Genomic DNA, 72,089 nt, shown 5'->3' with positions numbered 1-72,089 from the left:
TTGTGGCATGTCATCATTACATTTCACACGGCCTCTGGTCCTACAACTCCCCTGAAGCTCATCTGTGTCTCTCCTGGCCTCGGGTGGCTATGGGATGCTGAGAAATATTTTGCCCATTTACAGGACCTTTCTTTCTTCACCAAGTCCATTCATAGGGCCACGACACTGAACTATTGTTTAGTCTTTCATTCGGTTGTCCACGATCAGCAATCTTTAGTTTGGCAACTAGTCTGTGGTAGGCTCTGAGAAAAGCAGCAAAATATGACTGCTCTCTGGAAAGTCCTATCTATGTGTTTTGATAGAAAATCAAGACCAACATAATTTTTTTATTTTTTAAATATATTTTATTAATTTATTTATATTACATCTCAATTGTTATCCCATCTCTTGTATTCTCCCATTCCTCCCTCCCTCCCATTTTCCCCTAACTCCCCTCCCCTATGATTCTGGCTGAGGGGGACCTCTTCCCCCTGTATATGCTCATAGGGTATCAAGTCTCTTCTTGGTAACCTGCTATCCTTCCTTGGAGTGCCACCAGGCCTGCCCATCCAGAGGACGAAGACCAACATAATTTTAAAGGTGATAACTGGAATAGTAGGTTATTTATTTGAAGTCTGTACAAAGTGCAAAGAGCACCAAAAGAAAAAAATAATATTCACATCTATGTGAGTGGAGAAAGGATGTAGGGATAAGAAAAATGTCATCAAAAGGTATTTGTAGGCTTGTGAAGGAAAAGACCTATCTGCCCTGTTTGCTACTGTCCTTCATGGAGCCTGACAGAGGGTCAGTCAAGTGTTCAGTTCCTGAGGGAGACTGAGGCTCTGAGTTTTTCTACAGTTTCAGACTTCAAAGGAGAAAGTCTCTTTACCCAGAGGCGAAAAGCTATGACTTCCTACAGGGAAGGTCTGGGAAATACACTCCAGTCAAAGGCTGGTCAGGACAAACCTCTATTGTCCCCGGCATTGATTCCAGTCTGACTGTTGCCATCCATGGACAAACTGCCTGCCTCCTTGCCCCTGGCTAACTCAGGAGCAAACTCTTTCATAGTAAGCACAGATATGAATGTGATAAACCTAGTGCTCTTCAGGACAGTTTCCTCTGGCTATGATAGATTCTGGGAGTTCATCACTGTCACTCAAAAGCCAGAAAATCACATCTCAATATCCACATGTCTTCTTCTCTCCCATGTCAACTTTGAGGTAGAGCTTAGCATATGCTTACAGTCTTCAAAGAAAATGTTTCAATGTCTACACTAAAAACTGTGAGGGTAAGACCGAGTTGTATTTATAAAGGGAGAAGAAGATGTTAAGAAAGAGGCTAGTTCTGGAAGAGACTCAACAGCCAACAGGACATAAAGATCAAAAGGTGATGGTTGACTCTCCAGCTCGGCCAAGCAGCCCAAGCACCCCCGTAGAAGACACACAGGGACAGCTGATGGTGACTTGTTCAGGTGAGTCAGCTGACAGACCCAAGAGCAGGATGTGAACCATAACAGATGGTGGCGATCAACTCAAGGTAGACCAGGTCAAACCAACCTCAGGGACTTCCTCACCAAGGGAGCGCCGCACAAAGCTTAAACCTTTATACATATTCTTGCATCCAACACATCTCCTTATAAGAATATGAATTCTGAGTAAAATCGGCTTCTGAGAAAACACATTTCTCGCCTGAAATTGGCATGCTGGGAGCCATAAGGACTGAATAACAGGGAGAGAAGAGTATATGTCCCGTGCCTGATAGTTCTGGGGCTGCTGCTCTGTCTGCCCCACTCTTTCTCTTTTTTTTAAGGGTGCTTCCTTGCTCGCCCTTCTGAAGCCCTTGACTGCTTTCTTTCCTCCCATCTGACAGCTGTTTCAGAGCACAAGGACTGAGATGGCAGCTGAGCTTTGCTCCTGAAGGAAGCTAGAGATTTCCCTAAAACAAAGACACATCTTCGTTTTGCCTTAAGCTTCCTGACAGGCCGTTACTGTATCCTCCTAAGCCAGGTGAGGGACGTAGAGTGTTGGCCATACCCAGACATCTCTCAGCACGCGGTAGGAGTGCCGCCACTAACTACCCAAATCAGGCTCGGGCCTACTCAACTCCAGAGAGACAAAGGCCAAGTCATGATAAAGTCAGTCAGGCTTCTGATTTCTCAGAAATCTCATGACTGGCAGTCTACTAATCTGTCACTGCCCCCACTGCATCACTTTCTCCCTCCACCTTTTTCTCCCTGCTCCTCATTCCCCCCCACCCCCGCCCCGACTCCAGCTATATAAGCTAGCTGAGTCATTTCAACAAATCAGCTGTCCTCCAAAACAGTTTCCAGGTCGTTCATACCCGGTTTACTCACCGCTCCCCAGATCCTCTGTATCCTGGGACCGCTGGTGTGCAGCGGCAGATCAGGGACACGTTACCCCGTGGGGCCTTCACGTCCAATTGTAGTCTCCTTCAGAGCTCTATCATGGAGAATAGTGGTGGGTGTACCTCTGTGCCATGCCCGCCAAACCTATCTGCTCTTACTCAAGCACAGAAAAAGAACTTTCTGGCTGTAAGGGCTTAATCACCTTAGAAGGAACTCAGAGGTCATAATAAACATTAACGTGAAACACCTGTTTACTTCCTTGTTTCCTACTGAGTTGCAATGAAACTCTGCGTTTAAAAATAAATTTTAAAAAACTTTTTTTTTTCTTATTTCTCATTGCTATCTTTCTAATTTTTCTCATCCATACCACCATTCTCGAATGGCTTTGGTATTAACCACATAGTTTTTGAGATTTGGAATATTTACATTTATTTGAAATCTTCAATCTTCCTTGACAACTTAAAAATGTGAAGGCTTAGATTCAACTGAAAGGCGTTGAGAGGTAATTATCTACTATTTTCTTCATCACTGGTTCAGTCATCAAATATTTATTCCATGTTCTCACACTTGTGCTCAGATGCACAAGATAATTGCTGTGAAGTTCTTAAGAGTTTTGTCACATACTTACATAGTGCCACTTCTGCTACTGTTTGTCCCATTCTTGAGAAAGAATATTGACATTACAAAGGCTATATATTCTTGCTGATTTTTTATTTATATTAGCCCATCAACTTGCTTCCTGTGTTCCCCACTGTATGCACCCCGTCCTTATAACTAAGGAAATAAAAATTATTTTATACCCTAACTGCTGAACCTGTTCTCTTGTTTCAAATTTCCAGAGTTAGGAGGTAACAAATTAAACTTAATACCAATACTCCATTAATTATATGGAACAACCTTTCTTCAGTCCCTTGAAGTCATAAACCAAATCCCTGTTCTCATTGTCTTGTAGAAATTAAAAATAAAAACTGGAATTTTTGGTATTGACCAAGCTATAAATAAACTAAGTTATTTTATTATATATCACTGATGGTTAAATATTATATTTTATTTGTTCTTATAAACTGAGTAATGAGTAAAATAACCTCACATGTTTCGGTTTTCATTTCCTTTTCTCCCAACTTCCTCTTTCAACGAGAATATCATACCAATCTACACGGTGTTAGAAAGAATAGCTTTTGTCATGGACACAACCCAGACAGGAGATCCATGATACTAACATTGTTTCATACCTCTGAGCCCTGGAAAGCTTGTTAGGCAGCACTATAAAGCCATAAGTCATAAAAGGGAGAGTCCCAGCACTGATGGCTAGCAAAGGACATATTTTACTTTTCTCAAATGCCCTTATTTTTATTAATTTTTTTGCATTTATTCACTTTACATGTGATCCACAGCCCCTTAGCTCTGCATTCCTACCCTCTTACCCCTTTCTTCCCTCCAACCCCCTCTCCCTGGGCATATTGAGTCACATCAGAACTAAGCGCATCCTTTTCCACTGAGGCCTTGACAAGGCAGCCCAGTTAGGGGACAGTGATCCAAAAGCAGGCAATAGAGACCACGTCAGAGACAGCCACCCCTCAATTGCTGGGGGACCCTCATGAAGACCAAGCTGCCCATCAGCTACATATCTGTAGAAGACCTAGGTCCAGTCAACGCATGCTCCTTGGTTGGTAGCTCAGTCTCTGTGAGCCCCCATGGATATCGGTTAGTTGACTCCGTCTTCTTGTGGAGTTCTTGTCCTCTCTGTGTCCCTGTATCCTTCTCTCAATTCTTCCACAACACTCCCTGAGCTCTGACTAATGTTTGGCTGTGGGTCGCTGCACCTGTTTTGATACAACGCCAGGTAGAACCTCTCAGAAGACAGTTATGGTAGAGTATCTTTAGTAGTATCAGGGGTTGGCTCTCTCTCATGATATGAGTCTCATGTTGGGCCAGTCACTCGTTGGCCAAACCCTGAACCTCTGCTCCATCTTTATCCCTGTACACCTTGTTGGCAGTGTAAATTTTGGGTCAAAGGTTTTTGGGGGTGGCTTCATGTTCCCCTCTCTCCACTGAGAGTCATGCCTGGCTATAGGAGGTGGCCACTTCAGTTTCCATATCCCCCACAGCTGGAAGTTCGGCTGAAATCAGCCCCATATCTATTCAGGAGACTACTCCATCAAAGGTCTCCAGCTTGTCCCGGAAGTGCCCCCCCCCATGAGTTTCCCTTCTCTCTCCCAGGCCTCTCGCCTCTTACCTCTACTCTCCTCCTACCTGATCCAAACCCCTGTTCCCATTCCCACCTCTTCTCCTGCGCAGTTCTCCCTCTTCATCACACTTCCAATTTCTATTATATTTCCCCTTCTGAGGGAGAGTCAAGCATCTTCCTTTGGGTCCTTCTTGTTACTTAACTTATTTGGGTCTGTGGATTATAGCGTGGTTATCCTGTACTATACGGCTAACATCCACTTATGAGTTCATAACATGTGTGTCTTTCTGGGTCTGGGTTATCTCCCTAAGAATAAACTTTTCTAGTTCCATCCATTTGCCTGCAAATTTCATGATGTCCATTGTTTTTTAATAGCTGACAAGTACTCCGTTGTGTAAATGTACCAGAGTTTCTTTATCCATTCTTATGTGGAGGGACATCTAAAGTTGTTCCCAGTTTCTGTGTATTACGAATAAAGCTTCTATGAACATATTTGAGCAAGTGTCCTTGTGGAATGGTGGAGAATCTTTTGTGTATATCCCAAAAGATGTAGCTGGGTCTTGAAGTTGAGCTATCCCCAATTTTCTGAAAAAGCACCAGATTGATTTCCAAAGTGGTTGTACAAGTTTGAACTCCCACCAGCAATGGAAGAGTATTCCCTCTGTTCCACATCCTCACCAGAATGTGCTCTCACATGAGGTTTTGATCTTAGCCATTCTGACAGGTGTAAATGGACAGATGGAATCTCGGAGTTGTTTTGATTTGCATTTCCCTAAGGGTTAAGGATATTGAGCATTTCTTTAAGCACTTCTCTTGGTCACTAGAGATTCCTCTCTTGAGAATTCTTTATTTAGCTCTGTATCCCATTTTAATTGGGTTATTTGGTTTGTGGGTATTGAATTTCATATATATTTTTGAAATTGGCCCTCTGTCAGATGTAAGGTTGGTGAAAATCTTTTCCCAATAGGTAGGCCGTCCTTTTGTTCTATTATCAGTGTCCTTTGCCTTACAGAATCTTTTCAGTTCCATGAGGTCCAATTTATTAATTGTTGACCTTAGAGTCTGAGCTGTTGGTGTTCTGTTCAGGAAGCTCTCTCCTGTTCCAATGGGTTCAAGGTTATTATTCCCCTATTTTTCTTCTATTAGATTTAGTGTATCTGGTTTTATCTTGGGGTCTTTGATCCACTTGGACTTAAGTTTTATGCAGGGTGATAAATAAGGATCTATTTGCATACATGTTCATGCAGACATTCAGGTATACCAGCAACATTTGTTGACCATGCTTTCTTTTTTCCATTTTATGTTGGGTTTTTGTTTGTTTGTTTGTTTGTTTTGTTTGGGTTTTTTTGTTTTGTTTTGTTTTGTTTTGTTTTGTTTTGTTTTTGCTTCTTTGTCAAAAATCAAGTGTTCATAGGTGTATGGGTTTATTTCTGGCTCCTTGATCCAATTCCCTTGATCAACCTGGCTGTTTTTATACCAATACCATGTGGTTTTTCTTACTATTGCTTTGAAGTACAACTTAAAATCAGGAATGGTGATATCTCCAGAAGTTCTTGTATTGTAAAGAATTGTTTTAACTACCCTGGATATTTTTTTTTCTTCTTATTCTATAAAGAATTCTTTGGAATTTTGAATCTACAGATTGCTTTTGGTAAAATATCCATTTTTTACTATGTCAATCCTACCCATCCATGAGCATGAGAGGTCTTTCCACCTTCTGCTATCTTCTTAAATTTCTTTCTTCAAAGACTTGAAGTTTTTTGTCATACCTGTCTTTTATTTGCTTGGTTGGAGGTACACCAAAACATTTTATAGTGCTTTTGGCCCCTGTTCTCAAACAACCTGATTAAGGCTCAAAGAAATAAATTGTTTTTTATAAAAGAGATAGACATAGAACTGTTTTCTTCAGATGAATAAACTTGTATTGGGCTATCTCTATTTTTGTAAGTCCTCTTTTTCTCTATAATAATTTTCATTCATTTGAAATACTTTGCCTGCCAAAAGAATTCAAGTCATTGGTAAGATGGCTCAGCAGGCAAGGGTGCTTGCCACTTAACCTGAAGACTTAAATTTTATCTCCAGAAACCACAGGCAGGAACTGATTCCTACCACTTATGTGACCGCCACAAATACACAACATGCACAACATGTACATGCATGCACACACACAAAGTAAATAATTTTCAAATAATTCAAAATTAATTTTGATTCTAGCTAAATATCTACCAAATGGAATATTCTTGGAATATTATTTTTAACTATTTTCAACTTGGTGACCCAAAGTTATAATTTATTCTGCAATAATCACCCCTATCAAGATAAAATTAAAAGAATGGTGGGCTTTTTTTTCTCACAGCTTCCAGTCAATTATTTTTCATCTTTAAGGTAGAGCCACAGACATGAATATTTCCAGTTTATCCTCATTAGGAAAGCTCTTGACCTGCCTGAGGATGTGGGAATGAACTAAACACCAAAGGCTTTTCTACCTTAAAACCTTAAAAAGACAAGCTGGGAAGACATGCTCAGGGGTGAGCCACTTAGCCAAACAGTACAGGAAAATGACCAGAGAAGAAATGCGTTCTTTTCTCCCTACAGCCCTCACAGACCCATGGAGTCAAAAACAGCGCTGAGTTTGGAGAATGGGAAGGACTGACATTGAGCGAGTAAGTCATGGTTTAATGAGATCTGGATATCAGGCTCAAGGGACACAGAGAACCAACTATTGGCAGCAAATAGCCAAGGCCCCAACCTCCATGCCATATGTGACAATTTGTAACTAAATGATTATGAATCCAGAGACCAAACCAAGTCATCTCCTTTATGACAGGATTCAAGAAGATGCTGCAGGGGTCTAATGCACTTCTCCCTGCATGAACCTCCAGATCTTCTTACCAGAGAGGAGACTAATTAGCAATGAGTTTCCTTTACAAGTATGTTTTTTTATGACCTACCTAATCCAAGATCCTCTGTTGTTACAATCTCATTGTGCTATCAGTGGCTATGACAGGAAGGCATAGAAGTGTGCCCTTCCCAGACAACAGTGAGTCCCCTTGGTGAGTTATCTGTAAATTAGTCTATGTATGGAAATTGCCAGACATGCATAGTGCTACCTGCCTTTAATCCCAGCATATGCACGCTTGTAGCTGCAGAGGCCAGAAGTGTCAGGTTCTCCTGGAACTGCACTCAGAAGCTCTTATTAGCTGCCCACGGATGGTACTGGAACCAAAACTTGAGTTCTCTGCAAAAGTAGTGCCTGCTCTTAACCACTCGACTGTGTTTCCAGCCCAGATACAAAAGTAAATGGAAGTAGTCAGAAACGTTACATGCTCAAGGCCATGAGTAATGATGGATGAGAATCCCAAGCACCAAAATCAACGCAACCTGAGAAAAGTACCGAAGGAGGATAAAACAAATTCAATCTCAAATACCCCAGGGTCCTGCCCTCCGCAGCCAAGGTAGCCAGGAAGAGCTCTGAATCGCTCTTTGTAGACAGGAGGGAGATAAAAACTGACCTGCATCTAGATGGCTCATTAGCAAGTAGAGCAAGAAGGAAGGACAACATTCCAGCTATGTTTATTGTCAAGTCCTTTTTATTCCTGTGTTTGCACGCTGTTTCGAGAGAAAATGCTAAGCCTTGGGTGCTATGATAGTTGGTTCTTTCCTCTGAGTAGCTTAAATGATATTTATTATCCCCACAGTGTCTCAGAGTCTACTTCCCACATCAATTAGTGCAGTCCTTCAAAGACAAAAGGCTTCTCTTTGGCCGTTAAATATCTAAAATTCTCTCTCTCTCTCTCTCTCTCTCTCTCTCTCTCTCTCTCTCTCTCTCTCTCTCTCTCTCTCTCTCTCTCTCTCTCTCTCTCTCTCTCTGTCTCTCTCTGTCTCTCTGTCTCTGTCTTTCTCTCTCTCTCTCTGTCTCTCCCCTCTCTCTCTTCCCTCTCCTCCCTCTCCTCTCTTCAACAAAAGGAATGAATTTCTTTATCCCACAGGCCTCACAGGCATGTGAAATCAAGATACCTCCTGGGCATAACATTGAGAGAGCAGATCATGGTTTAATGGGATCTAGATATCAGGCCAAAGGACGCAAAGAATTAATTGTTGGCAACAAATAGTCAAGGCCACAGCTTCCACCAGTCCATGCCATGGGTGATAATTGATAAATTTTCATGAATCTGTGAATCTATACCTCTACTATTCATACTTATATTCTCTCTCTCTCTCTCTCTCTCTCTCTCTCTCTCTCTCTCTCTCTCTCTCTCTCTCTCTGTGTGTGTGTGTGTGTGTGTGTGTGTGTGTGTGTGTGTACATGCACATGTGTATTTTTAATTAACATATTGTCATAGTTTGGTGCTGTATTCCTGATAAATAACAATTAATTCCAGTTTTAAAAGCAAAGTTCTTTTTCTTTAACAATAATTAAATTTTTTTTAATGCTTTGCTTTTTTATTGACAACAGATGATTTTCAGGTAGTATATACTGATCGTGGTCACTCTTCCAACTCCTCCCAGATATTTCCTGCCTATCCAAATCTACAGGCTTTTTTGCTCTCTCTCTCTCTCTCCTTGGAAAACAAACATGAATCTAATAATAAAAATGATGATAATGATGATGATGATAAAAAATACATAAAGTAAAATAAAAACAAGTATATCAGAACAGAATAGCAGAAAAGCAAAAGAGGCAGTGAACAAGAAACACAGACAAATGCAGAGATGCATACATTTGCCCATGCAGAAAACCTATAAAAATCAAAATCAGAAGCTGTAATATATAAACCGAAGACCTAGAAGGTTTTTTAAAAATGCTTAGACAAAGCCTTATAAGACAAAAATAACACTGAGCTTGTTATGTGTTGGCCATCTACTGCTGGCCATAGGGCCTACCCTTAAGTGTGGTTTGTATACCCAGTGAGTTTCCACTAAAGAAAACTAATTTTCCCCTTCTATTTTTTTTTTTTTTTGGTTTTTCGAGACAGGGTTTCTCTGTGTAGCCTTGGTTGTCCTGGACTCACTTTGTAGACCAGGCTGGCCTCGAACTCACAGCGATCCTCCTGCCTCTGCCTCCCGAGTGCTGGGATTAAAGGCGTGCGCCACCGCGCCCGGCTAATTTTCCCCTTCTAAATGGTTAGCAATTGGAACTAGATTTGGGGTGAGAGATGGGGACCTGTGTCTACTTCCCCTTTCAACACTGGGACTCCATCTGGCTTTGACCAGTGTAGGGTCTATACTTGTGCCACAATCTCTGTGAGTCCACAGGAGCATCAGTCCTAGTATGTCTGGAAGTTCTTGTTTTATTGTTGCCATCCATCCCCACTGGCTCTTACAATCTTTCTGTGTCCTGAGCTTGCTGAGCCCTGGCATGTGATGGAGTCATCCTACCTTAATTAAGGTTTCTACTGCTGTGACGAGACTCCATGACCACTGCTACTGTTATAAAGCAATGTGTTTAATATTGGAGCTGGTTTACAGCTCAGAGGTTCATTTCATTATTGTCATGGTGGGAAGCATCGCAGTGCGCAGACACACATGGTGCTTGAGAAGGAGCCAAGAGTTCTACATCTGGACTGGCAGGTAAGAAGAAAAGGGTCTCTTATTTTCTACACATTGTTTAGTTGTAGGTCTCTCTATTTGTTCCCACCTCCTGCAAGAAGAAGTTTCTCTGATGATGGCTGACCAAGATGCTAATCTATAGCAGAATGCTGTTAGAAGTCAATTTCTTAATGTTTTCCTTTAGCAGACATAGTAATTGCTTTTCCCCTAAGCTCATGGTCTATCTAGTCTCAGGTTCCTGTCCACCCTAGCAGTGTTTGGCATGGGTTTCACCTCACGGAGTTGGCCTTAATTCCCATCAGGATGTGGTTGGTTACTCCCACAACTTTTGTGCTACTTTTGCACCAATATATTTTGCAGGAAGGTCACAATTGTAGATCACAGAGTTTATAGCCAGGGTGGTATTTACCTTTCTCTTCTGGTAGAGTGCAGAGTACCTCCTAGTACTATACACACTAGGCCAGTGGGAGTGAAGGCTCTAAGTAGGCACCAGTTCAGCTACTCCGTGTTCAGTGAGTTATCACATGTTGTCTTCAGCAATAAGGTCTTAGAATCAGTTTGCGGAGAGAAAGCAATAGCCTTGGCAATAGCCTGGGTTGGTTAGGATTTTCATGAGACCCCTTAGGCCAACAACTTGAGTAGAAGTAACCCATTCCTGGCATGGAAGTTTCATTTGGTGATGAGAGGTGACTAGTTGGGTCTTTAGTCTCCTTGGTTAGTTGGTGATTCCATCTAAATTTCTTTCATAAACATCTATGTATGTATGTATGTATGTATGCATGCATATATATGTGCATATATATATATATATATATATATATATATATATATATATATATATATATAAGCTTCTACAGTATTGGGTTTCCATATAACCCCTCTTAGTTTTAGTTATCCCTTGTCATATCCCCATCCTTACCTCTACCCTCCTCCTCCCCACTTGACCTTCCACCTGACCCTGTCTGTTCATAACTGTCTATGCTACTTCCTCGGAAAATTCTTCCCTCCCCTTCAGTATCCTCTCTATATCAAATCTCTGCAGTTATATGGATTGCAGCTATCTTCACTGAAGAATTAACAGCTAATATCTACATATAAGCAAATACATATCATGTTTATCTTTTGTGAGTTACCTAACTCAGTATGATTCTTTTCTAGGTCCATTCATTCTAGATCCACCCATTTACCTATGAATTTCATGATTCCATTTTTTAACAGGTGGGCAATGGTCCATTAAATGTACCACATTTTCTTTATCCCATCATTCACGATGGACATCTTACACAGTTTCCAATTTCGGGCTAATATAAATACAGCAGCAATAAATACAGTTGAACAAGTGTCTCTGTGGTAGGATGTAGGGTCCTTTGGGTGTATGCCCAAGAGTGGTATAGCTGGATCTTAAGGTAAACCTATTCCCAGCTTCTGGAGGAGTCGCCAAACCGATTTTCCTTAGTGGTTGTAAAAGTTTGCACTCCCACCAGCAGTGCATATAGGCCAACTACTGTCTTAAATGCTGTCAGTAGTTCATTTCACTTAATCTTCTTGAATACACAGTGAAGTTGCTTTCTCCCACTCCCCTCTTCCTGGTTAGGAAACTGAGACTTAGAGAGATTTTTTTTTTTAACCTAGGACTGTGCTCTTGAAGCAAGGTTTGTTCTGGCAGTGCGGATCTAACAGTTAAAGTGAATCTCTCTACGTGCTCTTGACTCGACAGACAACCAAGTTACTTTTTCACACCTCGCGTTGTGACTAGAATGACTGAAGTTTGTGGAAGCCACGTGGTCTTTTGACTCCACCCTGCTGGGCATCAGTCAGACTGCTGCTACCGAGATGAAGAGCGCTGACTTTCTCACACATTTTCTAACACACACCGAAGCCAGCTGGAAAGAAACACCTAAAATTACAAATAAAGGGGAAAATGTCTGTTCTGCTTATGAAACCATGCCTTCACTGTAATTGCTGTTCTAGCATTAGGCTTATTGTTATATTCTAAAAGAAAAATCTGCTTATGATGGGCCATAAATCTTCTGGATCTCCTGTCTGGATGGCAATTTTGCTTCCTTAAGCATTTTGATAAGTTGGCGTAGCTGTTCTGCCAGGAGGCCTCTGCTGAGAACACCCAGTCATTATTAGCACAAATCTAAAGAGCTATAGCCCTGTCCTGTTTTCAGTTAAACTTGACCTTGAAGAAATACTAAATGTGACTTGCTTAGAGGGGAGAAGAAGGGGATGACTTCATATTCCTGCCTCTGTCAGCTCATCTTAATCAGGAATTTTAACACCAACAGGAACTCACGACATGATGAATTGCTAATGTGCAAAATCTCAGTGGAGGTGTGTTACCGATTCATGGTGATGGAAACACACTACTGTGAACAGACTTTTATGAGGTGGTCCTGGCACTTTGTCTGCTGAGATGAAGTAATCCCCCTGTTACTGAACCTTTAGATTTTACCTGGGAGAAAATGAGAAAATGCTTGCATCACATTTTGAGGAAATTTTAAGGGATTTTATTTCCCCTTTGACTTGATCATAAATAAATAAATAAAATGTTATTTTATTCCCATTTTGTGATTATGCAAAAGACAGCAGAAATTTTGCTTGCTACAGGTAATTTTAAGTTTTTAGTTTAATAAACATTTTCATTTAGGATTTTTCAAAAGCCCATCAAAGATAATCTTTGGAAGGTTGGATGTCTCTGGTCATCTTTTCAGATCCTCCTCATTTTCCAGTTATCGGCCACTCTCAGAATAACGTCCACTTGCTTTACTCCACAGGTTCTCTCTCAGCATCATTGCCTCACTCTTCGTTATCAGACGGGTTTGTCCTGACCTCTAGTCCGCTCACATTATTTCTAAAGTGTCTCAAATTGTCTTACTGCCTTTGTACTACTATAACAGAGTAATACACCGTGGCTGGTGTGCTTGTTTGCATGCAAGCTTGTTTGCTTGCTTGTTTTATCTTGAGACAGACTCTCATGCAGCTCAGACTGGCCTTGAACTCACTATGTAACCAAAAATCCCACTGGACCTCTGACCCTCTTACTTCCATCTCGCCTGTGCTGGAACACAGGCATGCACCATCACACTTCATTTATGTGGTGCTGGGGGTCGACTAGGCTTCATGAGTCCTACGCAAGAACTCTCTCAACTGAGCTACATTCTCAGCCATGATTGGTTAGTTTATGAAGAACAGGAACTTGCTTTGTCACAGGTCTGGACGCTGAGAACCCTGCAGATTCGGTTTTCTGGTGAGAACTGCTCTCTCTGTGCAAGGTGGGCACCTTCATACCATGTTCTCCAAAAGAGAAAGGGGCAATGTGATCATATGACAGGAGACAGAAAGACAAGACAATGCTTGCCCTCATGCTAGAAGATGTCCTTCTACAAAGGATGCAGTCCCTTTTATAAGGAGGAACTCTCATGACCTTATCTTTTGAAATTCCCACCAGTTAATACTGTCACCTTGGCCAAGCTTCAACACCGCCTGACTTTTAGAAAGAACCAGCACACATTTGCCTCTTCTCCGCCTTTTCTGACACCACCATTCCCCTGGTGCTGCTCCATTTAACGGCATTCCAAAGAGGTAAATCTGACCTCACAGAAACCACATGATAAAAATTCTCTCCAACAGAAGGCGCAGTAACTGGCAGACAGGGCTCCCCCAATGAACTGGGTCCAGCAATGAAAGAGGGAAGCTTCAGATATTCTTCTAAGTTGATCAGTCCTGTAACTCCACACTGCGGTGTTTCCATCTTGCCCTTGTTTGTGAATGAGGCTGTGGGTCATGGGTACCCAGTTCCTAACCCTAACATTGTCTCATTGGGGTGGTAATAGGCACAGGAAGGGTGTGTTTCTCAAAAGTGACAGAGCCAATTATGTCATCCACACATGCTAATGTACTAAGCTCTCCTAAGGTATCACCTTTCCCTCATGGAAGTGAAGGCGTAGGTGGTGGTGTGTCTGGTGACGGTGAGAAAAGGGGTGTAAGCTTAATACTAGTTGTCAGACAGATGTGACAAAAACTGCTATTTGTCCCCCATTCTCTCTACTTATTGATTTAACTCTGTGTATTAGCTATACAAAAGTCATGTTCTCCAAATAGGAAAAAAGCATTTTTCTTGGTCACCATTGTAATTAGATGTAATCATGTGACTAAGTTCTGGTGAGTGGATTACAGTTTCAATGCTCCAGCATCTGGGGATGTGACAGAAGTCTGGAAGTGACAAGAGTGGCTTGTTTGAGACATGAAGGGTGTTTTTATTTTAACCATTAGAGATGACTGAGCCATAGGTAAAAAGATACAGGGTCTCTGCTGAGAAAGAATACATTAGAGCACTAAGAAAAATTAATTTCTTATTTTTCATATTCTTATTCTCCAGTTTATATGTTATGACATGAACAGTGTTAAAAAATTTAATGATATATCCATAAACCTGTAGTGCTGGTTTATGATTGAAAATCAAAAATAAGAACATTAGCTGTAGAATGATTATACATTTAAAATAGCATCTAAACTAGCTTTATAAAGTTTATTTGTATTTATAATTCCTTCTAACAATGTTGTAATGGTAGAAACATTCATTGTGTATGAATAGAAATATCATTATTTTGAGCTGTGGTCTAAGAAACTGAGAGGAGTAATGGCAGCCCATGTATCTAAATAAAAGCAGACCTGAAGGATTAGGGTTAGGGTTAGGATTAGAGTAAGGGGGGTTAGAGTTAGGGCTAGGTTTAGGGGTGTTAGGGTTAGAGGTGTTAGGGTTAGAGTTAGGTGTTAGGGTTAGGGTAAGGGGGTTACGGTTAGGGGGTGTTATGGTTAGGGTTGGGGTGTTATGGTTAGGGTTAGGGGTATTATGGTTAGGGTTAGGGTAAGGGGGTTAGGGTTAAGGTTAGGGGTGTTAGGGTTAGGGTTGGGATGTTAGGGCTAGGGTTAGGGTAAGGGGTTAAGGGTTAAGGTTAGGGGTGTTAGGGTTAGGGTTGAGGTGTTAGGGTTAGGGTTAAGGTTAAGGTTAGGGTTAGAGTAAGGGAGATTAGAGTTAGGGTTCGGGGTGTTAGAGATAGGGTTAATGGTGTTAGGGTTAGGGTTGGGGTGTTAGGGTTAGGGGAGTTAGGGTTAGGGTTGGGGTGTTAGAGTTAAGGTTAGGGGTATTAGGGTTAGGGTTAGGAAAAAAAAAGAATAAAAAATAGAAAGAAAGAAATAAAGGCAGACCTGAAATAGGAACTCTTGAACTTTGTGTCACTGACCATATTTTCAGTTGTTTAGAGACAACTTCATTCTGACATGGCCAAGATGGTGTTATCTAGCTCTGACTATAATATATTACCATAACATTTAAATTACAACTGCCAATGAAACACCAAAGTCAATACCTAAGGTATTAATTTAAATATGAACTTTTATGTGCTGTCAAGCTTCCAGAGAAGAACTGTCACCACATCTGTGGAGCTTGTGTATATGTAATAACAAGATAATTGTTGGGCTTTTCATTCTGGATTCTCTTATATTTTAAAAGCTAAACCATATGAATATATTACCTGCTCCCCAAAGAATATATCACTCTTAAAGGACAAGGATATTGTACTGAATTTCACAGAGCCATTAGCACATTTGCTTTGAAATGTCAAGAGAGCAGGAGGTAGGTGTTCTCCTCTTCCCCGGTCATCACGAAGTCATGCACAGAGGCACAGATTCAAGACAAAGAGTCAACTCAAGCAGATATATAAAAGAAAGATGGTGTTGAGGAAACAACATGGTGTGGTAAGAGCACAGGCTCCAGCAGCAGGTGACTGGCGTTTGCTAAGACGTTCTTGACTGGACGTTATTTGGGATAATAAGGAAATTTATCTCATGCTATAAAGCCATTAAAGAAAGGATCGGGTTAGCACTATAGATTCTGTAGCATGTGATAAGAACTTAATGAGAGGATAGCAATCTGGCTCAGCAGGTACAGGCATTTGGCATGGATTGGCAACCTGAGTTGAGCCACAGAATCCCACAAGGAGGCAGAGGAGAACCAACACTAGAATTGCCGTTTGGCTGCCGTTTCTGAACGTTACACTTTTCTTTCTTTTTTTCTTTTTTTTTTTTTTTTTTTTGTATGTATGTTTGTTTGTTTGTTGTTGTTGTTTTGTCTTGGGGGTTTATTTTTCCATTTAAGTAATTTGTTCAGCTTACATCTCAATTGCTATCCCCTCACGTGTGCACAGCTTCCTATAAATCCACTTCCTGGTGAACCAACACCCAGTGTCCTGTGTGGGACCCTGTACAGGCAAACACACATACATAAAAATGAAAATAAACAGATCTCTAAAGAAGGAAGAGGAAAAGAAGAGGAAGAAAATCTACTGCTAGTATTTATTGGGAGCTGAAGAGATGGCTCAGCAGTTAAGAGCATGTAGTGCTCTTGCACAGGACAACAGTTCAGCTCCCAACACGGAAACTGGGAGGCTCACTAATGGCTGTCCCCAACTCCAGATCTGATGCCCTCTTCTGACCACCTTGGGCACATGCTCTTATGCACAGGTCCAAATGAATACACGTAATTTAAAAAATAAAGATAAATACATTTTTTAAAAGGCAATTCTCAGAGGAAGGATAGCAGGCTACCAAGAAGAGACTTGATACCCTATGAGCATATAAAGGGGGAGGAAGTCCCCCTCAGTCACAGTCATAGGGGAGGGGAGTAAGGGGGAAATGGGAGGGAGGGAGGAATGGGAGGATACAAGGGATGGGATAACCATTGAGATGTAATATGAATAAATTAAATAAATAAATAAATTTTTAAAAAGGTAATTCATGAAAAAAAAAAGAAGGCCATAAATTTGAAAACAAACAAGGAGGGGTATATGGGAGAATTTGTGAGAAGGAATATTTTCAAACCAAATAAATAAATAATTAACAGTGATTCATTCTCCATTTACATTTTAATAGGGAATTTAAAACTAATCTTCAGAGTTGACATCGTCACTGTTATCAACAAACCAGAAAACTAGTGTCCCATGTTCAACAAATCTTTGCATTTTTTTCCCTTGGGTTCTCAGGAAGACCCACTTTTGTGTACCTTGTCTCAGCTGGATTGGGTCATAGGCTTTGTGCTGGCCAAGGGACAGTGGTGGGACTGTAGCATAAAACATGGCATGACATAAAACCACACCATTCGACGTTCTGCTCTCATTGCACCCTTTACAGTGGAGATGGTAAACTGAAGACAGATGTGTCACAGAGTGAAAGGTGTCTGCCCCTGAAAAATTGCATGAGGGACAGTCCCTCTGGGGGACTCAGGAAGCCATGACACAAGCAATAAATAAGATTTTATAGTACAAATCAGCAGAGGTTGGAGAGTGAAGGGAAAGTTTTATTTGTTTAACATGACTGCCAAATAGCGTAGCCTTTAAGTAAAGAGTGTGACTTCTCAATAGTAATGTTTTTAAAGGTTTCAAAATGTAGCTGTCACTTCATGCACCTAGATTTCCTTCTGTGTCTTTACTGATCTCTCACTTCCTCCTTCTCCTGCTCCTCCTGCTATTCCAACTGGCACCCAAGCACAAACACTCACAAGCACGAACTCTTCAGATGCTTTTTTATTAATTCTCAAATTTGTTTTAAAATTTTCCCTTTTATTGAAAGTAGATTCTTTTCTCACATAACATATCCTGATTTAGGATTCCCCCCTCCTCCCTCTTTTCTCCCAATTCCTCCCCACCTCACCTCCCATCTGAACCCACTTCTTTTTTGTCTCTTATCAAAGAACAGATGTCTAAGGGACAATAAAAACATACAACAAAATAAAATATAAGGTAAAACAAAAACTAACACATCAGAATTGGAGAAAACAAACAAACAGAAGGAAAAGATCCAAAGAGAAGGCATAAGACACAGAGAGACCCACTGGTTTGCACACTTAGGAATCACATAAAACCACCAAACTGGAAGCCATAATCATACCAAAGGACCTGGTGCGTATAGGTCCTGTGCATTTTGTCTTAGTTCTCTGTGAGTTCCTACAGGTATCAGTCATATTGATCTAGAGGGCCTTGTTTCCTTGGTGTCCTCCATCCACTACACACTCTGCTTCCTCTTCCCAGGATTTTCTGAGTGCTGAAGGAAGGGATTTGATCCTTCCTGTTTAGGACCAGATGTTCCAAGGTCTCTCACTCTTGTGTATAATGTCTGCTTGTGGGTCTCTGTGTGTGTGTTCCTATCTGCTGCAAAAAAAGAAGCTTCTCTGATGATGGCTGAGGAGGTGAAAAGAGTGTAAGAGCCAGAGGGGATGAAAGACACCAAGAAAGCAAGGCCCTCCACATCAACAGAATTGACCCACAAAGACTATGGCAGCATGCACAGGACCTTCACAAGTCTGCTCCAGTTAAGGGCCCTAGAGCTGAAAGGAAAAGTGGACACACACCTCCAGCCCTAACCCAAAAGCTTTCTCCAACTGATAACCACATTCAAATGAAAATTTAGTTTTCTCCAAGGGAGTCTCAATGAGGAAACACAGTACTCTTAAGGGTGGGCACTAGAGAGGCAATAGAAAATAGACTGATTGGCATTTTGGAAGTTCTCATCTCACAAGGTCATATCAGGGTTTTCCTTTTTTCCTTTCTTCTTTCTGTCTTTTTTCTTTATCTTCTTATTTTTATTTTTTTCCTTCTCTCCTTTCACCCTACAGGTTCTCTGTGAAGATATTATGGCTTCCAGTCTGCTGCTTTTATGGAATGCTGAGTGTGTAAATAAGTGAGTCTGTGATTCTTGTGCCTTCGCTTGGTCTCTTTTCCTTCTGTCTCTTTGTATTGTCCAATTCCAATGTGTTAGTTTTTGTTTTACATTATATTATATTATTTTATTGGTATCCTTTACAAGCCTGTTTGTTTTCTAAAGAGAGGCAGAAAGCACATGGATGCAGATGTAATGGGAGGTGGGAAGGAGCTGGGAGGAGCAGAGGGCGAGAAACCATAATCAGGAAACCATAATGTGAAAAAAATCTATTTTTAATAAAAGGAAAAATAATAATACTTTTTGTTATTTTGCAATGCTGACCTCTCATGTGCTCAATGTCCCATCACTGAGCTATAATGTCAAACCCAGGACTCTTAAGTTTTAAAAACAGTTGAGACATTTTCTTCTTGTAGTCATGAACTATCAGGCAATAGTCAAGATTTTTCTTCCTTTCTAGCCTTCTTTTTGCTCTCTTCTGTTACAGTCTGGATAGGAAGTGCCCCTAACAAAGGTTTATGTGTTGACAGTTTGGTCCCCTGCCCTGCTAGTGCCACCGAGGAGTTATTGGGTCACCAGGATGCTCACTTCATCAGTAGTTCATACAAGAATAAAAGGAGCTACTAGGGGGGTGGCCAGGCTAGAGGAAGGAGGTCACTGTGCTGTTCCTTGAAGGGTCATCTAGATGATCAACAGAAACTAACTCCATGGCATCAGTGGAACTTCCTTGCTTCATAATGCCAAATCATGGTTTAGGGGATTGTGTTTGTTTCTGTTTGCTTGTTGGTGGCTTTTTTTTTATCTTATTTTTTATTTATATGTCTATATTTTTCTTCTTTGTGTATGATTATAGTTTCCAGTTTAGTGCTTTTATGGAACTGAGCAAGAAAATGATCTCTGCATATCTATCTATTTTGTGTTCCTTCTCTTGAGCTCTTTTCCTTCTGTTTGTTTTGTCCTACTTTGACATATTAGGTTTTGTTTTATCTTATTATATATATATATATATATATATATATATATATATATATATATATATATATATATATTAAATCAAAGAAAAGCTATTTTCAATACAAGGTAAAAAAGAAGAAACTAAAAAAAGAAAGAAAGAAATATTTCCAAACACTGAGCATTTTTTTCTAAGCTCTGTGGCTTAAGAAGTCAACACAAATCACCATTATGGGCAAATGGAGAATTACCAAATAGTGCAATTTGGCTGGTTCCCTTAATGTAAGGTACCTTTATTTCAGTTCTGTCAGAGCTGCACAATGTTGATGATTCATTAGATGTAAAATAAACAATGCCAACAAAACAAAAACGATTCACAATGATGGTGCAATATGTTTTCTTTATTTAAAAAATACATAGTTGAACAGCAGCTATGGCTTCAAAAGAAAATTATTTTCAGTGTGCAAAGAGAAACGGACAGAGAAGAAAAGTACTAACCCATCCTGTCTCACCACAGTCAACACACTGTTCTTCGACACACAATTGGGACAAAGCTAATGTGTCAAACGCTGAGACATCTTCTGAGTGCTCTCATAGAGAGTACTCACAAATGCGATGTACAGGCTGACTTGACAGAGCGCGCTTATAGAAGTTTCCCAGACAAAATGTTCAAAACTCTAACCATCTACGAGAAGTGGTTGACAGTTTCAAGGGCACATTCACAGTATTTAACGCATCAATAAGCTCTGTTACTATCACAATGAATAGGAAGCTTAAAGTACAATGCACCTTCCCATGGCTTAGGATGCGCGTTTCATCTTTGGCCACTTCCATCACGTGTAAAGCCTAGAGAGGGGACACTTCACATGCTGTGTACTCAGGGTTAAACGTCAATATCAACAATGCAGTTGACACTGACCGTGTATTTTCTCAGACTTAAAAGCAAATGCAAAGAATACACTACAGCTTCTTTTTTTTTTTTTTTTTTTTTTTTTTTTTTTTTTTTTTTTTTTTTTCAGCATTTCAAAGAGTAATATTGAAGCCGGTCACTTATTTCTGAAGCCCTGATGGACAGGTGCGGGGTTTCTCGGCCTCAGACCACAGTTGCTTATTTCTTGCCACAGTCACCATCATTACTGTGACTCTCTCCGTCCATAACATGGGCACTAGTAAATCTGGAACTGCTCTGTTTGAAAGAACAACAACATTTTTGAGGTGCACGTCTGCTCATGTCAGACTGTCGTCAACAGCTTCCCGGTACTATTCACAGACTCAGAATGGCGTAGAGAGTATATAACCCCTGACCCATACTCTTTGAAGCCAGATTTGGATCTGTATGGATTTACCCACATTTCAACAGTGATCACTGGAGCAGAAATATTTAATTCTTACCTTAGGACACTCCAGGAAGATGCTAAAGATGAAGCCCAATGGAAAAGGATGAGCTTTGAGGATAGAGTCTGAACTCAGCAGGACTTAAGACCAGAATGAACTATGGTGTTGTACCTCTCTAGAAAATGTGTAAAGACATTCTGCTGCTTTTGAAGGGAAACCAAGGACCACAAGAACACAGCCAATGTTCAGAAAACCTCAAATATAGTACAATTATTACCATATATCCTTACAAAATGCTTTAGATGGGAGATGAATCACTTGTACCCAGGAATATACAAAGAATGCAAAAACACATATGTATATGCATGTATTTAAGTGGATGAGTGGATGATAGATAGATGGGTGGATACAGATGATAAAGAAATAGATTTTCCCATGAAGTAGAAATATACACTGTACATCTATGATAGTGTTTATCATTTCACAATTTAGACAATGCACTTCGTGTCAAGAAAACATCACCCCTGAAAACACTGAAAACTTTGGAGTAGTAGAATTACTACCAGAATTTGAATTAAGGGATTCTAGCCCAGCCCTTCTCTGTGCTCCACTCACCAGGCAGAAGCAGGAGCGCATCAGTAGCAAAATCACCTCCACTCCAAACACCCCTCCTCTCCTCCCACAGAGAAAAAAAACATGCACAGCAAGTATACAGTGGTCTCAATTCACTCCATTCCTTATCTTGCTATTATCTAATCCTGCGTCCTTGACTTCCTCCTTCTATGTTCTGATAGAAGGCCCATGTTTCTTTCCCTTGATTTCTTTACTCTCCCCACAACGATACCTATTAAATACACTCTGCTGACAAAAGCTAATGGTACATGATAATGAATAATTGTCATGACATCTCTGTCAAGCTTGATTAGGGAAATGGGGGTCTCAAGGAGAGAAATGTGATTATCTAGCACCTCGGATCTTGCAAATGTGATTGTTCTAGAAATATCTTGCAAATATGCTTTTCTCAATGACTTCTGGTGTCCTCCCTTAGACTCTACCCTTAAGCCTTCATTCTGGATTCTTCTATCCCAACTCAAAACACTTTTTGTTGTTTCTAGTGATGAAAATTCTGAAACATTTTTTGGAATTCCCTGGTTTTGTCTCATGTTTTGCTTCTTTAAAGGGTTCTGCTTGTATGTGAGATAAGATATTGTGTAGAAGAGTAAACATTGTTCTATTCAAGCCAAGGAAATAATGAGTGACAGATTCTTTTTACTATTCTACATTTGTAATAGTGTTCTATTTGTGCCAATAAAGTTTTATTACCAACAAAATGTTTAAAAATTCTCCCAGATATTTTTGAAATATCTTTCGCCTCTTTAGAGTGAACTAACACATGTCTCTATTTGTTCTCCTTTCAGCATTATAAAAGCCTTAATTAGAAAAGAAATAGTCTTCCAACAAGTATTCAATTTGTCACTCAAAATATCAGTAATCTATATAAACCTTACTTTGAAGTAAATGGGTGGCAGTGCTGCCTTTAGACAGTTAGCAATTCTCATATCACAAAGCTATCCAGAATAGTCTGATGATAACACGTGGAAATTATGAGACAGACAACTACAGAGCTCATCTTCAGATCAAGGAGAACACCCACCTGTCCCTCTCGATCTCACGGTGCCAAACGCTTCACCTTTTCCTTATTTCTTCTTTCCATCTCTCCAACCTGCACCCTTACACATCCTGTTCTCATGTGTCCCCAGACTTCCATACTTCCATTCACGCATTCCCTTTTGGTTTGAGTGTGTGTGTGTGTGTGTGTGTGTGTGTGTGTGTGTGTGTGTGTGTGTGTGTGTATTCCCTCTTCCTCTTATTCAAATGTATTTGTGTCTGAGGAGGGGCCATATGTGAGTATGGTGTGTCTATTAGTGTAGTGTCTGTGTGAAGGGTGTATGGGAGGGGCGGTGAACACTTCTACATCTGTTCATGGAAGCCAAAAAGACATCAGAGGTCCTGGCTCTATTGTTCTTGTCTTTTGGGAGAAAATTTCTCAGTGAAGCTGGTAAGCCAGCAAACCCCAGTAATCATCCTGTCTCCCACCCCATGCCTCCACTTGACTAGGATTACAGGCATGCAGATACAGCTGGCTTTTTGTGAGTTCTAGGGATCTGAACTCAAGCCCTCATACTTGTGCAGCAAATGCCTTATTCACCAAGCCATCCCCTTAGCCCCTTGTCTTCTTATGTATGAAGTTGTGCTGGCAACTTTCTATCTCATTAGCAAATCCATCTGAATTAGCAAATCCCTCTGCATATCACCCATTCACACAATGCTTGAAGGTTCCCTTTTCTCTCAATAATATTATTGTGGAATGACAGCTATTTGGGGGAGGATAGTTTACAAAACACTCAATTAGTGTCCAAGAGTTCTGGGAGAGAGAAAGCTTAAACTCATGGTGTCTTCTCCGGTTCTATTGCTGCCTTACTGTGCTGTTCGTCAAGTCTTAGGAGAAGGCACTTGTAGCAGTTTCCACGCTCTGTCTTTATTGCTCCTGTTTATAGATTACATGTAGGACTTGGCAGGTCCACATGTTACATCGTTTGATCACCAAAAAAAGTGATGTAATGGTTGCCTCCCAATTTTTAGATAAACACACCACAGGCTCAAAGAGATTGAGTTATTCTCCCAAGGACTTGCCGTGAATTCATGAGAAGTAAGCAAGTCCTCTATGCTGAAGAACTGACAGCAGGATCAGTGCTTTCTGCCGTTTTTTTTTTGGTGGCACCATCTCTTTAAACTGCAAGCTATAAGTTCACACCTCTCTTAATTATGAGAGTGAATATAATAAGTAATGGGATCAAGATGCTTCACTCTGTCCCTTTCCTCTTTTAATCTACCTAGAGACATTCCCTTTTAATCACCTGCAATGAATGATTGCTTATTACATAATTTTATGGCCCAGATAAACTCAACACTAAAGCTGACTCAATTACCCTTGGTAATTATAGCACGTGGCGGGGGGGGGGGGGGGGGGGGGGGGGAATAATCACACTTGCTGACCTACTTGAATGAACCGATAATGTTCATTCTTAGCAGCCATCCCGCCAAATGTTCCCTATGCAAGTATGGTTCAGCCAGAAAAAAAGCGCAGGAATTAGAGGGTTTCCGGGGAGGGGGTTGAGAAAGCTCTGTTAATGTTGGTGCTTAGTTCTCTGTAGCTATTATACAACTGTCCTGCTTCCCATGGTGCAGTGAACAGAATTGTATAGTCTATGTTTTTGCATAAGTTTTTACTCATTGGGTAACATAACTAACATGCTATCTAGGAAGCAACACTTTGACCTGGAAGAGGGAATAATATGGGTGACACATTCTATTCAGCCTTTTCCAAATGACTTCATGGCTAAGTCCACTAATGAGCCGTTAACAGATTCTGCAAAGACTGTGCCACTCACATGAGACAAGGACTAGAGCCTACAAAGCAGAGCCAGGGAGAGGGGGGATCATAAGGGAGATCGCAGGGGGGAGGGAATGCAGTGGGTGCAGGATCACAATGAGCACCAGTAGCTCACCATAGTCTGAATAAGTAAAGGGACGTGATGGCCATTTACAGGTAATCTGCCGGTGTCCTTAAGAGCCAATGAAAGCATGAGCCCCTGCTTTGGAAGAGATTCTGAACAAAGCATTCCCAGTACAACATTTCCCTCTGCTGAGTGGGTTCAAACAAAGGCATCACCTCCTCATCCTAGTCCTCAGCCTTTCCAGTCATATCAGCTAGATCTATTCAGGTTTAGGGGTCCATTCTATGTATGAATGCAACAGTCACTATGCTGCCAGAAGAAACTTGCCACAGACATAAAGGGTTCTAGTTCCAGTCCCGCACTGGACTTCCGGCCTTGGGTGAGGCATGCATTAGCTGCCTTGGCTGATGAACTGGAAAATTCTGTCCTTCTCTCTTTTTTCACATGGCATTGGAAAGTTAAGACGATGGAGATTTAACAAGGGCACACAGTACCATGGAAATGGAAAACATTACAGTTAAATGAAATCCTAGTGGCTCTAGCCTAATGTCACTTGTTGTACCTTGTCACTACAAGAAGCCTGAAGTGTGTTAGAACCTCCAGAAGTTCCTTAGGTCATCAGCTGCTGTTAACTCCCTGTCACATGCGCTGTGGTGGTTGAGAACTAGGGTTCAGTGGGTGTCACACAGCCCCCGAGGAAACCCTGCAGAAGTTCGCATGCTATAGAAGCTTTTTCTGAGTTTCCATTTCCTCTTCTGAAACAGGGTGATGTATTCAGGTATAAATCCCAATGAATTTGACTATCATAAGGATTAAATAAAGGAACCAACCCATATAAGCAGATTTAACATCAAATTGAGCACACAGTGCCTGATCAGTTATAAATATTATCTCTTCAAATGTCTTTCATATGACAAGAATAGACCCTCCAAGCAGTAAGGATTTCTAGAATCAATTAAGTGTAGAAATGGATAGATTCCTCTGTGGAGACCATGAATGTGCTCAGAACCATTAGTGCACAGGCCAGCCCTTCAAAATGGAGGCGTGTTATTGACTCATTGCATGATGTGCTTGAAGATGGCAATGCTTTCTTTCTGCAGAAACTTTGCAGCACTGAGCTTGAAGCGGCCATGCTTTGAGGAATATTGCTCTCACAGATCAGATCTTCATTACACTATGATGTTAAGCTCCACAAAAATATGAGAAAGGGGGCCAGCAAAGGGATTTGGTGGGTGAAGGAACCAGACGCCAAGCCTGAAAACCTGAATCCAACCCCAGGGACTTGCAGGAGGGCAGAAGAGAGCCAGCTCCCACGGGTTGTCTCAGACCTCCACATGTGTGCCCTGGCAAGGCATGCCTCACCTTCAAACACATAAATAAATGACTTTAACTTGGAAACATTTTTCAATTACAAGGAAATGAGACAGAGAAGTGAGTGGATGCATCCGGGCTTTATTTCTAATTCAATGAATCCCTAGGCGCTTTCATTTGTTTCTTTCCTGTGAAATTCCTGATTCTACTTGCCCTCTAGCCAGGCTCATGAAAGAAGAAAGGTCATGTGCAGTTGGCCATTGCTGAAGCTGAGTAATGAATATAAAATATCTCATTACAATACTTATTTACACTATGCATTCTCCTTTATGCATGTTTTTAAAATTCCATGGAAGTCTTAGAAAACACATTGAATAAACCAGAAATAAATGCATGTATAGATATAGATAGACTGCAACTTTCTTTAGTATATTACATTTTATTAATTTATTTTGTGTGCATTGAGACAGTGTTGGGAAGTGTCACACATACCCCATGGCATACGAGTAGAAGGCAAAGGAAACCCTTCCTGAATCAGTTCTCTCTTTCCATAGTATGAGTCCTAGGAACCGAACTCAGCTGAGCAGGCTTGGTTGTAGGCACCATTATCCTTTCAGCCATCTCACCAGCTCCAGACTGTCTTTTAATATATGCAACAAATCTAAGGAAAATGGCAAATGCCCTGGGGTTTACATACCTACTCAAGCAACTGGAAGTGATTTGCTACTTTAACAATCTTAGGATGAAGCTCTTCTCATAGTTTAAAGCCAAAAGAGGTCATCCATGCTGACAGCATTCAAGGAGAGTCCGTGTGGGGTGTGTGGAGGGAGGGAGGTGTGGGAACATGGCTAGTCACACTTTGAACCTTTCTGTGAAAGTGTTTTACCTTTTAAACCTGGAACATAAATTACATCTTCAACTTGGTCTTCTCTCTTGCATACCTACCAGATACACTACTGTACTGTAGTCAAAGACAAACAGAACCTTGACAGGACTAATCACCCAATCAGCTCCTGTGCAATGGTGAATTGAAGGGCTGCGACTAGTCTTCATTTTAACTGCAGCAGTCCTTGGGCAGGCTCAGGTTTCCAGCTGCCAGGGAATCCTAAGGAACTTTCATCTGGGCCAGAATCCATTTCACTCGCCAAAGTGCTAGTTCATTACAAGAATTATCCTTCCTACTAAAAGTGGAATCAGCCAGCAGCCATCAATATTGGTCTTTTGGGCAAACACTCCCTAACTGCTCTTTTGCTCCATATGCCATTGTTTTAAACATACTAAATCATTTCTAATTATGATCAATTAACATACTTGGATATGTGAATCATATGTTTTATGGCTTAAACTTGCTTTGGTGTATTCGCTAACCTGCCTGCCTACAAGGCTTGTGGTCATGCCTTTGTCATTCCCCAGCTGGCCAATTTCACAGTCTCCTGAAGGGCCGTTCTCAGCCACCTAGTTTGTGCTTATGATCCAATCAAAGTGTACGTGGCACGTGGGTTTGTTTCCTCCCTCTGACGTTCCTGTTTCCTCTCACCCCCAGCCAGGCACAATGCCTTTCTTCTTCTGATAGTAACCTCTAAATTTAAAATACCCACTTTTGTCTTAGTTTCCAGGGGTTTTTTTTTTTTTAATACTGTTTTATTGAGTCACGATGACAATGTCTCTCCAATCCCACAACAGATGGACCCAGACTCATATTGAACAGCTTTGACTCCACCCTTCTCCAAAGACCTTAATGGGGGTGGGGCATCCTCAGGGGCCTTAAAAAGAAGGAATTCAATTTCCAGAAGCAGTGTTTCTACCTACATGAATCCTCTTCACTTCCAGTCACAAAAAAATACATTTGCACCCATTCACACCCACGTCGACGTAATAAAAACAAGTTATATTCCAGATATGGCCTGAGGCTGCCCCAGATGGATACACAGCCTGACATTCTTACTCAGGGTTTCCAAATGAGCTTTCACAAGACTAGGTTGGCAAAAATGGGATGTTATCCACTAGGCAGGGGTGCACTTTGCTGACCCTAGAAGGGTGGGTTTCCAGCACTCAGTGACTCTGTCACTGTTTAAAAAAAAAAAAAAGTGGGCTTGATGCAGCTAGGCTGTACTGCTGTTTAGCATTGTCTATTAATTTCTTCCTCCTAACATGATAAATATGACAGAGGCAAGAAATCAGAAAAGTAGCATTCGTAAGTAAGTGACCTTTTCTGCATATACTAGACATGGTATGAGCATTTTGGTTGTGCCCTTTCCAATGCGCAAGTCAATTATCTGTTTTGTAGCAGCAAAGATTAGGCTTCAGGAGAAAAATAAACCCCACAAAATTAAATGCAACCCTAAATGTCCCACATATATGCCAGAAGGATAAGGACTGGGCAGAGGAGTCCACTTCTCAAGGCCAGCTTCTCTCAGAATGCCCCCTTTGTCCATGGGCAGCTGGTCTTGCAGACTCTACTCCTCAAATGCCTTTCCCTAACTTCCTTTCTGGGCCTTTTAGTGACCACAGTTACACTTCAGACTTTCCTATCTACAGGAATGGAATCCACCCTTCTTAAAGTAGACTATAGATTTGTCCAAACCCTCCTCTGCATTCACCTGAACCATCTGATATTCTACAGACCTGTGAATCCATTAGGCACAAAGAGTTCTCCAGCTTCTGGTCAGGCCTCTCTAGGGCCGGTTCCTGCCCCTCTGTCTATGCTTGGAAGTTTAGTGCATTCTTTAAGATTATGACGAAGTCACTCTTCCTCCTCAATGACCAGCTCTCACCAATCCCTAACTCGGCCTTCTTTCTGGTTGGTGGTGGTGGTGGTGGTGGGTTGTTGTTGTTGTTGTTGTTGTTGTTGTTGTTGTTGTTGTTGTTGTTGTTGGAGAATAAGTGCCTTGAGAATTAGACTCATGCCTTACTCAGTGTTACAAGGCAGTTGCCAATGGCACCAAGGTGATGAGACAAAGCAGGGGTGGAGCCTTCTGCTGATGAATGCTTTAGCAATGTTCTTTCCAATATGGCTGTGGCTTCAGCCTGTGCTGGAGTTAGAACAAGCTCTTTGTTATTCTCTTGTGAGTTCAGACCAGTTGAAGAAATCTGTGTCCTTGAGCTTGTCCTTTAAACACATGTGGGAGACCCCTCGTCCTGCTTTCAATGACAATGATGCTGTGCACTGTGGGCTCTTAAGAGTTCATTAAATCAACAAATGTGTGGAATGATTTTTTTTTTAATGACTCAAATAACACTTTCCCATGGGGTGAAACATCGTTATAATGGTGGTTCCTTCCTGGTGGATGTCTAGTGGACAATCAGCCCACAGAACAGATTTCTTAATTAAGCTGAATTGTCCTGTGCCAGACTGCATGTCACATTTGCTAAATCGGTTTAAAGAATAGGCCATCTTGTGTATCAGACTCTCGACTGCAAATATGTATAAATACACATTGCAGCCTACTGCTCTGAGCACAGTTTTGAATCCTGGAGAAATAAACCGGGCGTTTGTTTGCAAACTGACTGGCATGTTTCATTTCAGAGTGAACAGAAGGGAAGCTGTTGGGCAAGGCCATGGATTGAAATGGGCAAAGGTCTGGTTGGGGAGGAGGGGGGGAAAGAAAGTCTACTTCTTGCTAATGCCTAATCCTGAAGCTTTTAAATGATGAACAGTATTGATTTTGATACTTGTTCATTTTTATTTCCAAAATAGTTCTAATTTTCAACGATCCTTCCTTTACAGGCCAGACACCACTCTTTGGGCCTTCATCTGCCCTTACATGATATAGATGGGTTTGTGGGGGGGTTGTTTTATGTTTTATTTTGTTTTTTCATTTTTGAGACAGTGTTTTATATTTTCCAATTTTTTATTATTTTTTAAATCGTAGACTTCACTTAAATACAGACACACAGGTAGCAGTCCACAGAGCGTGGAATGGGGCCAGGAAACTCACATGTTAAATAGATATTGCAGGCAATTGTGACATAGGGCTTTATTTGTGCCAGAAGAAGAACTGATGTATCTGTCATCTAAAATGGAAATCTGAAAATAACTTATATGCACTAAAAACTCATGCTTTCCCATACCAACTAAAAACAATGGAAGCTTTTGCCCTCTGTGGCATGATGTTCAAAGACCTTTATGACCATTTTCTTGGATGCTACCCAACTTGGTAGTACCTCCCAAAGCACTGCTCTACCATAAGTGGTGTGCTCAGCCTCACAAAACTCTCTTGTTTTAATACCCTCCCAATCAGACAGATTCTACAGCTATGGTTCACATTGTTTCTGATAAATTATGGGTTTAATAAGCACTTCTTAGGTTTTCTATAGAGTGCTAAGTTTTAAAAAAAAAAAAAGTATTTTAAAATTAAACCTAAAGGACCCATACCTGCCATCAAACTTATTTCCTAATTAGTCTGGAAATAGTCATTGCTCTCCACTACCCACAGAGTCACCAACTCCAGGTCCTCCGATGCCTGTCTTGCTTAGCAAAGCCGTGGACCAGGTGCTACCACACAGCAGGATAGGAAGTACTCCTGCCTGCTGCCTCTCAGATGCTGACCTGCACCTCCATTCTCCCTCTAATTCCTACCACATTTGGACAGTTCATATATACTTCATATGCTTTACCTCTTCTCGGGAACACCTTTGTTTGTGGCCAGCCTAGTCCAGGACAGCCAAGCCTACACAGAGAGACTCAGTCTCAAAAAAAAAAAAAGTTTTTAAAAAATCCAGCTGTTTTTCCTTCAGGTGTGTCTACCTGCTCTAGTTCCCAGGCTAACCCTATTGCTGACCTCCATCCATCAGTAATAGAAGCAGCTTAAAGGATGGGTTTAGGATGTCCTGTCACCTTGCAATAAAATCTTCCCTAATTTGAAAAGGTATCATCTGTGTAAGAGTGCACAATTCTTTTCACACCCTAACAGAACAGACTCACATATAGCTCACACTCAGGCTCAACCACAGGAGAAGATTTTTTTCTTTTCCTCTGACTGCCTTTTTTCTTCCCCTCACTGGCAGCAAGTGCCTGCAGCACAACACTGCCTTGGAAGTGTTTGTACAAGTCTCACTCCTGGTCATATTTTTAGAGAAAAGTGCCAACTAATCCATTCTGGAAATGTAGACTGTAACCCACTGCCTTAATGACATTTGTCTCCACTCCCAACCCTTTCAAATACTTCATCAACCTATGCTCTCACATAAATTTGCCTATGCATGCATATAATTTCAAAATGCATAACTCCAGAGCTAATTTTGGGTAGTATGGGTAAACCGCACATGCCTCTTCGCAAACCTGGTGTATTTTTTTCCAAATAGATGCTTCACTCTTCCTCTAAGAAGCTAGATTTTTTTTTCATTCTGAAGTGTGTGTGTGTGGGCCAGGTAAGTGTTAGAAGCAAACGGCGCTTTCAAAGTAGAAAACAAATAGGAAAGAATATCCTTGGTATTCTGGGAAAAATATCCTTTCTGAACAAACAAGCTCAGAGCAGTAAATCACTCCTGCTAGCAATTGTATATGAGGAAATTCTGACTTCCCCATTCACTTCCCCATTGCCTACTTCCACGAGGAGGTGACTAGACTCTGGCCACAGCTTTCCACAAAGGTTCTCCCGAGACACCTGATGCTGTGCTCTTCCTCCATCCTAATAAAACACACTAACAAGAGCACTCTGCTCACAAAACACTCATCCCTGGGATCCAACAATACTTTCAGCACACCAGCTCTCTGTCTCACACACCTGTCCTTTGTCTGAGATGCTCAGGTCAGTTCTGATTGTTACCACACACAGAGAGATGAGTTTCATAACCACATGGTTCTTAGTAGAAACACTGATTTAACCAATGTCAATGGGCACCCATGTTGCCTTATTAAGTTACAGATTCTACATTTCTTTTTTTCCCCCAAGACAGGGTTTCTCTGTGTAGCCTTGGCTGTCCTACACTTGCTTTGTAGACCAGGCTGGCCTCAAACTCACAGAGATCCACCTGCCTTTGCCTTCCTGAGCACTGGGATTAAAGTCATGCACCACCACACCCAGCTCCATTTCTACACTTCTAATCAGTTCTGAGGAAGCAGCCAAGTCCTGGGTGTCCAGACAACATCTGGGATGACAAGCTTTTTAATCACACTATAACAGAGACTGGTAGGTTAAAATTCCTGCTCGGGCCTTTAAAACAATCTCTGTTGCTTTATTTTTGTTGTTGTTTGGGTTTTTTAGGGTTCACTATAGAGCCCGGGATAGCATAAAATCTACAACCCTCCTGGCTTTCCCTCCTGAGCTCTGAGATGACAGGCCCAGGTTCCTGTCTGCTTTAAAAATACTCTCCAGATGGGAAGCAGAGGTAAGTGAGGATTTCTGAGCTATCTTGAATCAGAAATAAGATTTCTGATTGTGCCTCTGCATGAGCATGTATGATAGGGCCTTGTGTTCTTAGCTCAGCAGTCTTACCAGAACATAGTTCACAGTGGTTCTCCTATGTGGTTCAAAGGAATCTTTGTACAATATGAAGTGACTTTTCTTTCAGTTATATTTTACATGATATACATCTGTCTATTCCACATTTCATGATGGAGTTGAGACATGATCAGTGAAGATCAGAGATAAGGAACACGTATTTAAAGTAACTGAGAAAGGTCACTTAAATACACACACTTGTTTTGATTCCAGCCTATGCAGTAGAATGATTTCCAGAAAGTATTCCGCACATTGCAATGACCAGTGAGTATACATGTTAAAAATTGTATGCTCTTTTAAAAGCAAATATTTAAGTTCATAATAGCCACAGTGATGGTCACAGGTTTTATCTATAGAATACACTAAAATCTTGAGGTTTAGGCCATTTGTGTAGGCTGAGAACACACTTTTGAACATGTTTGCTTACTGAGTTCCCTATAACCTTTGAAGTTCTTGCCTCTTGCCACCTTTTCACAAGAAGCATGCAAATTGTTTATAATTGACTAATGTGAAAGCAACCTAGGTACTTGTAGAACAATGAATGGATAAAGACAATGTATTAAAAAGGGATTATTGTGACCATGAAATATTATTTAGCCATAAATATTCTGACACTTGCCACAAACTCGCCATAACTGGAGTATATAACATTGAGTTAAATAAGTGAATCATCTCTCATGCATGAAAGTTAAAATAAAAATGGACCTGAATGTAAACTAGTGATAGCTAGCAATTAGCAAAAAAGAGGGAATGGCTAAAGAGAGGCGAGATTGAGCTCCATTGATATGCACAATGAATAACATTAATCAAAAGTAAAGAAGAAAGAATAATGGCCATGACTTTGACCCTCTGGACGAGGAGCCTGGCTCCATTACAACAAAAGTAATTACGAATCCAAAGCTAATGAATGCTACATCACTAGCCTTTTCCTACAGCTCTCCGCTGGATGTCCCTGGCAGGGTGGAGTATGTAGGACCTCCCACCAAGCTGCTGCTTTCTGGCCCTTTCACATCCTGCTTATCAGCGTTTTCTGACGTTTTTCCTCCCCTGTGTTCCTTGGCTTTGGCTTTTCTCCTTTTCTACTGACTTAATGGAACTATTTCTCTTCAGAATCTGGCTCCCATCACTATCAATGATCAAAGGCAAAAGCATGGTTCCTCGAGGTCATTTTAAGTGGAATGAAATATTTAGATACCAACAGAGTTGTAAATAAATGTAATGTTTGATTCTTAACAAAACTGCATTCGAATGAGGGATTAGAGTTTTATTCCAAAATACATTCCTGCCTCCTTACTCGAAAAATATTGAAAATTTTGTTGGACTTTACCATAATTCCTTAAAATCAACTTTCCAAGTTCATAGGACATTTCACTTCTCAACCTCTTTTCATTAGTTCATTTCTCTGTTTTTTTTTTTTTTAATGGAATAAGCTACATTTAAATGGCTGCCCATAGAGAGAAGGCAATTTAAAATAAAGATTGGTTCCATGTTTACTATTTGTAATGTCCTTGCTTAGTGCAAGGCCTGATCCACCCATTACGACATTCTTCTTGTAGGTTTCTAAGATCCTCCTCTGATCTAGCCAATGGACAGGACATTCTCCACAGTTGGGTGGAGAGCAGGAACTAACTCTGACATGAACTCTGATGCCCCATATTTGACAACCTCCCCTTGGTGGGGAGGCCTGGTGGCCCTCAAAGAAAGAATAAGCAGGCTACCAAGATGAGACTTGATAGCCTATGACCATAAAGTAGGGGAGGAGATCTCCCTTGGTCATAGACCTAGGGGAGGGGAATAGGGTGAAAGTAGGAGGGAGGGAGGAACGGGAAGATACAAGTGATGGGATAACAATTGAGTTTTAATCTGAATAAATTAATTTTAAAAATTAAATAAAATAAGGATTGGCTGGGCATAGTAGCACATGCTGTTTAGTTCTAACATAAAAGATGTGTGAGGTGAATCAAATACATCCTTGGACATATTTGATAAGCTATATTGGGTATATTTAATAAGAATAGGTAGTAGTAGTGGTCGTGACAGTGAATTAGCCAAATGTCTAGGAATTCAGATTCTCTGTTTATCTACCCCATGTTCCCAGGTATGTCCCAAAACACAGCCTGATAGCTAGTTACCCACTTGATTCCAATCGCTTAACTTCCAAGTACCCTTCAATTGGCAAGAACTGAGCCAGTTAACAAGAGTTCAACCAGTATGTAAGGTCTGTTCAAAGATCCCGATGTTGTTCACACACAGGCACGCACACTACTCGCACAAAATGCAGCTGCGATTGACAACTGAGCAAGTGTTTGGTAACTGTAAAAAGTCTGTTTCTCAAAGTCATTAGGTGCCCTGGGACAAGCAACACCAGCTCAGGAAGAATTCACTGAGAACCTGGGTCTAAGGAGACAACCCTCAACAACTCCTGTGTCTCCCTGTGTTCTACCCCAAGGATCAACTCTCTATCAGTACTGGCAATAATTTGAGATCCTTCCAGCTCCCAGGGTATCAAAAAAACTTGTGGAAGCAGAGCACAGAGGATTTAAATCATGTATTGCAGATTGATAGGAGAACCCAAAGCTCCTAATATTTGAACTCTATTTTCACTCCTCACTATGCTAATCCTTGTCCATACATGCTTTTTAAAGTCATGTTGCAGTCCACGGTTCAGTTAGTTAATAAATGAGAGTGCACACTCTGCGTTTGGGGACTCCTGTCAACACCAATGTTGACTCTCACTGCTAGTGTGAGTGGGCTCATCTCTCCCGTCTCCCCCTTTGCCCTCATCTGAAATCATCGCCTCAAGACACCTGCTTTGCCTTAATCCTATCCAGTACTTTGAAATCAGCTCTTTTCTTTTATCCAAACTACTTCCCACACAGATTTCCCAAAGCCGTTCTTAACTTTTTTCATCCCCATGCAATCAATTGCCAAGGGCTCTTACTTCTTAAGACAGTTTAAAGCTTTGTCTTCACTTCCACACGCACTGCCATTCCTTCACCTAAGATCTCATAAGTTGTCATTTCTTTTTTTTAAAAGTGTGGGAATGTACAATCATGACCTAACCAAGTAATCTATGCTCCACAGTGCCCCCAGGCTGGTGGTTCTAGCCATTACAAGCACCTTAACTTCCTGGTCGGTTTTGTGCAGAACAGCTGTTGCCTGCCTTTCTGCTGAGCGTCTTCCCCTACTTTCATAATAAGAGCAATTATTAACAAGTTGGTAGGGCATCCTCTCCAGTACACAGGGTGCTGCATGGCTCCTTCCTATCCACTCCTCTGCACCTCACAATGACCCGCTAATCCTACTGTTTCCCCTCCCCCATTCTGCAAGCACAGAGTTAGGATGCGAACCCAGGCAGTCTTAGTCTGTCTTCTTAACCTGTGGCCTCAATCTCACATCTCTCTGATTACAATTTGTCTATCAGTAGCTTGCCTCCCCCATTTAATAACCATTGTGCCCTCCCTCAACCCTAACTTAGTAGCCATAAATCCCAGGCAGAGCTGTTAACTGGTTTTGCTTTAGTCACACACACACACACACACACACACACACACACACACACACACACACACAGCTCCTCTTGTTGCATCTATTTAACAATTATCTTAAGCCAACAGCATACCTGACTGCCTTCTCTATCCCTCCTGCAGCCCTCCAGGGAAATAAACATGGAGGAACTGAAGGTGTTAGACACGAAGGGCTGAGCCTTGAGGGAGTGGCTGCTTCTCTATAAGCCTTCCAATGCAAGGAGTAAACAGATCACCCATGCAGGTGGGGGAGGCCAGTTGCCTCTGTCTTTTCTTGCTACCTGTTATCAGAAGACTAGAAACAAGAATGACGAGCAAGACTATGCTTGTGGCAGACTCCGAGGTGGACAGAATGCGGGAGCGTGGAGGACTCCTGCCTGGGGCTATTTCTCAGGTGAGGACAGACGATCAAATGAACACTGATGGGAACGAATGCTTATCTGGACCTAGTGTTTGCCTGCCTTCTTCTTCTTCTTCTTCTTCTTCTTCTTCTTCTTCTTCTTCTTCTTCTTCTTCTTCGCTTTGAAAGGACACAAATCTATCTTTGAAATCCTTCCTTCTTATTCATACTTGCATCTTTTTAACCTTGGGCTTCAAAAGGTGCTCGTTGAAATAAAGTGAACAGTAACAAAGAGGACCAAGGTCACAAGGAGCAAGCAAAGAAAAGACACATCACTTAGAAATACTTCCACAGAAATTCCTGCTTTAGCTCATGATGACTGGTAGTGCCCTATCCTAGTCACTACATATGAGTAGCTAGAACCTCATGAAAACACATGTGAATCAAACTGCCGTCAACTGGAAATGTTCTTGTATTCAAATTCAGAGAAGAGACCCAACAAAACCATGTAGGGGGTCTCAGATAGAGCAGATTTCCCTTGAGGATGCCTTCCCATCACTACCAGCATTGACCCGCTGCCAGCATAAAAAAGAAGTGCTGTGAGAACCTAGGGCTTACCAAATAACTATGGCGCCACACGGCCTCAGTGATCAGCTGCCCAAGTGGAACCCCAGGAACAACATCTCTGACCCTGTACTAAGAAGTGATGAAGATGACGATGACTGATGATGATGATAATGAAGATTTCAGGATGGCATAAGTAAAAATAACTCCCTAATAAATAAAGCTTGTAAACATTTTTCTTAATATCTCAGGCAAATTCTGTTTGGCATAGAGATAAGGTTATGTCATAAGGAAAAGAGAATATTAAGGACTCTCTAATATCCAGAAGGTCCTGGCCTAGTTTCCATTTGCAATTTTCCAACAGGCTCTGGCTTTACGAAGAAAAGGGGAAATATACAAAATATAAAAATATAATATAAAGGCGAGAGTGAGGCCACGACTGAATGTTAGAAAGAGTGAAGAGGCAAGCGTGTGAATAGTGTGTCCATGAGTGATGCTGTGTCCATCTTCATACCTCTTGATGGATCTCCAGCGCAGCAGAAGACTTCCTGACTGCAGTCACAGTGTGCAGCCTGGAAATAAGAGGAGAGACATGAAAATCCAGACATCCACATGTGCATATGTTATCATGTCACCTTAGCTACTATCACCACTTGTTCTGAGGAGCCTGCGGGAGTAAAGCATAGGTATGGTCTAGATATACTGTATACATGTATAAACCTTTCAACAAAAATATTTCACAAAATGGCAGAAATGTAAATGCAAACAACTTGTCGGGGGGAAAGACTATGCACACAAGAGTTCAGCTTAAAGGAGAAGAAAAGTAATAATTTAGAATATTCAAAATGAAAAACTATCTCTTGGACAAAGTTTTTCCACATACAGGCCTCTTCGTTGCAGCCCATTCTCTATGATGTGAAAGCTGTAATTCACTGCGCTTGTCCATCTGGAAAGGCAGCGTGTAAACTAGCACAGTCAGAGAGACGTAAAAGTTAACCGCTATCCCAGAATTTAGGGTGCTGTTTTCCATTGGACCTCATCCTCTAAAGTGTTAGAAATGTGAAATGCCTCCATACTTTATAGCACAGCCCACTGAGTCTTTGGATATTGTTTTCTGCACATGCATCTGAAGTCGACTTCTTATGTCAGTCACAGGTGACCTCATAGGTCTCGACAGAAGCTGAGGCAAAGGTAACTCTTGCCTCCATCGCCAGTATCTTCCCTTCTCAGTCTCGACTTCACCATCTTTCTCGCTGTGCTGAGAATCCCCTGGGAGCGGGATTCGGCGGGGGGGGGGGGGGGGGGGGGGGGGGGGAGGGGCGGGGGAGGCTGACACTCAGGCCCAGTCTGGACCAATGAAAAGCCAGTCTCTGCTGGTGGGGTTTTCAGAGTTGAAGGAACTCGGTTACACAGCCATGAGAGGCTACATCTAGTCACCCCAGTGAGGCATGCAGTCATTTCAAAGAGGAACGTTCTCTATGTTTGGCATTTTGGGGTCTTTTTTTGTTCATTGAGTGGCTAGTTACCTTCTGCCAAAGCTTCAGGGAGCTTGGCTGTGAAAAGGGAAAGTTCAGTTTAACTTTCCTAGGACTGTTAAAATTAACTCAAAATTTATTTTCACAAGCTCATATTCTACACAGTGGCTCTTCTGTTTGAATTCAAAAGTTTTCTTCTTTAAAGCAAATACCTTTCAGATCTCATAAACAGAAGGAGCAGAGATATCATCAGTTAATCCGGTTTCAGGCCAGTAACTTGTTCTAAAGTGGCTTCATAGTCTTCACCTCACCCTGGGAGCCCTTAGCCTCTTAACAACAAAGATAAATGAGAATTCATTTTATTCTCTTTATCTATAAGATAAACTCAGATGGACACCTTCCACCCTTCTGCTCTTCTTTGGAGCAGACCCTTCTAAAGCCTACAGCTCAAGAGCCCTTCAAAATGGATTCCCAGAAGACGCTTAGGCCTGTGGGATCCATGATCTCCTCACTGCCTCAGCCCTGATGCCTGACTCCCCAGAAGAAGCAAGAACATCAGGGTAATACACCCTCCCTGATACCCTTCAGAAACGCAGTCACCGTGTTTCATATGAAAGTTTAATGAGAGCAAGAGAACCAAGCTGTCTCTTGCTTGACTGGGTCTTCTAAAGGCTTGTGCCCCAAAGTCACTTTCTGTCCCTCTTTCCCTTACTGAATGCTCAATATTTATGTGCAGCTCACATTTGTGAATAAATGTGATCCAGTCCAAGGCAGAATTCTGACCTAGGTGAAATACGTTTCCGGCTGTCCCTGTCACATTCTCGTTTTTAAATAAAGAAGTGTCCTGTTACTTTCTCCTAAATTCTCTATGAAATTTACTATCTCTTCCTGCATTCCCAATAAAGAATCAATGGCTGGTAAAGGCAAGGCATTATTACTTTCTAAAGAGACGCATGAGCTCATTTGGATTAACCAGTCATTTCCAAAGAAGACATGAACATTAACAGTGTGAAAGGCCACCAGCATTGTCCCACGGGCTTTTCCCATACATCCTTTTGTTCATTTGTTACAATTTCCTATTATCAGCTCATCCCAATCTTGGGCTCTAAGCCACTTTAACATACCTCTCAAAAGTAGGACTATTGCAAACTTCGGTCTTAAACACAACCATTCCTCTCAAATTGTTGATCTTGTCTCTTTGTCACAGCAACAATGACAATACTGCCATTAATTTGTAAGTTTTTATAATTTTTTGTTTGATCACGTACTCATAGGGTAAAAAAAAAATCAAAGTTCAAGAGAGCTGTCACTTAGTCAAACAGTGTCAGAAGGCAAAATTCCTTGTCTTCCTAGTGATCTTTCTCTAACACTTGTTATTAAATGGAAGAAGTGCAAAAAATAAACTTGATCACCTTGTCATCAAGTAATAATTAAAGAAGATCAGAAATCCTGAAGCTTTCTCTACTTCCTTAGCCTAGACAATGACTTGAGATGCATTTTCTACTTTTTTCTCAAAAATGGGATATGAATGGACACAGAAGACCTCTCCACCCTCACTGTCCCAGCTACTTACTCCCTCTGGGTATTGGACCTTTAGGAAACATAGTTATTGAGTCTCAGAATCTTGTACACTATGCATCAAAAATAGTGCAGATGAAAAAAGATAACATTTAGGTGACAACTCCTGCCCTGCTATGTAACAATGACTTCATTTCAAGATTTTTTTTCATGAATGTAAAATAAAATCCTCCTAACCCAACTACTTAGGAACTTAGCTCCAACCCAAGTGTCTGCTTAGATCACCATGGCATGTTTAAGACAAAGAAAATACGACTCATTTCTAGCTTCTAAGTTTTACCTAAAGTCTTCCAAAGACTTCTTCTTGGTTGCTCTCAAACCACCGGCCTGGCAACAGGCAAATCTGTAGTCAATGACCTGGTAGATGATCGGATTGTACATTGCTGCAGACTTTGCAAGGAGGGTGGGCACCACGGATAGCTGAATGGGAATGGAGTTTGGCCGTCCAAAAGCTGACCACACGGAGACAACCGCGTAAGGGATCCAGGCAATCAGGAAACCAGCACAGATCAGCATCGCCACCTGACACAGGCAAAGGGGCAGACAGCAGGACCAAGAGAATTTGTGAGCAATGCAGGGTGAGTGGCAGGAGGGAAGGAGGGAAAGTCCCTCACTCTGATAAAGGTCCCTTTTTGACCACAATGATTGCTTTCTTGGGAACTTCTGTGAATTTGGCATAATTCTTTACGCCATTTACCAAATCCTATCCATTCCCCACCTTAGAATTTGAATGCACCCAAAGACCCAAAATATAGCCCTGTAATAGCTGTCAGATTGTGCCTGCATTTGGGACAAGAGATCACAGCAAAATTATGCCAATTCTCCTAAGCTTGCCACAATTCTCAACCCGCATTCCCTTAACGACCTGAGCGAAAATAAATTCATCCTGATGAACTCTTAAATCATCCCCATTTGCCTCAGGAAACTGAGAAGTATTGCCCTGGTTTGAAATTCTAATGCGCGCTTTCTTCGGGGATTTTTATTAAATTCTGTTTCTTCTGGCTCAAGTTTTTTCACAAGTTTGAGGCTCAGATCACAGAAATTTCCCAAATATAAAGGAGAAGAAAAAAAAGATTTGTGAGGCTTCAGCCAAAGGAATATGGAAAGAGATTTTTCTCTCACAAAATTAACCTCTTAATTTTCAGACCACAGAGTAACTAAAAATACAGTGTAAGATAACCTCACAAGTTTCTATCATCCCCAGATCAGTCCCTTTAATGGTGTGACACAAACTAGTACCCTATAGGTGCCAACCTTGATAAGTTACCTCAGGTCAGGTCAACAAACAGTTTTAGCAAATGCTTTCAGCCAGACACTAAGCTGAGTGCTATGGAACATCCCAGCATGCCACTGTTCCCGAGCTGTCTTCCTCATAGAGTACAAATAATAGCAGAACACAGCAGATTAGTTTGGGTCAGAAGAGAGCACGTTTGTTTCTTATTAGACTAAGTAGGAACTTCATGGATAATATTGCATAGACCCTGCATTTGGGCACACTGAAATAATAGTAGTGAGAGAAGCCGTGGGAATGCATCCCATGCATGAATGGAGTTTGTACAGAAACAAGTGAGGAGGCCATTTTGATGTGGGGAAGCTGTGAGGCCAGGAGGAGAGCTAATGCTCACGTGTCCAGGGTTTTGTAAAACATATTCCTGAGCTTTTTCTTGTCTCCACATGCTCTGCCTCTCTCAGAGGTCTATAAACAGAAGCATGGGAGACGAACCCATAGGAAGAAATCGCCTGGGAGAAAACAGCCGCTGGAAAGCCCACTATCTAACCATTCATCCAACAAGCAGTGTTGAGAAAGGAAAAGCGAACGCATCCCTGCCCACTTAGAATTTCCACCCTCAGCAGATTTGTTTAGATAAATGTCTAAACAAGAAAGAAGAGAGTCTCGATGAGAGTGCTAACACTGGAAAATGAAGTCCAGGCTCTGGCTTTTATTTTAGGTGAGCTATTCCAAGCCCTACTTGTGAGAGAGAATTACTAAGTTCTTTCAGTGAGATAAACAATGAGACTATATTTAAGTCAGAACTCTGGGTGCACGCTTCTTCTTTTGTTTGTTTGCATTTATTTTAATCTTCGTGGTGTAGCTTCCTTAGAATCCCTGGCATCCCCTCCCACCTCCTGGTTTTATGAAGAGGCTATACTAGGTAGCACATGACTCGGGTCTGACCAATCGGAGGACTAAAATCCCCTGAGTACAGAAACAGGAACGAGGAGCTTAATCAGAGTCATCACTGAGATTTAGCCATCTTCACTTTTGTCGCTGAGTCTTGGGACAATGTAAGTATGTGGCAACAAAGGCTTTCTTGCTTCAGCCTCCCATCCCTAACTTTTAAGAAGACCTGAAATCCTGATCATGATGAGCTAAGAAGAGGATCCATAACAAGAAATGAAACCCAGCATGCTGCAGAACATAGTAAAATATCTATAGATGCACTTTTGTTTTAGTAGCACAGCTGGTGTTGTTTTTCTGACAATAAAACTTGTGTGTGTGTCTTTGTATGAGTGTATATATATATGAATGTGTATTTCCATATGAATTAGTAATAGCATAATTATTATACCCGGGCCCCAGGCAATGATCCAAAGCTTGTCTGTGACCTAAAGAGCAACATGGATGTGAAATGTGTTGCCATGGAAACCTACCTTTGTGAAATATGTACGAATGAAGTTAAGGCTGAATTTAGTGATAGGACACTTGCCTACCATGTGCTCCATCCCCAGAAACACGCACATGCACACAGCTTGAAAACTATATTCTAAAGTCTGAGGTTAACAGAAGTTCACTCCAGAATCTCAAGGCTCAGGAGGCTAAGGAAAGCAGTCGTAGGACCCACATTTAGTTCCCAGCGCTCACAACCACTTGTAACTCCAGATCCAGAGAATCTAATACCTCTTCTGGCCACTGTAGGTACCTATACTCCCTTGCACATTTTCACACACCAATATACACAGGTACATATATATGATTAGAAGTAAAATAAATCTTAAAAGAAAGGAAACCAGGAAGAAAGAAAGAAAGAACGAACTTCAGAGCTCATCTTCAAAACTAATGGCAGGCAAGAAAAATCTGAGTAAGGCTCAGTCTCTTCCACTTTTCAGAGAATGCGTGACTCCCCAAGATGTTAATCAAATGAGGCCAGGACTCCTGCTCTAGAGCCCTGCAACCACATTTCTGCATCTTCAGCTAAAATCCCGTGCTGTGATCAACACTTCTAACCTGCTGCAACTACAGACAAGCCACTCTCTCCCTCTGAACTTGCTTTTCCGTCATTCCGCTGAAGCTTACCCGGGAGTCCTTTCTGTTTGGTTTAGTGTGACTTTTGTTTGTAAAGAGTAGAGCCCCAGGGTGCACAGTGAGGCCCCCTTTTCCCTAAACTCCCAAATAAACACTGGCTACATAAATAAAGCTTGTGTTAGCAGCTAAAGAGAGACTAAACATCGCTCCATCTTTGATTCTAGGGTGAGTCATCCGATGATTTTATGCCATCTCAAAAGCCATTTTCTGTACTGCTGCCCAAGCCATTGACAAAACATAGATTAGCAAAAAGCCCATAATGTTTTCTACTTCTATGGGGATGTTTATAACACTGGTGTTGTTGCCCCTTAATGGATACACTGTGATTTTTAAAAACACAGAAAAAAAAATACAGCAAATCAAGTACTGCGGGTGGAGCTTCTGGCTTCACAATAGGACACAGTAGAAATCAAAGCTACCCACAGGAAGAAGGGGAAAGGAGGAGACATGTTGTGAAAGGTGCTAAACAGTTGTGCTTCTGTGTGGATGCAAAGTCAAACCAAGGCACATCCATTTCCTTTGACCTCATTTCAAATTACACCGCACAAAAATATCAATCGTTTAACTAAATCTGTACCAGCAAGATAACTCACAGAGTATAGGTGCTTGTCGCTAAACCTGATGGCGTGGGTGTGATCCCAGAGACTCCCATGAAGGAAGAAGACCAAGCTGCCAACTGTCTTTTGACATCCTTGCATACAATGTGACAAACATGGGTGTGTGCGCACATGCATGAGTGTGAGCACACACACACACACACACACACACACACACACACACCTAAATCAATTCATTTCCTAGTTAATCGATTAACGTTTAAGCTCTTTCTAATATATTTGCCATACACTTTCTAAAACCTTTGTGACATTTTTTTTTCCAGAGCTTGGACTAGGCTTAAACCTTTCATCACTTCTTTCTTCATTCTAACCAATTCAATCTCATTTTGATTTGCCAACATTTATTTCCCAGAAATCCTTCAGCCAGTGCTAACAGAGGCTACAGCATCCTTCACAGGCTGTGTATTTTTTTTTTAATGACTTCACTCCCATTGCTGTCTCTCAGTGCACTGACAAAGCACTAAGCCCTCCAGGTTCCAAATTAGACAGTTTTGTGGGAGGAAATTCACAGAATTCCTGTTTAGCTAGTGCAAAAGGATCACGCATCTGCAAATCAGATCGTTTTAAATAAGTCTTGCTGCAGCAGACCCAGGGATGTCAGTATTCCCCAGATCTAGTTAAAGCTGGCGGTTAAGCATTGCAGAGTAATGTTGCCCACACATGCTCAATTCCAGCGAAGTAACTACTTAGCGTAGTTGTAAGGCAATGTGGCTGAGCTTAAATATTTGAAGTTAAATGTGACTCTGACTCATCCCAACAGGCAAGAGGCCTAAGGAGGGAAGTCCTGTCCTCTCAGTGTGAGTGACACACAGGAGTCTTTGGCTAGAAGGTGCTGTGTCTCTCCATGGTCTCAATCCTAGTTTAGCCCGACTGACTATAAGAAGGACAGAAAACTACACTTGCTCTATTCACAGACATTTCGTAAGAGGAATCTAGTTCCTCCCAAGAAGCTCCTTTGCCCAGATCTGAGTCAGACTTCGGCAGCACACTGAATAACGAAATAGCTATGAGGTGGCCATGGAATTGATGTAAAAGGAAAAGCCTGGAAGGAGGGCCAAGGAGATGGAATGGACCCCCCCCCCCCCCCGTCAGTAACAAGATTGAATTACATCACCAAACAGGTGATGGCAATGCTAAAACAGTGGCTGGAGTGAGATCAGGGCACCAAGAGAAGGAGGTGGTAAAGGGTCCTGCCCTCTGCAGGAGAGTGTGTGATTGGCCCAAGCATGGGCTAAGGAGGCTGAGGCATATTAGCAAGTACATAGATTTGCCCAGAACCAGTGAAAATTAGATTAAAAGATAGTAATGCCATTTCTGGGACAGCTGCCTTACAGGTGTGAGTTCGCCTGTCTCTGCGTGATACCATCAAAATGCAGAAATGTAAAAAGCCAGCATGGATGCACACAGGTAATCCTAGCATCCAGGAGGCAGAAGCAGGGGGTGGCCATGAGTTCAAGGCCAATATTGGTGTCAGGGTGAGTTCCAGGCCACCTTGTACTATAGAGTACGGTCTTGAGAAAAGAAAGACAAAAAGAAGAGGAGGAGGAAGAGAAGGAGGGGGAAGGGAAGAGGGAAGAAAGAGAAGAGAAAAAAATAAGTGGGAGGGTGAGGAACAGAACGGTTCCTGTAGCTTCTTTGTCACCCAGTTCGCTCACACACATACAAAGTCAAGAGTCGTGGTGTCTGTGCTCTCGGGCTGCCTTCTAAGAGCATAGTTCCTCTAAGCATGTCTGTTTTGAACTCTTCTGTTTTACCCACAGAGTGACAACTGAGGTCAACCGTCTCACACCCTCTTCCATAAACTTGCAAAGAAACTTTTCTGGAGTCTTTGGGGGTGCCTGGCAGCTGTTAGCCCTGGCTATGATCCAAGCAGAAAATATGAGCTCATGTTAAAAAAAATTTAAAAAAAAAAAGAATTCCACACTTTCCAGTTGCAATTTTCTCAAACCTTAAAATACCACTACTCTAAAAACAAGCAAAAGCTGTGATGGAAAAGAGAGAAGACAAATGAGGTCATGCCAGCTTGCCCATCTGTTTTGGGAAGTTTAAGCCTAAAACTGAACACAACATCCCCAGACTTAGCAATGGCCTGACCTAGTGAATGAGGGCTAGTTTCTAAGTACCTACTCAACAGAGTAAAGGACCTGAGGGAGAGGTGTTCAGTGTAGATGAGCCAAGGTCCTTAGGTGGGACAGTCTTGCTTAGAGTAGAACAAATAGCTACAAAGCCCAGCTAATATTGCTTTTGTCAAGCAACCACAACAGACCTTTAAATAATCTGCCATGTATAATCATGTTGGCAGAAAAAAAAAATATCAGAATTTTGAAGTCAATGATGACGTCATTTGATTTTATCCCCTCCCCCTTCTCTCTTGCTGCACTACCTCCCCTCCCCCCGTATCTCACATCCTTCCACAGATGAAACTACTTAAGGTCCTAAGCACTGAATAGCTTGCCCAAGGTATGTGAGTCCAGAGTCTGGGATTTAAGTAATAGATGTGGATTGAGAAAGTTGGAACTCACACACACACACACACACACACACACACACACACACACATACTCAGACCACAGCCATTGAATGGTTTTGATATAGATCATACCAGCCTGGGTGAGGACAACGACCCTGGGTCTGACCTCACTAGACCTTGAGACGCATTGACAGGACAGCGGGTGACAGTAATCTATACCTGTGTCCCAGCAAGGAGGCAGAGAGGTTGGGAAGTCATCTGTCGGCTTTTTTTTTTTTTTTTTTTTTTTTTTTTTGCATTTTTAATTTGAGTCATATAGCTCTCCCCTGCCCCTACTCTTCCAAAGTGATTAAAAATGTTGTCGATTTCTCAACACAGGATTCAAGCACTGACAACCAAAATCAATAATAAATGTTAACAGTGTATGTCCTCTCAGGGGGCTGGTGGTAAAATTGGAAATGACTCCTACTTTGACATTCCTTTTTACTATTTTGTCTCTCTGGCCTAGTTTTTCTGTCCTTCAGCTACTATATATTAAGCATGTGGCATGTTAGAAGCAATGTGCTGGGTTCTGGGGACGCGACATGATGAAGAGACAAGGTTGCCCTGCAGGCCCTGTTGACAGGAATAAAGAACATTGGACAAGTAGTCACAAGAATGAGGATGCAACTGCAAATTAATTAAAATTTTGACCATTCCCAAGAAATAGTCATGTTTTGGTGAAACATTATAACGGGAATGCCTGAATTCCATTTTTTAAAATGCTTCTCTGAGAAGTGACCTTTAAGCTTGGAAACACTAAGGAGAACAAAGAGAAATAAATAATTAGATTTTAAAAGAGCAAGCACTTCTACTAACTGCCCTTGGCATCCGCATAGGAAGTCCCCTGAACCTGACAGCTCACTGACAGGTAACAATCAATGGGAAAAACAATGAGATAAGTCACCTCCGGGAAACTGAGTTCATAGCTTGAGTCTTTTTTTTTTTTTTTTTTTTTTTTTTTTTTTTTTTTTTTTTTTTAAGGCTTCACAATAAAAGGCAAAGAGCTAAGCAACCCAAATGTCCCAAAGAGATGCCCGAGCAAGATGTCAAAGGGCCACTTCACAGTTACCAAGGTAATAAAGCTATGTTAATCATGTTTCGATGGCTGCATCATGGTCACCACCTAGCAAGTGCTGGGCTATGCAATGCAGAACCAAACAACAATGCACCACTGCCCTGTGCCTCTCTCACTGCCTTGCAAACAAAGAGAGACAAATACCTGACTCAGTATGACAGGTGCCACTAAAGGCAGCATGCCCAGCGCTCTGGTAACCTGCAGTAGGGGGACAGTTATGGATGTTTTATGGCAGTGACAGAGCAGTAAAAGAAATCCAGGAGCTGCATATTAACAGGCCTGGACATGATACTTAATCAGTGGTGTATGCTAAAGAAATAGGGGGTGCCAGGGTATTCGGCATAATAATGTTTGAAAAAATTGATGTACCCTGTTGGACAGTGCCCTCCAGTGACAGCACTATTCCCTTATTAGATGGGCTGCAAGAGACTCACTACATGGCGTGAATACTTTTTACCAGTGGAATAACTAAATGCGCTCTCTCTCTCTCTCTCTCTCTCTCTCTCTCTCTCTCTCTCTCTCTCTCTCTCTCTCTCTCTCTCACTCACTTCTCAGTTTCAAAATAGAAGTTTAAGCTTAGCTGGACATGGTAGAGTAACTTGTAATTCTAGCACCTGGAGGTAGAAGCAGAGGATCAGGAGCTCAAGGCCAATCTCAGCTACACAGTGACTTTGAGGCCACTCTGAGCTACATGAGATCGGAAAGAAGGAAGGAAGGGAGGGAGGGAGGGAAGAAGAGAGGGAGGAAGGAAAGAGGAAGGGAAGGAGGGAGGGAAAGGAGGGAGAGAAGAAAGAGAGAAGGGAGGGAGAGAAGGAGGAAGGGAGGGAGAGAAAGAGGGAGGGAGGGAGGGACGGAGGGAGAAATCTTGAAACGTGAAGGAGGGGGAAATAGTTGAGAATAAAGGTTAGGTTGTTTTGTGTGATGAAAAGCAATTGAGAGTCCACAGCTAGACGCCTAAGGTATGTCAAGAATGAACAAGAAAATACAAGTCAAGTTTCCACTTCAACAGGTGAAATGTCTATAGTCCAGAGACAAGAGAAGACCTCAGAGGAGCTGAAAGCGTGTCCTGAACTGGCTTTTCTGAGGTGAGCACCAGAAAGCAGGGCTGAATGAATAAAGCAACAGAACCCCTTGCATATTTGAGGAGGTACAAACCAAAAACATGTGCCTGCTCTAAGCAGGCCATGTAATCAGGGTAAAGACCATAAAGGGTGCTACACCAGATGAACAGAAGAATTAGATACCTCAGCAAAGCCAGGTCAATGAACAATAAAAACCTGACCGGGATCTCCAACCAATGGGCGCCATGACACCTTTAAGATCCCTTCTCCACCCAGGTGCACAGGCAGCTCTGGGAACAGAAGGGGAGTCCCCGCTGCTACTGAACTTACCTTTATTGGCCAGTAATGAGATTTGTTTCACAAGGCCAAATGTAGGCAGAAAAGCGAGATTGTGTTGAGCCATAGAACCAGAGAGAACACATACATTGGGCACTCGTATGAATGATGCACGGATGTCTATACAAAGAGGTACTATACCTCTGTTTGTAGTATGTGTGCTATGAAAGTCAGAGAAACCACCATAAGAAGAATACTCAGAGAAGCTGAGAGGTTAAGAAAGGTTTGTGGACAGATGCCATTTCGTATTCCGCTAGATGGAATCAGACCGAAAGAAGGCCGACTGAGATAATCACCCATCCAGAAATACTTAAGACGACACAGAAAATGAACTTATTTTTGCCATAGAAATCTTGGACTGTAGCCTTGAAGGTACACACTGTTAGACCTCTGGTGTTGTGGAAAGCAGAAGCTCTGAATGGGTGAGAAGATGAGCAGTCCCGAGCAGACGCTGAATGGAAGGCAGGGCTGCTCAGGACAGAGGAAGGCACAAGCCTGTGAGATTGTATTGTCTTACTTGAGTGGAAACCCATTGAAAACCACGTAAACATATAGGAGATGACATTATGGGACATTGCACTTCTTTTCTTTTTTACATTCTCCTTATTTCATGTGTATGGGTGTTTTGCCTTCATGCGTGTACAACTTGAGCACGTCCGGAGCCTGAAGAGGCCAGAAAGGGGGTCTCAGATGAACTGTGGGTCCTGGAAGCCAAACCTGGCTCCTCTACAGGAGCAGCAAGTGTTCTTAACTGCTGAGCCTTGTCTCCAGACCTGGAGGTGACTGTTCTTGCTACACAATGAAGATGCGAACTCTAAGAAGCTAGGCGTCACAGAACAAAGATGGACTCAGCAAGTGGCGTTTATACACTTGTCAATATGCATGTGCACACACATGTGAGTGCACATGTGCATGCATGTGTTCGGTTGAACAATAATAACCAAAGAAAGGGAGCCTATCACCTCAAGGCTGAGGTGGGAGGGGACATGGGAGAGGATAGAGGGAGGCAAGGGAAAGGAGAAAGTAAATTAATTATATTTGAATTACTATGTAAAACCCAATCAATTAGTTAATTTTAAGAAGGAACTAGATGACTAATGCTGGATTAGAAACACGGCAATGCTTGTGATGGAATGCAAACACTTATCTGTTGTCAAATTCCAATTTCTTTTCCTTTTACCACAATATCTGAAGAACTGCCAACTGTCCTTTCACATTTACCAAAGAATCCTATCCAATCCTTCAGGGACAATCTGTGATAAACATTGTGGATAGCAGGAGGTCCTTAAAATGCCTGCCAGAGTCCAAGCGAAATAATGCAAATATATATTCCGATAGAGAAGATAAGACCCACTGATTCCATTATGCTAATTTGGTAGATATTTAAAATGTGTGTATTTGTGTGGAGAGGGCTGGGAAGAGAAGAGCTAACTACAACAGCTTAGATAAGCCCTAACAAAGTCTAGAAGTGCATAAACATTCAATAAGGATTCTAGGGTTTCCTAGTCCCACTCTCTTCCACCCTCTGACGTTTTGAGTGTTCAAAGAGAAAAAACAAAAACAAAAACACACCTACAAAGGGACTGCAGTTACCTTGGTCAGTTTCACCTCAAGCACGTGGCTGCTATGGATCCGACTGTCGAAATGAGCGACCTCTTTGGAAGACGACTTGACCTTGGCAATGATCTTCGCGTATGAGAAAACAATCACGGCCGTCGGGAGCAGGAGGCAGAAGAAGAGGGTACTCAGGATGAACACCTGACCCCTACCTGAAGCCTGGGCCAGCCACCAGTCCAGGGTGCACGAGGTTCCGAAGGGCTCAGGTGCGTAGTCCCCCAGGCCCACCAAGGGCATGGTGGTCCAGAAAGAAGCATAAGCCCAGATGACTGCCAGGCAGATGTAGGCATGCTTTCTCTTCAGCCAGACCCCTGGAGGTAGAAAAGAGAGAGTTACCCGTATGTAACCTGCCCTATACCCAAATACCTCCCCGGACATAGCAAATTCCGTCTCCAAAGACTTATTCCACTGAATTCTGGGAGACATGGACAGATAATTGAAGCCTGGGGGAGAGTGAAGTCAAGGCAGTTTGGAAAGTTCCAGAGCTGGAGCCTTTGTCCAGGAGGATGCAATTTGAAGAGAAATCAAAAGGAAAGTTTTCTCTAGGCACCTAGGATCATAGGGAGGGAGAAGTGACACAGGGTGGAAAAGCAGGCAGCAAGAGGAAAGGACACTGATGACAATGGTGGAGCTCAGGAAAACATCTCAAGAGTATGTTAGTGAGTGGTCCAAGAATTGAAAGGAGAATCTCCCCAGAAGGTGAGAAATCACAAAGGATTGGTTGTGTCTTTAAAACACCTTTATTCCTAAAAGCTTTTGTATGTCTACATCCCTCGCCTGCTTAGGAATTTGCTGAGTGGGGTTGGTGGGTCTCGGTCCTGTCCCTGTGGTGTGATGCTAAGGTGGGTGATTGGGCTTGGAAATCCATGCAAATTTGTGAGGCTTTGTTATTCACGCAACCGTGGAGAACACACAAGCATGGTGGGAGAACGGCAGACAATCTGATCGCGTTGTCACACATGCTGTGAAAAGTAATTCTGGAAAAAAAAAAAATGTCCTCAAGAAGATGGAGTAGGAGAGGAAGAGCTTTGTGTTTCAGCACTAGTTTTTAACCAAAAGAGAATTCCAAGAGGAAGAAAAACTGCAGCCACTTTTTAAAAATTAAGTTGTGAAACACCAGCGATTATTTTCCAAAGTTCAACCCAGTCACGAAAGCCAGGCCCGCTAGCTCTTTTGCTGCAGTCACCTTGAAAATTTTCTCTGCACCTCACTCATCCCTAATGCAGAAGGACCAGGCAAGTGGCTCCTTGCTGCCTCCGCTACACTGTCACGGGGAAGAAACATCAAAACCCCACCGAGCAAATCTACATGATTTCTTCCACATGCACTGGGGGGGGGAGCTGCTTCTGTTCTGAGCATGAGAAATTTAAATCACTAAGACCGCAATTCTTCTGCATACAGTCTGTGACTTCACTCGTGTCGCCTTTCTAAATGCTCAGCATCTTTAGCATTAGAGAGTCGTGGCGACACATTGCTTATGGGTCTGTTGTTGTCTGCGTGCTTTCTTGTTTGTTTGTTTGTTTGTTTGTTTGTTTTGAAGTATGGTCTCTAGCCCAAGCTAGCCTCAGATGGCTACGTAGCTAAGGGTGACCTTGACCTTCTGATCCTCCTGCCTCTGTCTCCTGAGAACCGGAATTACACTGTGTCTAGTTTAAGTGGTGCTGGGGCTAGAACCCAGGGTTTTGTGCACGCTAGGCAAGCACTCTGCCAATGGAACTACATCCCCAGTCTTTACTTAAAGGTTTTGATAAAGTTTACCATAAATAAATAGTGTGGACATTAACATGAACTTTCACTTGTGTATGTGTGTGTATGTGTGTGTGTGTTGTATACGATCACAAAAAGGAAACAGAACAAATTGTTTCTATGCGCAGTCACCTCCATTTACTCAAATACATGGCGTTGAATATCATGAAGTACAAAGACCCCCTCAAGACCAGCCAGAGAAGGGTAGCAATCGGGTAGCCACAAAAGTCCGTCAGCTCTTGGTTGTCCATCATAATAAATCAGAGACTGGCAGAGATCGTCACATATACTCATAAGGACGTGCATAGGCATACGGATAAGCATTGAGAGTGAGGGTTACTTAGTGAGATGCTTTTATACTTACATTCCAGTATGGTGAAAGGCTGTCAAGTACAGGAGGGAGTAGATTAGTAGTAGATGGGTTCTGTGATGCTCCAGAAGTCAGAACTAGGACCAATGGGTGGAGGTTACTGGGAGGCAGTTTTGTCTCAATATAAGGAATAACATTGTTAACAGTGAGAGCAGACCAATCAGAGAATGGGCTGCCTTGAGCAATAGTAAGCTCCCCATCACTGGTCACTGGAATTATGCAAGAGGCCAAAAGATCATCTCTCGAGGATGACCGCTTACAACGTTACATGCTGGGAAGGTCTGCATGTCCCCGAGTGACCTTTTTAATTGCAGCATGCTAGAGAACACTGTGTGGAGGGACCGGTAGGCAATCAGGATAAATGATGAGATATCACCGAGGGTCAAGCTTACGAAAAGCTAGGGAATACAGACGTCTCTCCTACGGTGTCTATGCCCTGCCGTGGCTCTGCGGGTGGGTGTATACTCTCTTTAGTTGACATAAAGTTTAAACACAAGATGACACTCTAAGAAAGAGATCAAGGTTTAGTACTCCTCACACACTCCCAGGAAGTTGAACGTTTTTGTCTTCTTGTCTATGAAATCTATGGTTTTATTAAAAATCAGTTTGTTGTGCTAAAAAAAAGAGACAAGATTACAGTAAGAATTAGAGTCTGATGTCATCCAAGCTGCATTAATGATATGTCTTTATCTTATTGGAACTTTTGATTCAGGCTGTTTCTACTGGAAGTGTTGTGGGAAGAGACACAATTATTTAATGATTGTTGAATCCTGAAAACACTTACGACTTCCCCCTCCCCCTCCCCTGCCCCATACACGCCCTCCTTCACACTCTTTAGTGCTATCAACTTTTTAAGCACCAAAGAAAACTTTCTTTGCCATGTACATTTGCAGGCCATCCTCTGCCCTACAGCCTCAGCCACTCTACCTAACAGGTTGGCCATCCGAACAGCTTTACGCAAATGAGATGTAATATGAATGAATTAATAACTAGATAAATTAAAAATAAAAATAAAAAAGGGAAAAAAGAGGGAAATAAATATGATGGCATTTTAGGATAAAAAAGGGGGAGGGGAGTCCCAACCACTCTCTAGTTAGGTCTGATTCTCACTTTTAAAATCAAGTACCCCAAAATTTTCTTCTTCTAGTTCAAAAACTTCCCAGGATCCCAAGAAGCAAAAGTACTAAAACTGTAATTAGTGACATAATCTAGTCTTGAAAATACAGAGCTCTGAAAACTTCATTATTGCTGCCTCACCAGGTCCCTCAGTCAGCTGCTGATCTGCCTACCAACGCCTCCAGAGACCTGCAAAGCAGTATTCAGTGTGTGTGTCCATTCAGGTAGGAACATCTGTGTGGCTCTCTAAACCTGGAGAACATGCTGGAATTCCCCATGTCTGAAACCTTAGGGAGCCTGAGTCCTAAAGGAAAATCACAGACAACCGTCCTTATAACTGCAAAAACTGAGTAGATCATCTGTTACACATCCCAAGCCTGGTCTTGTTCATGGATTCCCTCTGGTTTTGTTTTTCATATGAGGAAATGTGTAAGCACTCCCATACTTTACACAAGAAAGTGAGACATTTAAAGGCTGCAGACATTATTACAAAAGTTGTATTAAAGAAAACATGCATCAACACAGGTCAAATCTAAATACATAGTAGAACAAGATAGGCTATGAGTAGAAATATTCTTGGTCACTGAAGTTATTAATAAAACCTTTATTTACTGTGGAAAATACGTACATCTCTGACACTCAAACCATCTAACTTTCACTATCAGGGAAAAAGGAACCTTCCAACTTACCATAAGATAGATAGCAGATCTTGAGATAACGGTCCAGGCTGACAGCAGTCATGGTAATAAGGCTTCCACAGCCAAAAAAAAATCCAGCCCATCCATACCAGCGGCAGCCAAACCAGCCAAACACCCAGCGGTGGCAGAAGCAAGAGATGATGGTGAACGGCTTGCCTACAACTAGAGCACCAAGCAGGCGTCAAAGGAAGTCCTCTGCCGTTAAAACCTCTCCTTGTGCTCGTGCGACCCATCTGGCCCCTTCCTCCCCACAGACACATGTCAAGGTGTGAGTATGCACATGTACACACACACACACACACACACACACACACACACACACACACACTTCATTACAGAACAGTTAGATTAGTAACATGCTGACAGCCCACCAGTGGCATATCACAACTAAATGAAGATACCACAGTCTTGGTCGTAGACATAAAGTGATCAAGCTGAAAGTGGGCTAACCAGCTCCTCCATGCTGGCTACTCCTCACAGCACTTGAAGGTGATATGCAGACTGCTGGGAGGGGCTTGTCCTCAACAATCCCACTCAGCTGTAGATAATGTGTTCACTAACAATATCATGAGTCTGATGAATAATTACAGAGAGTGGGAGAGAGGGGGGAGGGGAAGGGGGAAGGAGAGGAGGGAGAGAGAGAGAGAGAGAGAGAGAGAGAGAGAGAGAGAGAGAGAGAGAGAGAACAACTCAAAAGAAGGAACAGAAAGAATGTAAGAGCAGCAGGAAGGGACAGACCAGAGAGTGGCACGGAATGCTGGCATCGTGGCACGACATGACTGTCACATTCCCGAGCGCACGGCTTTTGTGGTTAGCTGTACTAGGTGTGCTAGGCCTGTCAATGCCTTGTCATGGGAGGGAAGGAGCTCCTGGGTGTCCATTCCTCCCTGAAGATTTATAGGCACTCAGTGGCTGCTGAGGAAGGGAAAATATACCCTTCAGTGATGTGCACTGGGAAGGTGCCCATGCTCCTGTAAGCAGCCCTAATAAAATTCATTGAGACAAACACAGAAAAAGCTCTGAAAAAGGATGACTGGCTATTAGGGTAGCACTAAAGAATTAGTGAGAAAGACAGGGGAATGAGAGAGAATGATGGAAGTGTGCATATGATTTAAATATATTATGTGCATATATGAAAGTGTAATGTTATATTGTGCTGATATATAGATATGCTAATAAAACCATTCAAAATTACCTTTCAACTACTATTTTTAAATGGAAGTTATTTTTCATAAACCAATGTTTAAATAACTCTGAAGAGTTTTCATTTTTCCCAACAGCCAAAGAACTTTTTTAAAGTAAATATTACTTTGCTTAATATTGTAACTATCTGAAAGAGACTCAGCTTCAAAGGAAAAAGGGCTAGGAGTCCAGAGCACAATGACAGCAATGTGATCATTTTTAAGTTTTCATTAAAGTGCTTAATCTAAAAGATGAGCAAGATGGATGCTCTATTTACACTAAAGCATTCAAGAGAAATTCTCTCATAAAGCACAATTTTTCTAAACTGATTTTCCTCCTTGACTGTCCAAGATCCCACTGTTTTTCTTCCATCCAAAATTAGATATTTGAGTTTGAATGTCCAACAAGCAGTCCTGGGAAGAAAGTTTTCTACAGTGTCCTTCAAAAAATCTATTTAACTACACCAAGCTTATTGTCTTGCCTCCAAAACAAACATACTTAGCTAGTCAAGCCAGCGAAGGGTACTGACTGTAGTCTTTGATGGTGAATATTGAAAATGTTTACAAATTTCTCCCACTCAGAAAGCACTTTGTGCCCAAATGTATTGACTAGAGACCCCCGCTGATGTTGTTACCAGTTGTTCCACAGATTATGGAATGTGCCTCATCTACGTAGGAGAAATAAGACTCCTTTGTCTGCTCTTGGGACTCTTTTCCTCCTGTTCGGTTGCCTTGTCCAGCCAAGGTGTGATGACCTTTGCCTTGTCTTGTTGCACTTTGCTTTGTGTGTTTGGTTGTTGTCTCTTGGCAGCCTGCTCTTTTCTGAAGGAAGATGGCAAGGATTGAATCAGGGAAAGGGGGAGGTAGGGGGAAGCTAGGAGGAATGAAGGTGGGGAAATTGTGATTCGAGTGGATTATATGAAAGAAGAATCTATTTTAAAAAAAAAAACAGTATCTCTTAGACCAATAAATACTTCAATGCAAAGAAACTCTAAACCTTATGGATGTCATGTACTAGCTTGCCAAGTCTGCTGATACCCTACTGTGTAGTCTCATGAATAACAAATAATTACAGCCTCAAACTCATTTGGTTTCTACTTCCTGTGTTATTACAGGATCTAAGATTTACAGAATATCAAATAGACATATCGTGGTAGGCATCCATGTATTGACTAATTTTTTTTAAATGTTTTTAATAGTTTGAGTTGATGTCGTGACTCAGTTGGTGGACTGTTTGCCTGGCGTACACAAGATCCTGGTTCAGTTCTCAGGGCACACAAATCAGCTGTGGTGGCACCAGCCTAGAACTGTAGCACTCGGGAGGTAGAGGCTGGCGGGTCAGGTGTTCAAGTCAAGCTCTACTTGAGCTTGCATGTGAGTTGGATGGCTGTCCTCCTGGGCCACATGAGACCCTGACTCAAAGCAGAGAGGGGCCAGATATTTAAATATTTTATTATTTAATGCAATGTTTTCCTCCCTTTTTTAATCAAAGACATTTCTTTGTCGCACTAGTTTGTTATGAATTTTTTTATTTAATTAACTTATTCAAATTATATCTCAATTGTTATCCCCTTACTTATATCCTTCCATTCCTCCCTCCCTCCTTCTCCCTTTCACCCTATTCCCCTCCCCTATGACTGTGACTGAGGGGGACCTCCTCCCCCTCTATAAGCTCATAGGCTATCAAGTCTCATCTTGGTAGCCTGCTTATCCTTTCTCTGAGTGCCACCAGACCTCCCCATCAAGGGGACGTGGTCAAACATGGGGCACCAGAGTTCATGTCAGAGTCAGTCCCCACTCTCCACTCAACTATGGAGAATATCCTGTCCATTGGATAGATCTGAGTGGAGGTTCGATGTTTACTGCTTGTATTGTCCTTGCTTGGTGCAGTAATTTGAGCGGAACCCCTGAGCCCAGATCCACCCATCATAACGTTCTTCTTGTAGGTTTCTAGGACCCTCTGGATCCTTCTATTTCCCCATTCTCCCATGCTTCTCTCCCCTCGATTCCCAGGAAGATGTCCTTACATCTATCCCCATTTCCAAGTAAGTGAAGACTTTCATGGGGCCTGCCCTTTGGGCAAGTGTCCAAATATAAGTGAGTATATACTATTAGAGTCTTTCTGCTTCTGGGTTAAATCACTCATTATGATCACTTCTAGTTCCATCCATTTGTCCACAAATGTTGGGATTTTATTGTTTTTTATAGCTGAGTAGTATTCCATAGTGTAAATGTACCACAGCTTCTTTACCCATTTTTCTACTGAGGGACACTTAGACTGTTTTCAGGTTCTGGCTATTATGAGTAAGGTCGCTATGAACATGGTTGAGCATATGTCCTTGTTATTAATTTTTTAACCAGAAATACATATTAAGTTTTGTTTAAAAGCTTTTCAGTACACCTCTCATGAATTTTTATGCACTATTCATGAGTTTTCTGTTCTTGGCGACTCTGTTAATAAGATCGCTCCTGCAGTGAGAGAGAAAGCATGACTTCTAATCAGATGTAACGTCACACACTTAGAGTTAAGCCCTGAGAGGGGGCACTTGGGAGAGGAAAGAGAAGGCTATCTAAGCGCAAGACACTATTCTGAGAAGCCATAGACGTAACATGCCTTGAGTTCAGAACAGGTGGACTGAAAGGCCACAGGAGGGTGTGTCCCACTCACACTTTCCTAGTTTTGAATTTATGTAATATATATGTACATATATATCATGTCTAGGGAAACAGTAGTATTCAAGAACATGAAAAATGGGAGGAATCTTGCAATTAAAAGGAACTTTTCTGGGGCTGGAGAGATGGCTAAGTAGTTAAGAGCACTGACTGCTCTTCCAGAGTTCCTGAGCTCAATTCCCAGCAACCATATGGTGGCTCACAACCATCTATAATGTGATCTTATCATACTGTATACATAACAAATAAATATTTTTTAAAAGGAACTTTTCTGGTACAATGACTTTCAAATTCACCCCCTTACGGAGTCCATAAAGCTCCTCTGACTGCATACATTATATAGATATATGAATATTGTGTACATGTATACATGGCTTGATATGTGTGTATGTTGTGTGTTTGCACATGTATGTTTGTGGGTGTGTACAAGAATGAGCTCTCTGTGTGTGTAAGTGGAGACTGTCATGGAGAGCCCAATCTTCCTTCAATCAGGAAAAATAAACTGTCTTATTTATGGTTATTTTATGACATCATTTGATAATTGACATTGGACAGGGGAGAAGAAGAAGGGAAGGAGTCAATGAGGAGCATGGAGGACAGTCCTGTAAGAAGACTCGTGACTTTGTATACTAGTCCTAAAAGCTAACAAAGCATATTCAGCAATCTGTCCTTTAAGCTCTTTCATTTTTAGATTAAAACCAGATTGTCGTGTTCTCTTGAAGTTTTTCCTTCTCTATTCATTCTTTATCTCACTTGTTCTGTTGAGTTACATTTCGTTCAAACACAAGACAGTCATTTTAATAAATATAAAGTTCAAACACAAGCTAGCTATTAGTAAATGCACGATTCAATATGTTTACAACCAGGCCCAGAAAGGGGGGAGAGCATGACAGAATGATAAATAGGAATTAGTGGGGTGAAGAAAAATAGAGTACGGAGATAGACAAGAGCCGCTGTTTTACATAAGGCAGTGACAGTTAGCTGGAGTGGGAACGGCTAGACTGAAAAGTCCTCTGGGCAGAAAAGACAACAACGTCCCAAGTTTGAGGAGAATTCCTTTGTGTGGAGGCCAAGGCTACAGAAAAGATCAGTGTGGCCTGGAGACCAAAACTGGTATCTTTGCTGGGTCTCCATTCAGGATGGAGGTTTTGTTTGATTTGGGGACTTTAGGGGGGTAGAGTTGGGGAGTGTGTGTGTGTGTGTGTGTGTGTGTGTGTGTGTGTGTGTGTGTGTGTGTGTGCGTGTGTGTGTGTTGATTGCTTGGTTTTTGAAACAGGGCCTCATGTTGCCCTTACTGGCCTCAAACTTATTCAGTAGCAGAAGATTCTTTGAAGATTCCTTGAACTCCTGATCATCCTGCCTTTACCTCCAAAGTGCTGGGACTATGACTTCTAACACTATGCCCAGCCTGGAATGGAGCTTTTGATGTGTCTTCGCAATGAATTTCAATATCTCTCTGTCTGTCTCTCCCTGTCTCTCCCTGTCTCTCCCTGTCTCTCCCTGTCTCTCCCTATCTCTCTCTGTCTCTCTGTCTCTCTGTCTCTGTCTCTGTCTGTCTGTCTGTCTGTCTCTCTCTCTCTCTCTCTCTCTCTCTCTCTCTCTCTCTGTGTGTGTGTGTGTGTGTATGTGTGTGTGTGTCTCTGTGTGTCTCTCTCCCTCTCTCCCTCTCTGTCTCTCTCTCTCTCCCTCCCTCCCTCCCTCCCTCCCTCCCTCCCTCCTCCTTCTCTCTCTCTTTCTCACTCCCCCGCCCACATAGTAAAATGTTCCTCAGCCTGGCACTGATAGAGGCACTGCAGTTGTTCTGTTCTCCCTGTGTTTTGCTTTGCTTTAGCTATCAACGTTCAGGACTCCAAACCCCTAGACCTGCTGACTCGGTTTCTCTGAGGGGAATTCAGGCAGCAGTTTACTGTTGCTAACTCTCTAGCTTACTCTGCCATATGCTCCTTAATAAGAGTCTTTGTGCCTAAGACAGCCTGCATTTGTTGCATGTGTGCTGCACATCTGATTCTAGAATGTCCTTCTTTTGTGTTGAAGAGAATGCAGCTGGGTAAGGGGAAAAGACAAAATTCTTTAGGGGGTATTGGAAGAAAGCCTATTATAGACACTAGATGTGACCTAGATTTACCAAAGAAAACTCGGGTGGAAGAAAACACCTTCTGCTGGATTCCTCTAAGTGCATTAGCGGCAGAATGAAGGAAGTGGTTTGTGAAATCTCGGTGCCCACTGGCAAGGCTGAGAACAATTTCAAGGTATCACGCCATTTAAGAGCTTCCCCCTCTCCGCCTTAATTTGAGTTTTGTCTGCGTCAGCCTTAAGCAGCAGTCAGGTATTACTCACTGGTGAAGGATGTAGCTGAAATGGCAGAGTTCACTAGGACAGACATTTTTACACTCCCAACTAGAAAGGGCAGGAGAAAACCCGGGCTATCTCTGCTGCTCTAGCGCCATCGCGTGGCAAGGGCCGAAATGGCAGGCACTCTGCAGCTTCTTACTAACTGCGGTGGGGAGCTGGGGCGGGGGTGGGGGGGGCGATGCTCACACACTGAAAGTGCCTCATTCCTTTTCTAATGTAAGTACACGTTGCCACCATAAGATATTGTGATTCTGGAGTCTATCCGTACCCAGTAGCCCCTTCTCAAGTTACAGACTCTCAGGCAGAGGTCAGCATGTCTGCAAGTTAAAATGTTGCAGCCACTCAACAGGTCACGGATTAGTATTACGCTTATTTTTTGTAAACTAGCAGCAGTAGAAAATTTGTTTATGAAGAGACACACTATTTTAACAGAGGTATGATAAAGTGTTTTTCAAAAAAAAAAAGTCCTGGATGTAAAAGCAAATACTTCAAAGACTCTTCTTCCCTCCCTGACAGCCTGAGACTACAGCTGGGTAACAGATGTTTGGATCCCGACAAAGGTTAGGATACAGGTAGGCAACCCTGGAACAAGATGACACATACCAAAAATTACTCTTTCTTAAGTGAACTACAGTTAAAGAAAACTATTGCAGTTCCTCTTTGCTTGGTCATCTGAAAAGTATAAGAAGCAAGAGAAATTCCAGAAATTTTCTGTTTCCTCCTTAAAGCAACATGTCTGGAAATGCATGAGTGCACGTGTGTGGCTGTGTGGCTGTGTGTCTGTGTCTGTCTGCATCTCTGTGTGGTTTTTGCATGTGTGGTATGTCTGTATGTATCTCTGAGTGTCTCTGTGTGTGATGTGGTGTATGTGCAGGTGCATACATTTGTACACACACGTGTGTAAACCAAATGTCAATGTAAGGTGTCTTCTTCTATCACTCGCCACCTTATTTGGGGGTACCAGGGTCTTTCCCTGACGCTGGAGTTAAAGCCCTGCCCCCATCCATGTTCCTGTCTCTACTTCCCAATGCTACAGTAACAGATATGTATTGTCACACACATGGATGCTGAGGACATAAACTCAGTCCTTTGCGCTTTCACAGCAGTTACCCACAGAGCCTCCCTGCCACTTACATTAACCTCTCTGGCATGGGGAGATTTGAGCACCCCACCCCTAATGTTTTTTGCCGCCCACTTTAAGGATCATGGAGGCAGAAGCTTGTGGTAAGTCCTTAGGTTACAATTGAAACCACCACTGACCCAGCAGCTCTCTTCTCCTTCATAGAGACCCATCTTTGGCTGTCACTGACCTGCCACTCTCTCTCTCTCTCTCTCTCTCTGCCTGGCATTTCCTCTTCAAGATTCTATCCTTTTACGGTTTTATTTTCACCAGACTTCCATGGTGGCAGGAAAGCAGACATGGCGTGCAAAGCAGTGGGCTGTTAGATTCTGAGTCCATAGCTCAATGCACTCTGAGATATGTACAGTGTCATGTGTTGTACACATATTTTATCCTTAACACTAACCATTCCTGGAGCATAGCAGGAACTGAACATTGGGCTTGGGAAATTGCTTCTAGGATAACATGCTTGTCATATGAGTCATGCATGTGAGGATCCTCAGCACCCATGTAAACACTGGGTGACCAGCCCATGGGAGGCAGACATAGTAGATTCCCTAAGGCAAGCTGGCTAGCTAGAGCACCAAATTGGAGAGATATGAACGCAAGTCAGAAATCCTACCTTGGTACATATGATAGGGAAGAAATGAGGAAAACAGCGATGTCGGCTTCTGGTTTACACACACACACACACACACACACACACACACACACACTCATATGCACACATACATGTGAATATTCATGCACAGAAGCACACACATAAATGTATAAACACACAAAATTTCCCATACATGTGAATACGTACTTATATCCACATATGTGTGTGTGTTCAAGGAAAAAATAAGAAAGAAAATATTTGACAAAAATAATCTAACCATAGTGTCACATGCCTGTGATCCTACCATCAGGGGGAAGGCAAGAGAGTGACGAGTTCAAGCTCATGCTCATCTACAAAGCAAGTCAGGGAACAGCCTAGGCTACAAGAGACCTTGTCTCACAAGGGAAAAAGGAAGGGAAAGGAGAGAGAGAGGCGGGGGCGGGGGAAGAAATTTTGGCTTCTGTCTTTTATTTTTCATACAATATATTTTGGTCATGTTTTTCCCCCATAGACTTCTAGATTGTCTCTACCTCCCTACCCACCCAACTGCATGCTTTCTCTCTCTAAAAAGAAATAAACACACAAAAGAAGAAATAATGAAGTGAAATGAAAATCAAACAAGCAGAAAACCAGCAAGACAAAAAAAAAAAAAAAAAAAAAAAAAAACCATGGAGTTTGTTTCCTATTGGCTATGTACTCTTGGTGACAGGGCCTGCCCTGGAGTGTAGTACTCCCTCCATGGGAGAAAATTGATTTTGAATTCCTTTCCCACCAAGTATCAACTGAACATATCTTCAGAGAGGGTCCCAGTTTGCAAGGGAGAAGTGGACATAGGTCTCATGACTAACCAAAAATATAAACGATCTCTTTATAAACATGTTATTAAATAAAATTAAATATGTGAATAAACAAAGACATTGGATGATCTCATTAGCAGACATTTCACTGGCTGTCTATAACCATTGTGAGCACATACACTTTGTGACAAGAAGAAACTGGCAGTAACAAGTGAGCCCTGAGCCGTAGGTGACTTAGAATGACTGATATTTCTCTCTCCCTTTTTTTTTTTATTAATTTATTCAGATTACATCTCAATTGTCAGCCCCTTGCTTGTCTCCTCCCATTCCTCCCTCTCTCCCTCTTTCACTCTATTCCCCTCCCTTAGGTCTGTGACAGAAGAGGACCTCCTCCCCCACCATATGGTCACAGCCTATCAAGTCTCATGTTGGTAGCCTTCCTATTCTTTCTCTGAGTGCTACCAGGCCTCCCCACCAAGGGGAAGTGGTCAAATATGGGGGACCAGAGCTCATGTCAGAGGGAATGACTCATCTTTTAAAATCACAAAGAAGGAACAGCACGGCTGAATTACCTGATATCCCCAGATCACAGACTGCTAAATTGATAGTCATTATTTCAGCAGGCCTCAGCTTCTTCTTGCGTCTAGAAGACATATAAAGGACATACCCATTTCCAAATGTAGAGAGAATCCCTACAAAGAAAAATAAAATTTTCCATCATTACAAGGAGGATTAGCATTCATTTGCATATAAAACACTCCTCAATTTCAAAAATGGACACCACAGCTTTAGAGGGTAGTGAGAGGACACTAAATAAAAATCTAAATTAAGAAGATGAAATAAAAAGCATGAATTGTGAGTAACAGGCACGGGGTAGATTGCCTCGAGAGGGATAGGAGTCAGGAGTTACAGGACTGAACTTACCCAGACAGTGGAACTGCTAACTTCCAGGTTAGGCTCAGGAGGATGTGGGTATCCCAGTGATGAGCTCTTATACCAGCTCCAGGGCAGAGTTTCCCTCAGCCACTATTCTAAAGTATTGGTTTTATAAGACTCCCTCTCTTGGATGAGTGGGGTCAACCCCTTCTCTGTCTATAAATCTTGAAGGTAAAGTCAACCAAGAGGGGTTACTTCAGTGCCACTGTGGGCTCACAGAGGAGCACCAGCATGCAGGAGAGGTGTGATCAGAGGTGTGGCTGTTGTGACCCTGTTCAAGGAAGGGGTCATCTCCTGAACACAGGCCCCAGGACTTAGATTCCTGAGGCAGTATGGACCCTCAGTACGTGGAACATAGGACGACTTCAGCTAGGTGCCAAAGGTAAGTGTGCAGCAACTAGTAACATGAGCACTCCCCCTCCCACCAAGGGGAGAGAAAGTGACCCTCAACCCACCAGACCTAAGAACAATGACATATATGTGTTCCCAAGTTTGAATACTCTTTTATTAATGACAAATTGGTTTGGGGTATTACAATGAAACTGTTCAAAAGTTTTTACAAACCCAGGTAAAAATCAAAAAAAAAAAAGATATATAGAGACCCATTATCTACTGACTGTATTTAAGAAAAGAATACACCTACTTCCATAGCTTAACATGTAGAGTAGATTTCCTCAGGAATTCTTGCTTCATAGTGTAGCTGTGTATAAATGAGAATCTGGTACAGCTGCCTTCAGTAGTAAGGAATAAAGAGTATTATCAGGAGAGACCCAGAGTTTTCTATTTTAATTTCTACGTTACTTCCTTCACCACAATTCATTTGGGGGGGGCAAGAAAAAAATGAGTGTGTGTGTGTGTGTGTGTGTGTGTGTGTGTGTGTGTGTGTGTGTGTGTGTGTGATGGTATGAAACCACCAGAACCTGACTGCGTTTTGCTCTTAGGAGATGCTGACTCTCTGGAGTCAAAGATGCTTTAACGGTCTGCTTTTTTAAAGCAAAAGGAGAGAAAGATGGAAGGGATTGTACAATCCTAGAGCAAACTGGATAAAAGGCAACTCCTAATAGGAAACCATCTAGCAAGGCATGCTGGGAAGGGAAAGTGCAAAAATGCACCTCCAAAACGGTAAAGCAAACTCCATCCATGTCATATCCAAAGAAGAGCAAAAACAATTAAGTATGCATTCACACGCTGTCAATCTAGAATGTTCGTCTAATACCATTTTGTCCGCCAGCATCTCTTGAGGATATTTCTTACTTGCGTTCCCTTAATTTTTTTTTTTAACTAACCCCATTCCATAGGGTTTCACCCAGTGCCCAATCATGATTTTTAAAATAGTGAAGTCTGTTAAATGCCATGTTCCATTGTTTCCATGAGCAATTTTACCTGTACATGAGCATTAAGAGAAATCAGAAATTTATTTTTAGGACTAAGGAAAACAAGATTAAGAAGATAGAGACTATGGGATGGACCTTTTTCTTTTTATCATCAAAATCTCGCATCTTTTACAAATAGAGAGGATGAAAAGCCTTCCTCTGTAGGCAGTTAGTAAAGCAGGTGTTAACGTGGAGAGCAGAAGATGGGTCTCACGGTTATTTCTCCTGTATACCAAACTTGGGTTTCTATTTTCATTCTTCAGTTTCCCCTAAACTCCTTGGTATTTTTTTAAAAAAATGGTTGCTCTGTCTACTAGATTCTAAAAGGGATCTAGACATGTGACAACTAGATATGGCTTCAAGCCCTAGACATGGGTCTAGAAAGAGTCCAAGCCCCTCTGTCCTCATCCAAGCCCGCACTTCCTCCCTCATCCCAAATGATCATTCTGTGGCTCCAATTTGTCTCCCTACTTGACCTGATGCTCCTTTCACTTGGGGACTCCCTGTTTAACACCTAGTTTTTAAGCTCCACTCTGGCACTTAAGTCTGAGTTTTATTCCTTTACACCCAACAGGCATGAAGTGAGAACCTCTCTCTTTTCCCCACCCACACTGCTGAACTCTCTCACTAAAATCCTTCAAGATAGAAAGGGAACGGGCTAATTTGCCTAAAGCCATTTATTTTGTTAAAGATGCTATTTTCAAATCATCTCTGGCGACTGACTGAAACAAGTTAAGTTCAATTTATGAAATGCTCCCTACTCTGCCTTTTCTTACCACTGAGTTTTATAAACACACTGTGGCAATTTCTATCCCAGCAGGGGACTTTTTTGCCTGCTCTATTCCCAGCCACTTAAGAGTAGCAAAGAGTGAGTACTTCATAGATTTGTGTTTGAAAGGACAAATTTAAATTAAACGGAAAGTAGGCAAATGCTCATGGCAAGTACAAGGGCCCTGGGAATCATTTTTGCAACAGAGCATTTGATCTGATCTTATAAATTCTTTCTGCCTCAAGCACTGACCATAGAGGGATCTCGAGAATTTTCTAATGAGTTTTTCTAATTTCAGGAATTACATGAAATTCTTCACCAGCCATAAACAAATGAGAGAAGGGGAGGGAGAGAAAAGGGGAGGAGAGAGAGTGGAAGAAACAAAGAAAGGACAGAGAGAAAAAGAGAGATTGAGAAAGCTTGAACCAACATCTGAAATATTAAAGACACGTAAACCTAAAGATGGGACCCACCTGTGCATCGCTCACCCAAATTTAATATAGCAACTTTAAATTAAAGAAATGCTGTAAATATTTATTCTAAAGATAGGGTACCACAGTATAACCCAGGCTGGCCTATGTAGACCAAGTTGGTCTTAAACTCATAGAGATCTGCCTGCCTCTGCCTTCCAGATGCTGGGGTCAAAGACATGTACCACCATGCCCAGCCAAATTGTTATAAATCTCCATTGTTTGCATCAGTGAACTCCAATACGAATATTATATAAACCAGAATATGAGATATGTATATATGTTTTTTTCTGGGATCCACATTAAGCAACATAAAAGTACGTAGACAAGTTAGCTCTAATAATTTCATACTTAATCTAATCCATACATTACGTATAAATCTATCCATAAACTCATAAGCTAGGAATTATGGGGTTAATATGTTTTGTATTTTAAATTATTAATGAGATGGTCCCCAGTGTTAAGCCTCCAATGGGAGGCATACATTGCCACTACAATACACTGCTTTGGCTGCTAAGAGTTTGTGTGTTTAAGAGCCACAGTGGCTGCTGGTTTGTATAGTACAGTCTAACATTAGACAGATGCAACTCTGTGTGAATTATACACAAAAATCTCTTTACCCTAGGCCGGATTTTCATTGATCCCCAGTATGATATCTGTCTTAGCAGTGTTGATATGGTATAACTTTTAAAGCAATATCTACCATCGTTCTTGTATTGGCCAGAACTCCTCCAGTTGTCAGAAGAGGATGCTGAAGCAGACGAGGTCTAAGGGCCATTCTTTTCAAAGCAGAAATATATTCCTTATGGCTTTTTTGATATTCAGATCGCAAACCCACTAGTCAAGGGACCAAATGAAATACTCCTGATATAAAGAATTTACTATGGAAGTTCTTTGGGTTATCAATGGAATGTTTATCCCTAAGGACAGTTAACAGTCATTCTTATGAAACATGCATTGACTACCGTAATGCTAACCCACCTTCCCCACCTCCACTAAAATGTATGTAAGTATCAGAATCACTCGTGCAAAATCAGTACAGCCTGTGAATTCTCTCAATGCAGCCTCCGACACAGAAGCATTAAGGAAGCTTACCTATTATTGTTAGGTAAAAGCCAGCCACTAAATCCGCTTCCCAGGAAAGTTTGGAAGCAAAGGGGTCCTCGTCTTGAAGATAGCGTGGCAGGCGCTCATCCTGGGGCATGGCAGTATGGTTCAAGGCCATGCTGGTCTCACACCACCAGGGGGTCTGTAAGGCAAATCAGCAGAGATCTCAACAGATGAGGAAAATAAATCCGTTTGAATCCACTCACAAATGAGCCTCTTTCTGTAAAACAAAAAGCACACTTTGGGGCCCCATGGGCGATTTGTATCTGGGGGGCAGGGGGAGGGGAGAAGTTCACCAGTTTGTCTTACATGACGTAAATACACCAACACGCAGTTGTTCAATTTGCAGTCCAGGCGAGCCTGCATTTTCTCCTCAGGCTTCCTCTGAGCCATTTCACACCTCCCCCAGTGAATAAGAGGCTGGAGACTAGTTTGTACTATCGCTCCTTAGCAAACTTTGTAAAGATCTGAAGTAAGAAAAGCCACTGTGTGAAGTGTGGACACTGTGGACACTGTGTACAGCGTTCTGTGAGAGCCCAAGCTTCTCCATTCCCTTCCTACGTGCTTGGTGAGCTGCTGATATTTGCTCAGGGTAGAAAGAAAGCATTTGGCGCAAAGGAATATGGACACTTCACTAAATGGAGCTAAAAGGCCAGGGATTGACAGGGTTGACCTAAAAGTTAAAGCTGTTCATAAATAGGGGAGGGGCACGTCAGCCTCCATCCATAGCTAAGGAGCTACCGACAGTTGATGGCTGCTAGATGAAGGAGAGTCAGTTTGCGTTGTTGATGTGGCCTCTGGTAAGTTAACCATAGCCCTTCATCCATGGGGGGGGGGGCGGGGAGGGGAAAAACAAATTAAACTTGGTGAGCTATTAAAAACAACAACAACATAAAATTGAGAGGAGGGGATGATCTGGTAGTCTTGGAGGAGTGGGGTTATATGTGTATATGAAATCCTCAAAGAATAAGGGTTAGAAATATATATATTTAAAATATTAAGGGCTGGAGAGCTGGCTCAGTAATTAAGAGCACATAGTACTCTTATAGGGGAGGCAAGTTTGGTCCCCAGAACCCAGATTGGGTGGCTCACAGTCACCTGTGTCTCCAGCTCTAGATCTGGTAACTCTGACCTTAGGCGTTGGCTCTTAAAACACAGAGAGAGAGAGAGAGAGAGAGAGAGAGAGAGAGAGAGAGAGAGAGAGAGAGAGACAGAGACAGAGACAGAGACAGAGACACAGAGAGACAGAGAGACAGAGAGACAGAGACAGAGACAGACAGAGAGAGACAGAGAGAGAGAGACTCACACATACAAATACAAACACACACATACATACACTCACACAGAGAGATACTTGCAGAGAATTACTCACACAGAGAGACACACACACATACATATACACAAACACACATTCATACATACATACATGCATACATACATACACACTCACAGACTTAAAAAATGAAATAAGTCTTAGAAAAATGAGACTCCTTGGGAAAAAACTGGGTGTTGATTAAGGTACACAAAGCTAGACACAGGAAGGTTTAGAATTTCTTAAAGCCAAGAACAACTTATTCCCCTAGCCCTCCCTCAAGCCCGGATAAAATTCTTAAGCAATAAGAAACTCTCAAAACACACAGATTATTTTGCTGTTTCTTTCGAATTTTGATTTTGAAAGGTTTAAAAAACAAACAAACACAAACTTTAAGTGACACTCTGCAAATGCCCATGTCCGTGCTGCCTGTCCCTGATAAGGAAGGAGCTGGTGACACACACCGCTGAGATAATGACATCCAGTGAGACACAGGACCAATAGAGCCAACTAACCAGGGCCCAGAGGGGATTTCTGTAGACGGAAGCATCAAGCAAGGACCATTCATGGACTGGACCTAGCCAGTGGGCAACTCAGACTATATGTGAGTCTTCTAGTAAGGGGAGGAGGGGCATGGTCTCTGACATAGACTCTGTTGCCTGCTTTTTGATAACTTCCCACTAGCGGGGTTACCTCGCCAGGCCACAGGGGAAGAGGACACACTCAGTCCTGATATGATTTGATGAACTAGGGTGGGTGGTTGGGGGGACCTCCTCTTTTTTGAGGAATAGGGGAGGGAGGATGGGGGAAAAGGGAGGGAAAGTAGGACTGGGGCAGGGGGCAGGGGCCTCTGACTGGGATGTAAAGTGAAGAAATTAATTCATTAACTTTTTAAAATTTTATTAATTTATTCATGTTACATCTTGATTGTTAGCCCTTCCCCTGTTTCCTCCCATTCTTCCCTCCTCCTACTTCCCCCCTTCTCCCCTCCCATATGTCTGTGATTGAGGGAGACCTCCTCCCCCTATATATGCTCTTAGAATATCGAGTCTCTTCTTGGTAACTTACTATCCTTCCTCTGAGTGCCGTCAGGTCTCCCCATCCAGGGGACGTGGTCAGAAAAGGGGCACCAGAGTTCATGTGAGTCAGATCTCACTCTCCACTCAACGCTGGAGAATATCATGTTCGTCAGCTAGGTCTTGGTAGGGGTTCAAAGCTTACTGCCTATATTCTCCTTGGCTGGTGCCTTAGTTTGAGAAGGACCCCAGGACCCAGATCTGCCTGTCATAAAGTTCTTCTTGTAGGTTTCCAGGACCCTGTGGGTCCTACTATTTCCCCATTCTTCCATGCTACTCTCGCCTAAAGTCTCAATAGGATGTCCTCTCTTCTGACCCACTGTCTTGATAAGTAAAGTTTTTCATGGTACGTATCCCTTGGACTAGTGTTTTGATATAAGTGAGTATATACCATTTGTCTCTTTTTGCTTCTGGGTGAACTCACTCATTATGATAATTTCTCGATCAATCCATTTGTCCACAAATTTCGGGAATTCCTTGTTTTTAATAGCTGAGTAGTATTCCATAGTGTAAATGTACCACAGTTTCTTTATCCATTCTTCTACTGAGGGACACTTAGGCTGTTTCCATGTTATGGCTATTATGTATAAAGCAGCTATGAACATGGTTGAGCATATGTCCCTGTTGTGTGGTAGGCTCTGTAAGGCAGGAGATACTGTCAGTAGAACAAAGCGACAGCCTACAGACTGGGAAAAGATCTTCATCAACCCTTCATCTGACAAAGGTTTAATATCCAAAATATATAAAGAACTCAAGAAATTAAACACCACAAAACCAAACAACCCAACGGCGAAATGGGGCTTGGAACTTAACAGAGAATTCTCAACCAAGGAGTATCAAATGGCCGAGAAACACTTAAAGAAATGCTCGTCCTCGTTAGTCATCAGAGAAATGCAAATCAAAACAACACTGAGACTCCATCTTACACCCATAAGAATGGCTAAGATCAAAAACTCATTAACTTTTTTTAAAAGGAGAAGAAATCTTACTCCTGAGGTTTCACTTTGAACCAGCTCTTTTCAACCTGAGCCAGTAGATGTCACTGTTTGGTGCTCTGAGACATAAGAGGTACCAGGAATCAACCTGCTAGAGGTATTTTCAGTTTCTGTACAAGATCAGATTTAACCCCTTTCTGACTGACAATTTAGAGCCCACACAGGGCTTTTTCGGTGAGAAGTGGCCTCGGCAAGACGCTTCTGTCATGTGAGGACCTACTCTGGTAGTTAATACCCTTTCCCGGTCTCCCAGATTAGCGACAGAGAGCTAGCTCTATGGGGAACTAGCTGCCAAGCCCACCCCATCTCCATGCCTGTCCAAGCCAGAGGTTTTCTTTTAACTGGCAAGCTCCTGCTTCCCTGTATTCTGGTAAAATCTGTCATCACAAGCTCCCCAAACCCTCTGGCTCTCTGGTCTCTTAGATTCAGAAACCAAAAATGAGGGCTGAGCCAGGCATGGCACTCCTCCTTAGATCTTAAACAGATCCTTAAATTCTGATCTCAGCTTACATGTCCCTCATGCTCATTTTCAATGAGATAATGAATTTCTTTTCTTTTTTTTTTTCTTCCATTTTTTCCCTATGTGTGTGATTGCTGTGTTTGCACATACATGTTTGCGTGCGCAGGAGCCCATATGTGAGATGTACATTTGGAGACCTGAGGTCGATGTTGGTAGTCATCCTTGGTCCCTCTTACACTGTCTTTATTGAGGTAGCCTGTGATCAACCCCAGAGCTTGCCGGGATTGCAAGCCTTGCCAGCCAGTGCCCTCTCGTGTCTTGTCTCTGCTTCCCAAGGCTTGAGTCCCACCACGCCCACCTGGCATAGTTTGGGTGTTTTCCTAAATAATCCAAACTCAGATCCACACATTTGCAGGGTACGTGATTTGGCTGCTGAGCCATCTCCTCATCCTCAATGAATTTGCAAACAAACTATACACATAGAGGTAAGAAGTCCTATCTGATTTTTTTTACATGCTGGGATACTTACTTTTCTGAAACTTACAGGTTTTTGATTATTCATATTAGCATATG

At 42.0% G+C, this 72,089-nt stretch overlaps 1 protein-coding gene across 1 annotated transcript; it reads right to left on the bottom strand.

Moving 5' to 3' along the window:
* Window positions 1-20,859: 20,859 nt before the first annotated feature.
* Window positions 20,860-67,791, bottom strand: Opn5 (opsin 5). The gene is made up of 7 exons (XM_051152572.1): window positions 67,662-67,791; window positions 63,591-63,710; window positions 54,286-54,456; window positions 50,341-50,675; window positions 40,123-40,364; window positions 37,304-37,361; window positions 20,860-20,937 (listed from the first exon to the last, which is right to left on the bottom strand). Exons 1-7 carry the CDS (start codon window positions 67,789-67,791, stop codon window positions 20,860-20,862), a joined length of 1,134 nt encoding a protein of 377 aa, XP_051008529.1.
* Between the last annotated feature and the right edge of the window lie 4,298 nt (window positions 67,792-72,089).

The sequence above is a fragment of the Acomys russatus genome, chromosome 11 (assembly GCF_903995435.1).
Source record: "Acomys russatus chromosome 11, mAcoRus1.1, whole genome shotgun sequence".
NCBI lineage: Eukaryota > Metazoa > Chordata > Mammalia > Rodentia > Muridae > Acomys > Acomys russatus.
This window is presented reverse-complemented; position numbering and strand designations above follow the sequence as displayed.

What these genes read in the sequence shown, in the direction of transcription:
- Opn5 (XM_051152572.1), bottom strand. Translation starts at nt 67,791, where the DNA reads ATGGCCTTGAACCATACTGCCATGCCCCAGGATGAGCGCCTGCCACGC. An exon ending in CTTTTACCTAACAATAATAG is followed by an intron (nt 63,711 to 67,661) that starts GTAAGCTTCCTT and finishes TTTTCTTTGTAG; the next exon opens with GGATTCTCTCTACATTTGGA. An exon ending in TTGAGGTGAAACTGACCAAG is followed by an intron (nt 40,365 to 50,340) that starts GTAACTGCAGTC and finishes TGCCTGTGTCAG; the next exon opens with GTGGCGATGCTGATCTGTGC.